This window comes from Aquarana catesbeiana, linkage group LG02 (assembly GCF_042186555.1).
Source record: "Aquarana catesbeiana isolate 2022-GZ linkage group LG02, ASM4218655v1, whole genome shotgun sequence".
In the NCBI taxonomy this organism is placed as follows: domain Eukaryota; kingdom Metazoa; phylum Chordata; class Amphibia; order Anura; family Ranidae; genus Aquarana; species Aquarana catesbeiana.
In genome coordinates this window covers 10,135,353-10,197,541 of record NC_133325.1, presented here as the reverse complement: position 1 = coordinate 10,197,541, position 62,189 = coordinate 10,135,353, and the positions used below count along the sequence as shown (strand labels likewise).

The 62,189-nt window shown below is 47.6% G+C and overlaps 1 protein-coding gene across 1 annotated transcript; it reads left to right on the top strand.

Moving 5' to 3' along the window:
- Nucleotides 1–18,885: 18,885 nt before the first annotated feature.
- On the top strand, nt 18,886–41,284 carry LOC141126617 (T-cell ecto-ADP-ribosyltransferase 1-like). The gene is made up of 5 exons (XM_073612534.1): nt 18,886–19,092; nt 32,613–32,696; nt 36,390–37,104; nt 38,490–38,531; nt 40,452–41,284. The coding sequence occupies exons 2-5, from the start codon at nt 32,634–32,636 to the stop codon at nt 40,529–40,531; spliced, it is 900 nt and encodes a 299-aa protein (XP_073468635.1). The 5' UTR covers nt 18,886–19,092; nt 32,613–32,633; the 3' UTR covers nt 40,532–41,284.
- Nucleotides 41,285–62,189: the final 20,905 nt, after the last annotated feature.

The following is a 62,189-nucleotide window of genomic DNA, read 5'->3' as shown; positions in this document are numbered from 1 at the left end:
GGGGACAGGAGTGTGTTATGTACAGAGTACAGGGGTCAGGAGTGTGTAATGTACAGAGTACAGGGGTCAGGAGTGTGTAATGTACAGAGTACAGGGGTCAGGAGTGTGTAATGTACAGAGTACAGGGGTCAGGAGTGTGTAAAGTACAGAGTACAGGGGTCAGGAGTGTGTAATGTACAGAGTACAGGGGTCAGGAGTAGGGATGAGCCGAACACCCCCCGGTTCGGTTCGCACCAGAACCCGCGAACGGACCGAAAGTTCGCACGAACGTTAGAACCCCATTGACGTCTATGGGACTCGAACGTTCGAAATCAAAAGTGCTCATTTTAAAGGCTAATTTGCATGGTATTGTCCTAAAAAGGGTTTGGGGACCCGGGTCCTACCCCAGGGGACATGTATCAATGCAAAAAAAACTTTTAAAAACGGCCGTTTTTTCGGGAGCAGTGATTTTAATGATGCTTAAAGTAAAAAAAAAAAAGTGAAATATTCCTTTAAATATCGTACCTGGGGGGTGTCTATAGTATGCCTGTAAAGTGACGCGTGTTTCCCATGTTTAGAACAGTCCCTGCACCAAATGTCATTTTTAAAGGAAAAAATCTCATTTAAAACTGCTTGCGGGTTTAATGTCATGTCGGGTCATGGCAATATGGATGAAAATCAGTGAGACAAACGGCATGGGTACCCCCCAGTCCATTACCAGTCCCTTTGGGTCTTGTATGGATATTAAGGGGAACCCCGCACCCAAATTAAAATAAGGAAAGGTGTGGGGCCACCAGGCCCTATATACTCTGAACAGCAGTATACAGGCGGTGCAAACAAGACAGGGACTGTAGGTTTGTTGTTAAGTAGAATCTGTTTGTAATTTTGAACATTTTTAACGTGTTTAGCTCCAGCCAAAAAATCTTTTCTAAGCTTTTTGGAAAACATAGGGAAGGGTTATCACCCCTGTGACATTTGTTTTGCTGTCTTTCCTCCTCTTCAGAAGATTTCACCTCACTTTTTTGTCCCAATGAAAAATGTTTTTTGAAAATTTGGGTTTTTTTGTGGAACAAGGATTGGAAAGCATCAGTGGAAAGGAGAACTTGTTTTCCCATATTAACTCTTACAGGAGAGAATTTCCCTTCCTAGGGGTAGATTTCATCTCACTTCCTGTTGTCTCCTTCCGTTTGCAAGTAGGAGTCGTTTGTAAGTTAGATGTTTGAAAGTAGGGTCCTGCCCTATATACTCAGCAGAAATTTGGGCCTTAGGTGTTGCTGTGGCCACAACACTGTAAGCCCTCACAGGGCCCTGCTGTGAAATATTAGATCAAGAATTGTAATTACATGCCCCTGTTGAACAGGAGCTGAAAAATTAGGCCTTAGGCACTGGTGCTGGTGCCACAACACTGCAACCCCTCACAGACACTCTAGTTGGAACGCAGGAACGAGCCCTGCTGCAAATTATTGCTTCAAAAATTGTAATTACACGCCCCTGTTAGACAGGGGCAGAAAAATTGGGCCTTAGGCACTGGTGCTGGTGCCACAACACTGCAACCCCTCACAGACACTCTAGTTGGAACGCAGGAACGAGCCCTGCTGCAAAGTATTGCATCAAAAATTGTAATTACACGCCCCTGTTAGACAGGGGCAGAAAAATTGGGCCTTAGGCACTGGTGCTGGTGCCACAACACTGCAACCCCTCACAGACACTCTAGTTGGAATGCAGGAACGAGCCCTGCTGCAAAGTATTACATCAAAAATTGTAATTACACGCCCCTGTTAAACAGGGGCTGAAAAATTGTGCCTTAGGCACTGGTGGTGGCGCCCAGAACCAAAAATGTTCTTACAAGCTATCAGCGTGATGATTGAGGAGGAAGAGGATAATTACTCAGGGATAGTCACTCAGCATCAGCATAGGCAGTCTTTGAAGGGATCTGAGATTTCAAAAAAAATTATTCGGTTACATCAGCATCAGGTGCTTGGTAGCTGGTGGTGATCCAAGACTCATTCATTTTTATGAAGGTCAGCCGATCGACCGAGTCGGTGGACAGACGCACCCTGTGATCGGTTACCACGCCTCCAGCAGCACTGAATGTGCGTTCCGAAAGAACGCTGGATGCAGGACAGGCCAGTAGCTCAATTGCATACTGTGCAAGCTCTGGCCAGTGATCCATCCTCAAGACCCAGTAACCCAGAGGATTTTCGGTGGGAAAGGTGTCCAAGTCTGATCTTGCCCCTAGGTATTCCTGCACCATGTAAAACAGACGCTGGCGATGGTTGCTGGAACCGATCATACCTTGGGGCTGCGGACCAAAAAATTGTCTGAACGCATCGGTCAGACGGCCACCTTCTCCACCGCTCCTTCTTTGACTGACCGAAGCCTCAGCAACACGTTGTCCAGAAACAGGAGTTTGTAACCTCCCAGTCTCTGGGAACGCGTTGCACAGACCTTTCTGCAAGGCCTCCCGAAGATGTTTCATCCTCTGCTCCCTCTGCGATGGCAAGATAAGGTCCGCAACCTTACCCTTGTAACGTGGATCAAGGAGGGTTGCCAGCCAGTATTGGTCCTTCTCCTTGATACCACGAATACGAGGATCCTTACGCAGGCTTTGCAGGATCAGGGAGGCCATGCAGCGTAGGTTTGCTGAGGCATTCGGTCCGGAGTCCTCTGGGTCACTAAGAACGACATGGTCCGCAGCCACCTCCTCCCAGCCACGTACAAGTCCATGTGTTTCTTGGGACTGATCCCTTAAAGACTGCTGCTGATGCTGAGTGCCAGGCTCCACCTCCATACTGACACAATCTTCCTCCTCCTCCTCTTCCTCCTCGTCCTCTTCCTGTGTGATCGGCGGGCACGCAGGAACACTGTCTGGATAAAGGGGGCCTTGAGAGCTAAGGAAGTCCTCCTCTTCCTGCCTCTGTTCTGCCTCAAGTGCCCTGTCCATTATTCCACGCAGCGTGTGCTCCAACAGGTGGACAAGGGGGACAGTGTCACTGATGCATGCACTGTCACTGCTCACCATCCTCGTGGCCTCCTCGAATGGTGACAGGACAGTGCATGCATCCCTGATCATGGCCCACTGGCGTGGGGAAAAAAAACCAAGCTCCCCTGACCCTGTCCTGGTGCCATAGTCGCACAGGTACTCATTGATGGCCCTCTGCTGCGTGTGCAGCCGCTGCAGCATGGCCAACGTTGAGTTCCACCTGGTGGGCATGTCACAGATTAGGCGGTTCTTGGGCAGGTTAAACTCCTTTTGGAGGTCCGTCAGCCGAGCACTGGCATTATATGACCGGCGGAAATGCACACAGACTTTCCTGGCCTGCCTCAGGACATCCTGTAAGCCCGGGTACCTGCCCAAGAACCGCTGCACCACCAAGTTAAGGACGTGAGCCAAACAGGGCACATGGGTCATTTGTCCCTGTCGGAGGGCAGAGAGGAGGTTGGTGCCATTGTCGCAAACCACCATTCCTGCCTTAAGTTGGCGTGGCGTCAACCACCTCTGAACCTGCCCCTGCAGAGCTGACAGAACCTCTGCCCCAGTGTGGCTCCTGTCCCCCAAGCACACCAGCTCAAGCACCGCATGGCATCTTTTGGCCTGCGTACTTGCGTAGCCCCTTGAACGCCTACGGAGCACCGCTGGTTCCGAGGAAGAGGCCATGGAGGAAGAAGAAGAGGAGGGGGTGGAGGAGAGAGGTGTGTCACAATCAGCATTTTGGAGGCGTGGTGGCGGAACAACCTCCAACACTACTGCACCTTGTCCTGCATCCTTCCCAGCTGCCAGCAGAGTCACCCAATGCGCCGTGAAACTTAGGTAACGTCCCTGTCCATGCCTGCTGGACCATGAGTCAGCGGTAATATGCACCTTACCGCTGACCGCCCTGTCCAGCGAGGCATGGACATTGCCTTCCACATGCCGGTAGAGAGCCGGAATCGCCTTCCGTGAGAAAAAGTGGCGTTTGGGTACCTGCCACTGAGGAACCGCACATTCCACAAACTCACGGAAGGGGGCAGAGTCTACCAACTGAAAAGGCAGCAGTTGAAGTGCTAGCAATTTTGCCAAGCTAGCATTCAACCGCTGGGCATGTGGATGGCTGGGAGCAAACTTCTTTCGGCGGTGCAGCAGCTGGGGCAGGGAAATTTGCCTGGTACAATCTGACGTCGGTGTACCAAAAGCAGATTGCCCACAAGTACTTGGCTGTGACACACCTAATTCTACACCTTCATTCCTCTCACTGCAGGTCTCAGAGAGGACTGAAGGTCTAGTGGGGTTGGAAATCTCAGCTGATGAGGAGCAAGGAGAGATCCTCTTTGTTCTTTGGTGTGGGTCTTTTAGATACGCTTGCCAACGAACTGCATGGCAGGTCAACATATGTCTGGTCAAGCATGTGGTACCCAAGCGGGAGATATTTTGGCCACGCGAGATACGCTTGAGACATATGTTGCAAATAGCAGCGGTGCGATCTGATGCACTTGTCTCAAAAAAGGCCCACACCAAAGAACTTTTTGAATAACGCGCAGAGACTGCAGCGCCCTGCACATGTGGAGCTTTGGGGTGTGATGCAGTCAATGTGCTGCCCTTAGGCTGGCCCCTGGAGGGCATCCTGCCTCGTTGGTGATGTGCTGCCGCCTCCTCCTCCTCCTCCTCCTCCTCCTCCTCCTCCTCCTCCTCCTCTCTCCTATCAGGCACCCACGTTGAGTCAGTGACCTCATCATCCCCTCCCTCCTCATCACTGGAGCAAACCTGGCAGTATGCTGCAGCAGGGGGAGCATGACTGCCAGATTGCTGTCCTTCTTGGGCACCCCCTCTGTCCGCGCTCATGTTACTGCCTTCATCGAGCTCAGTATCGTCATCAGAGCCTTCCAAACGCTGGGCATCCTCCTGGAGCATGTACCCAACACTGTGGTCAAACAGTTCGAGGGAATCCTCATGAGGACATGGTGGAGCTAGGGAAGGAGTCACTGATGACATTGAGCTGAGGGAAGAGGCCGCTGCTTTGCCAGACAAAGCACCCTGGGCATGGGTGAGAGAGGATGAGGAGGATGAGGACGGCTTGGTCATCCACTCGACCAAGTCTTCCGCATGTTGCGGCTCAACATGGCCAGCTGCCGAAAAAAAGGCCAAGCGTGTCCCATGGCCACGTGCTGATGAGGATGCACCGTCTCCACGACCAGCACTAGACACAGAGCCTGCTTGCCCTCTCTTATTGGCTTGTGACTGTCTGCCTCTCCTTCTTGGCCTTCCAGACATACTAATGGCCTGTAGCTGCACTAAGCTGGGATAGAACACCTGTAATTTTCTTCAAGTAGCTTTATATACTGTAACCAGACAAGCCTGCCTGTCAGTAGGAAGATAACAGGAACGGATCTAGCTGAACACTGTGAGCAGGACGCACTGTACTAAATGTAAATAGTCTAGCTGCCTGACCGTGGTACTAATAGGATCAAATAGAACACCTGTAATTTTCTTCAGGTAGCTTTATATACTGTAACCAGACAAGCCTGCCTGTCAGTAGGAAGATAACAGGAACGGATCTAGCTGAACACTGTGAGCAGGACGCACTGTACTAAATGTAAATAGTCTAGCTGCCTGACCGTGGTACTAATAGGATCAAATAGAACACCTGTAATTTTCTTCAGGTAGCTTTATATACTGTAACCAGACAAGCCTGCCTGTCAGTAGGAAGATAACAGGAACGGATCTAGCTGTACACTGTGAGCAGGACGCACTGTACTAAATGTAAATAGTCTAGCTGCCTGACCGTGGTACTAATAGGATCAAATAGAACACCTGTAATTTTCTTCAGGTAGCTTTATATACTGTAACCAGACAAGCCTGCCTGTCAGTAGGAAGATAACAGGAACGGATCTAGCTGAACACTGTGAGCAGGACACACTGTACTAAATGTAAATAGTCTAGCTGCCTGACCGTGGTACTAATAGGATCAAATAGAACACCTGTAATTTTCTTCAGGTAGCTTTATATACTGTAACCAGACAAGCCTGCCGGTCAGTAGGAATTTAACAGGAACGGATCTAGCTGAACACTGTGAGCAGGACGCACTGCACTAAATGTAAATAGCAGGAACGGATCTAGCTGAACACTGTGAGCAGGACGCACTGCACTAAATGTAAATAGTCTAGAAGATAACAGGAACGGATCTAGCTGAACACTGTGAGCAGGACGCACTGCATTAAATGTAAATAGTCTAGATAGAAGATAACAGGAACGGATCTAGCTAAACTGAATACAGTGTATATATATATATGCAACACCTGGGATGCATATATATACACAATACACTGTAAGTGCAGCTAACTGACTGACTGTTCTGCCTAATCTATCTAACTCAAATCAAATGACACTGTCTCTCTCTCTCTCTATCTCTCAGCACACCGGAACACACACTACACAGGGCCGCCGTGCAGGCGGCCTTATATAGTGTGGGGTGTGTACTAAATGCCCTGAGCCGTAATTGGCCAAAGCCACCCTGGCTTTGGCCAATTACAGCTCTCTCTACTGACAGCGCTGTGATTGGCCAAGCATGCGGGTCATAGTGCATGCTTGGCCAATCATCAGCCAGCAATGCACTGCGATGCCGCAGTGAATTATGGGCCGTGACGCGCCACACGAATTTAGCGCGAACGGCCCATAACGTTCGCAATTCGGCGAACGATCGAACAGCCGATGTTCGAGTCGAACATGGGTTCGACTCGAACACGAAGCTCATCCCTAGTCAGGAGTATGTAATGTACAAAGTACAGGGGTCAGGAGTGTGTAATGTACAGAGTACAGGGGTCAGGAGTGTGTAATGTACAGAGTACATGTGTCAGAAGTGTGTAATGTACAGAGTACAGGGGTCAGGAGTGTGTAATGTACAGAGTACAGGGGTCAGGAGTGTGTAATGTACAGGGGACAGGAGTGTGTAATGTACAGAGTACAGGGGTCAGGAGTGTGTAATGTACAGAGTACAGGGGTCAGGAGTATGTAATGTACGAAGTACAGGGTTCAGGAGTGTGTAATGCACAGAGTACAGGGGTCAGGGGTGTGTAATGTACAGAATACAGGGGTCAGGAGTGTGTAATGTACAGAGTACATGTGTCAGAAGTGTGTAATGTACAGAGTACAGGGGTCAGGAGTGTGTAATGTACAGAGTACAGGGGACAGGAGTGTGTAATGTACAGAGTACAGGGGTGAGGAGTGTGTAATGTACAGAGTACAGAGGTCAGGAGTGTGTAATGTACAGAGTACAGGGGTCAGGAGTGTGTAATGTACAGAGTACAGGGGTCAGGAGTGTGTAATGTACAGGGGTCAGGAGTGTGTAATGTACAGAGTACAGGGGTCAGGAGTGTGTAATGTACAGAGTACAGGGGTCAGGAGTATGTAATGTACAAAGTACAGGGGTCAGGAGTATGTAATGTACAAAGTACAGGGGTCAGGAGTGTGTAATGTACAGAGTACAGGGGACAGGAGTGTGTAATGTACAGAGTACAGGGGTCAGGAGTGTGTAATGTACAAAGTACAGGGTTCAGGAGTGTGTAATGTACAGAGTACAGGGGACAGGAGTGTGTAATGTACAGAGTACAGGGGTCAGGAGTGTGTAATGTACAGAGTACATGGGTCAGGAGTGTGTAATGTACAGAGTACAGGGGTCAGGAGTGTGTAATGTACAGAGTACAGGGGTCAGGAGTGTGTAATGTACAGAGTACAGGGGTCAGGACTGTGTAATGTACAGAGTACAGGGGTCAGGAGTGTGTAATGTACAGAGTACAGGGTCAGGAGTGTGTAATGTACAGAGTACAGGGTCAGGAGTGTGTAATGTACAGAGTACAGGGGACAGGAGTGTGTAATGTACAGAGTACAGGGGTCAGGAGTGTGTAATGTACAGAGTACAGGGGTCAGGAGTGTGTAATGTACAGAGTACAGGGGACAGGAGTGTGTAATGTAAAGAGTACAGGGGTCAGGAGTGTGTAATGTACAGAGTACAGGGGTCAGGAGTGTGTAATGTACAGAGTACAGGGGTCAGGAGTGTGTAATGTACAGAGTCCAGGGGTCAGGAGTGTGTAATGTACAGAGTACAGGGGTCAGGAGTGTGTAATGTACAATATAACAGTCCTTCCCAAACCTAATAAGGACCCAACGAATTGCTCCAGCTATATTCCAATCTCACTGCCTAATCTAGACGTAAAATTGATGTAAAAAATAATTTCTAACAGACTGAAACCCCTGCTTCACAGCCTGATAGGCCCTGAGCAGGCAGGATTCATGCCGAGCAGAGAAACAAGAGATAACGTAATTAAAGTACTCAAGTGGATACACGCTACCCGGACACAAAGTATCGAGGGCCTTCTCCTGTCAACCGATGCGGAGAAGGCCTTCGACCGAGTGGCCTGGGATTTTATGCTGGAGACATGCAGGTATATTGGCCTGGGAAACCACATGATGACATGGATTTCATCACTCTATAGAAACCCAACAGCGCAACTCAAGATCAATGGTTCTTTATCTCACACAGTGAAAATTAACAATGGAACGAGACAGGGCTGTCCCCTCTCCACCTTTTTCTTTATTCTAACACTTGAACCATTTATTAGAAGGATTGTAGCAGAAAACACAATGCAGGGATTTAAAGTAACTGGAAAGGAGTTCAAAGTAGCGGCTTATGCAGATGATCTACTGTTCCTCATAACCGACCCACACATTTCACTCCCCTCGTTAATGAAAGAATTTTGGATATGTCTCAAACTTAAAAATTAATTATTCTAAATCGAAGCAATGAATATCTCTATCCCTACAAAATCCCTAGAGACCATCAAACCCAACTGTCCCTTCAAATGGGAGAACTTAGCACTTAAATATTTGGGGATATGGTTAACCCCTGAGCTGACCCACATCTACGAACGCAACTTTTTGCCCTTTGATAAAAACAATCATCACAGATCTCCAAACACGGCATCCACGAAACTTCTCATGGTTTGGACGAGATGATCATTTTGCCAAGAGCTCTCTACCTGTTCAGGAACCTCCCAATAAAAATACCTCAGAGTTTCTTCAAAACACTACAATCAGTGCAATCAAAATTTATATGGGCCCATAAAAATACCCAGGGTCATATTCACCCTACTAACACAGGCTAAGGAAAGAGGAGGGATGGGCATACCCAACTTCAGGAATTATTATTTTGCCTCACATGTTACTAGGATTATTGATTGGCACTGCCATCATAAACTGAAAGACTGGTGTAGGGTTAGAAGATATGCTGAGTCATAACTCCATTCTGTTCTCTCCATGGATCCCCAGGACAAGCTATCTGGCAGCCACAAAATCACACCCTCTCATAGGTACCACTTTAGCAGTTTTCCATAAACTAACCAAACTACTGAATTTCTCGTCACACCTAAGCCCACTTACCCCCCTACAGAACAACCCTGACTTTATACCAGGATTGGGAAACCATGCTTTACGCCCCACTGAATCAAACAAACCTCTTCTGGCCATGCACTGCTTCCACAACCAGGGATTCAAAGATTACACTGCCATTAAGGCAGACAACCACCTACCAGACCTGCCATCATGGACATACAGTGGGGTAAAAAAGTATTTAGTCAGCCACCAATTGTACAAGTTCTCCCACTTAAAAAGATGAGAGAGGCCTGTAATTGTCACCATAGGTAGACCTCAACTATGAGAGACAAAATGTGGAAACAAATCCAAACAATCACATTGTCTGATTTTTGAAAGAATTTATTTGCAAATTATGGTGGAAAATAAGTATTTGGTGAATATGAAAAGTTCATCTCAATACTTTGTTATATCTCCTTTGTCGGCAATGACAGAGGTCAAACGTTTTCTGTAAGTCTTCACAAGGTTGTCACACACTGTTGCTGGTATGTTGGCCCATTCCTCCATGCAGATCTCCTCTAGAGCAATGATGTTTTGGGGCTCTCACTGGGCAATATGGACTTTCAACTCCCTCCAAAGGTTTTCTATGGGGTTGAGATCTGGAGACTGGCTAGGCCACTCCAGGACCTTGAAATGCTTCTTATGAAGCCACTCCTTCATTGCACGGGCGGTGTGTTTGGGATCATTGTCATGCTGAAAGACCCAGCCACGTTTCATCTTCAATGCCCTTGCTGATGGGAGGAGCTTTGCACTCAAAATCTCACGATACATGGCCCCATTCATTCTTTCATGTACACGGATCAGTCATCCTGTTCTCTTTGCAGAGAAACAGCCCCAAAGCATGATGTTGCCACCCCCATGCTTCACAGTAGGTATGGTGTTCTTTGGTTGCAACTCAGCATTCTCTCTCCTCCAAACACGACGAGTTGTGTTTCTACCAAACAGTTCTACTTTGGTTTCATCTGACCATATGACATTCTCCCAATCCTCTTCTGGATCATCCAAATGCTCTCTAGTAAACCTCAGATGGGCCCCGGACATGTACTGGCTTAAGCAGGGGGACACGTCTGGCACTGCAGGATCTGAGTCCCTGGTGGCGTAGTGTGTTACTGATGGTAGCCTTTGTTACGTTGGTCCCAGCTCTCTGCAGGTCATTCACTAGGTCCCCCGTGTGGTTCTGGGATTTTTGCGCACCGTTCTTGTGATCATTTTGCACCCACGGGGTGAGATCTTGCGTGGAGCCCCAGATTGAGGGAGATTATAAGTGGTCTTGTATGTCTTCCATTTTCTAATTATTACTCCCACAGTTGATTTCTTCACACCAAGCTGCTTGCCTGTTGCAGGTTCAGTCTTCCCAGCCTGGTGCAGGTCTACAATTTTGTTTCTGGTGTCCTTCGACAGCTCTTTGGTCTTCACCATAGTGGAGTTTGGAGTGTGAATGTTTGAGGTTGTGGACAGGTGTCTTTTATACTGATAACAAGTTCAAACAGGTGCCATTAATACAGGTAATGAGTGGAGGACAGAGGAGCCTCTTAAAGAAGAAGATACAGGTCTGTGAGAGACAGAAATCTCGCTTGTTTGTAGGTGACCAAATACTTATTTTCCACCATAATTTGCAAATAAATTCTTTAAAAAATCAGACAATGTGATTGGATTTGTTTCCACATTTTGTCTCTCATAGTTGAGGTCTACCTATGATGACAATTACAGGCCTCTCTCATCTTTATAAGTGGGAGAACTTGCACAATTGGTGGCTGACTAAATGCTTTTTTGCCCCACTCTATTTCCAATTCCGCAGCTATTTTCCTTGTCAAAAGAAGTTTATTGAGTATACAATGTTATAAAGATACATAAAGTAAGTTTACAAGGATCTATAAAGTAAGCTCATTGTTTTACAGTAGGGTTTATATAGGTAAATATCATGAAATTTCAAATATTAAACATTGGGTTCACGTAAACCTAAATTAAAGATATATATCATTTCCTTAGTTACTTTTGTAGGTATTTAAATGATTTATACCTACTATACATATTGTTTACAAGTAGAGTGTATATAGGTCAAATAAATTCTGATAACGAGCTTTAATCGTAAGGTGGAGAAAAGGAAAGAGAAAGAAGAAAAAGGGTTGAAAGGCAGAGGTATGGTCCACAAGGTTGTCCCGCTCGTCAGTTTATTATTCTTTTTAGTTCTCTTTGAAGCCTTAGAATGGGTGTCTCTGTAAGTCATTTAATTTGTTACCATGGCAACAGGACAGAGTCATTGAAGTTTGACAGGAACTGTTGTTTTATCCAAGGATGCCAAAGTTTTTCAAATTTTGGAATTTGATTTTGATCGATGGCTACCATCTTAGCATGGGACATTGTATTATTCATCCTGTGAATTGTTTCTGCTAGTACCAATGTAGGAGATTTCCATGCCTTGGCCACTGTTTGTTTTGCAGCCGTTATTAGTTGGATCATAAGTTTGAATTGAGAGAGTGTTAACCATTCCGGTTTTAGATTAAGTAAAGTTAAATATGGATCTGGTTGTATTATTTTTTTAAATATTTTAGATGCAATCACGAAGACTTCCTTCCAGAAGGTTTGAATTACTGGGCACGTCCACCATATGTGTAAATGTGTGCCTATTTCTGGGCATCCTCGAAAACAAAGAGTTGAGGTATTAGGTGAATATTTTGCCACTCTAGCGGGTACAAGGTACCAGCGAGTTAGGACTTTATAATTTGTCTCCAGTGCTAAGATGTTGGGTGAAGATGACTTAGATGTGAGCCATATATTAGACCAGTCCGTGTCTTCTAAAGTTCGTCCCAGGTCCTCCTCCCACCTCTGAATGTAAGAGGGTCTATTAAGATTTGCTACTCCATATAATTGATTATAAAGTGATGAAATTGTACCTTTAGCAAATGGATCTTTTGTACAGATTGATTCAAAAATGGATAATTGGGATAATGGTGTATCCCCCTTTAGGAATGGTGTATAGAAATTCTTGATTTGGAGATATCTAAATATCTCAGAGTTTGGTAGATCATATTTTTCTCTAAGCGATGGGAATGAAAGGAATGATTTAGATGCTATGAAGTCATTTAGTGTCTGAATGCCTGATGTTGTCCAAGCTTTAAAAGAGTTTGGGTAGATCCATGCCGGATAAAAGGCCGGATTTCTGATAAAAGAGAGGAGAGGATTGTGTGGAGATTGTAACTGATATTTGGTTTTTAGTTTATCCCAGAGAGATAAGAAGTGTTTAGTTATAGGATTATGAATTTTAAAGCGGTCTTTAGGATCAAGCCATAATAAATTTGATATTAATAGAGGGTCATTTTCTGAAGCCTCTATAAATACCCATAATGGGATTTCCTGTTTTGCATGGTATTTGGACAGACTGGCCAAATGTGCTGCTCTGTAGTAGTTAGTAAAATTAGGGTACCCCAGGCCTCCTTTATTTTTGGGAAGATGTAGTGTGTGTATAGGTATACGTGGTTTAGAAGAGCCCCATATAAATGAAGTTGCTCTTTTTTGTACTATTCTCAAAAAATAGGAAGGAATTGGAATAGGGAGGACTCTGAATAGATAAAGCAATTTGGGTAGAATAGTCATTTTGATTGCATTAATCTTCCCTATCCAGGATAAAGGAAGTTGCGACCATTGTTTTATTAGATTTGTGATCTGTCTTAATACAGGAGGATAATTGGTTGAGAATAAGTCAGAATGAGATGCTGTTAAATGAATTCCAAGATATGGGATTGATTTTTCTGCCCATGTGAATGGGAGTGCAGCCCTAGCCGGGATCAATTCCATGTTTGTGAGTGAAATATTAAGCACTAGGCATTTCTTAGGATTAATCATAAGGCCGGATAGGGCTGCAAATCCATCAAGAGCTGGTATTAAGTTAGGACCAGAGACCTGTGGTGATGATAGAAAAAGTAATATATCGTCTGCAAATATACATAATTTGTGTGTAATACCTCCTACTTCAATGCCAGTTATAGTTTGGTTTGTTCTGATGTATTGGGCCATGGGTTCGAGTATAAGGGCAAATAATAAGGGAGATAATGGGCAACCCTGTCGGGTACCTCTTTCGATATTAAAGGCTTCAGATTTGTATCCAGCATATTTTATATAGGCTTTGGGTTTATTATATAATGCTTTGATCCATGTTAAAAAGTGGGGTCCAAAACCCCTTTTTTGTAATGAATATTGCATATATTGCCAGGATACTGTGTCAAATGCCCTCTTAATATCGAGAGATAGAAAACATAAAGGGATTTTCCGTTTTTTAGCAATATGTGCCAATAACACTGCCCTGCGTATATTATCGCCTGCCTGTCTATTTGGCATGAAGCCTACTTGATCTCTATGTATTAATTTTCCTATAATGCTATTGAGGCGTTTTGCTATTATTTTTGCTAATAATTTAATATCGAGGTTTAACAGAGAGATAGGCCGATAATTCACACAGGAAGTATCATCAGAAAGGGGTTTTGGGATCATACAAACAATTGCCATTAGTGTTTCTTGCCGAAAAGAATGTCCATCTAGAAGTTTGTTAAAAGTTTCAGTGAGAATGGGAGAGAGTATTTCTGAGAATGTTTTATAGTATAAAGCCGAGTAGCCGTCTGGGCCTGGTCTTTTGTTAAGTTTTAGGTCTTTTATGGCGTTAGCAACTTCATCTATAGTTATAGGCTCATCCAAACTGCTTTTTTGATTCTGAGATAACTCAGGTAAGGTTATTTTTGAGAAGAAGGATTCAGCTTCTGTAGGATTAAATTCATTGTTTGTCTTGTATAAAGTTGCGAGATGTGAGTGAAATTTATGGACTATTTTAACTGGATTACAAGTGTAAAAATTTTTTGATAATTTCAAACGTATTGGTTTGAAAGATTTGTTAGTTGAATTTAATGCCCGAGCCAAATATGTACCTGGTTTGTTTGTATTCATGTAGAAATTGTGTTTGGAGCGTTTGAGGGATTTATCAACTGGCTCAGTGAGAAATAGATCGTATTCCAATCTAGATTTTTCCAGATGAAATTTTGTACTCTGAGATGGATTATCTTGAAATGATATGTAGGCTGCATTAAAATTGAGTTCTAGTTTTTTTGCTAGATTTTTGCGTTCCCGTTTAAATAGTGCCATTTGTCTTTGTATTGTACCACGCAAGACAGGCTTATGAGCTTCCCACAGTGTTATTGGGGAGATGTCTGTTGTATTATTAATTGATATGTATTCCTTTAAAGCTTGTTCAATGGCCATCTGATGTAGTGGGTGTTTGAGCATTATGTCCGGTAAGTACCACGTTGGGTCATGCGCTTTTGGTATGGCTGAGGCTATAGTAGTGTATACTGCATTATAGTCAGACCACGGAATCGGAATTATATCTGATGCAATAATTTCTGGTATCATTCCTATTGTTAGAAAAATATGATCTATTCTGGTGAAGGTTTGATGAGGGTGCGAGAAATAAGTGAATTTCTTTTTCATTGGGTTACTTTCTCTCCATGAATCTACCAGATTGTATTTGGAAAGAAGTTGATAAAAAGGTAATCTAGAGGTTATTTTGGATGGTGTAAAAGGTGATTTATCTAGAAATGGGAGGAGGACCTGGTTCGAATCCCCACACATTATCACTGTTCCTATTTTGTGTGTATTAATCACTTGTAATATATGTGAGAGGAATGGTGTCGGTTGTTTGTTAGGAGCGTAGTAGGAAATCACCGTGATTGCTGTATCCATTATATAACCCATGAGTATCAGGTATCTACCTTCTGGGTCTTTAATTTCTGATGATAAGGTGAATGGTGTGGATCGGTGAAATGCAATTAGAGTTCCCCTTTGCTTGGTACAGGCAGAAGCCGTGTAAATTTGTTGATAAAAAGGAGAAATATATTTTGGAGTAGAATCTTTGGTGAAGTGTGTTTCTTGGAGGCATACTATGTGAGCCTTCTTGTTATGGAAAGTACGGAAGGCTTTGGTCCTTTTTTGAGGGACATTTATTCCCTGAACATTCAGGGAAAGTATATTCAGTGGTGCCATGGCAATAGATCAAATAGTTTTGACTTACTTTTTGTTATGCAGAGCTGACTGCGCAGATCAACCTGTGTGGACTGAAGAGATGAATAGATAGAAAAGAAACCAGTGAATTCTGGAGTAAAGAGTAAACAAAAAACATATGAGATTAGATGATACATTGTATAAATTATTTTTTGCAAGTAATCACAATTTACCCGTGAAAGAGAATAAATATCTCTCTCAGGGGAATAAGTGCCTTCGTCACACTCCCACATAATATGGTTGGGAGAATGAGGAGGGCTAATGGGGGTACACGGATCTTCCGCTTACAGGAGAGAAGTGCTATGTCAAAAGACATCAAAATGATGTTTCATTAATTGGAGTGCAGAATATAGTTTTTGTTGAAATTATTTATTCCAGGGTGGTTGTATATGGTTAGTTTTGCCCTAGGCTAAATAATTCAGTTAGAAAGGTACTGTTAATAACTTTGGTATTGATGAAGATAGTTTGAATTATTTTGGGATTTTAACCCTTTTAGAGTAAACAATTACATATTTTATTCATATGTAACTGTTTAGATATGTTAACTCATAAAATTGAGGTTGTATTGCTTCAGATTAGAATAAACAAAAACATAATTCTAGGAACTAGTTAGGTAATAATATATTTGTTTTAAGAAAAGAAAGAAAAAGCTTCCATTACTTCTGGATTATTGAACATATTTGTCCTAAAAAGTAATAAATCTATTGTTATTACCTGATAATATATAACTGAACAAGAATTTCCTTATTTCACTTATATATTCTAAGGCTATATGAATCAGAAGTAATAAGAAATATAACTGGAATGTAACATGATCCCACACAGTGTGTGACTATCAGAATGCAGTTACATTCAGTTATAAATATAGGTTTTTTAAAGAGAACCATCTCTTAGTATAATAAATGAAGAGATATCAGGAATTAGGATGTCAGTCCATTGAATCTTCTTGGTCCATGGATGATGTGGCATAACGGCCTCTTTTGTGAGAATGATGATTCCCATTTTGTTCTGAAATTTTCTGGGTGCTGCCTGAAGGTGAAGATGATGCCATTCTTCTGCGTGTGGGAGAGTTGCTGCTTGTGGGTTCTGTCAGATTTAATTTTAAAAGGGTTTGTTGTAGTTCATCTGCTGATCTGCTTCTGTAAATTGTACCTTGGTAGTTAAATCTGACTGAAAAGGGGAAGCCCCATTGATACATAATGTTGTGGCGTTGCAGTTCCATTAGTTGGGGTTTCATGGATCGTCTTTTAGTAATAGTAAGTTGGGATAGGTCAGCAAAAATTTGATAATTGTGTCCTTGAAAATTGAGTTCCTTTTTTTCTCTTGCAGCAATTAGTATTTGTTCTTTCGTTCTGTAATAATGAAATGTTGTGATTATATCACGTGGGGGTCCATCTTTCTTTTTGGCTGTGAGGGCTCTGTGTACTCTGTCCAGTTCTAAACGTTCAATAGGGATATCTGGCTTTAGTTCTTGTAATAGAGCAGTAATAGTAGATTGCAGGTCTGTCACAGTTTCAGGTATTCCCCTTATGCGCAAGTTTGAACGTCTGGCTCTATTTTCGTAATCTTCGAGCTTAGTTTGAAGTATTAAATTCTCTTTTTTTAATTGTTCCAATTCTGTTATATTTTCTTGGGTTGTAATTTCAATTTCATCCATTTTTATTTCTAAGGCTGCGGTGCGGTTTCCCAGCTCTCTTATTTCTTTGGTTAGGCTGTTTGTTATTTGGTCTGAGGTTTGTTTTAAAGCCTTATGAAGCATCTTTTCAAATTGTAATAATATTACTGGGGATACTGAGGAGGCTTGTGGAGAAGTTTGTGAGAGGATTTGTTCTGTATCTGACTCAAATGGAGAGTCTTGCTGTGACATTTTCTGTCTGTGAGAGCGCCCTGATGCTGTATATTGTGAGGTGACTGGAGCTGCTTCAGCTGCAGTGAGTGCCTGTGAGCTCTTTGTGAGGCGATTTTTATTTCTGCCACGGTTTCCTCCCAGTACCATATTTCCTGCCCAAACTTTCACAGTTTGTTCCCTGGGGCAAAAAGGTTCAAATGGATACCTTTTGAGCCTGCAGGCTCCGCTTTGTCCTTCTCTTCTCTCCTCAGCGGTGTGGAGCTCTAACAATGCATGTCTGCTCCGCTAGGCTCCGCCTCCTGCCCCCCAATTCCGCAGCTATTTTAACCACACAACAAAAAAGGCAAATTTCTGCAGACCACTGACAGACTTAGAATCAATGCAGAAGAACCTATCCCTAAAGCGACATCTCTTGCCTACAGATGGATTCAAAACGGGGAGGATACAGGAGAGAGTGGATTCAGAGAGCGTTGGTCAGCAGAATCGGGTACTCCACTCACAGGTAAACAGTGGGAAAGGCCTGCATATTTGCCTATAAGTTCTCCTTGAGCACCAGAACTCAAGAAACAGCGTATAAATTGCTTACTCGATGGTATGCCACCCCAATTAAAGCTCCATACATGGTTTCCTCAACATCCGGATACTTGCTGGCGTTGTAACAAGTAGAAGGGGTCCTTGCTGCACATTTGGTGGCACTGCCCTTTATTAAAGCCTTTTTTGGTCTGAGGTCAGAGAGAAAGTATTTCAGATCACAGAGACAAAGCTAAAGCTAGATGCGGTGGGTTTGCCTCCTCCATGTCTCGGACTTCCCTATCGAAAAGTACAAACGCTCGCTTTCCAACGTTTACTGAATGCTGCCAAAGCACTAATTCCTCTTTACTGGAAGTCTACACGCATTCCAACCATCCAGGAATGTTTACGCAAAGTGTCTGAGATCTGTGAGATGGAGGAGACAATTACCCAGACGGGAGACAGCACTGAACGCTCTCATGATACGTGGCCGCCATGGTTTCTGTACAAATACTCTCAGGCGTATTTAGACCTAATAAAAGGAAACGTTAATGTCTGATACCTCTACAGGCTTGACCTCCATAAAGAAATTATACGCCTGACGACCTATAAACTTGAGATTATCCTCATTTAGAAGAATGCTATGATAAGATCTTTCATGAAAGATCCCAAATAAAACCAGTGATGTATTGGATGAACAACACTATTGAACTACTATCCTCTTTCTAATCTTTGCTCTTTCAGAACTAACTCTATCCCCCTTTTTTTTTTTTTTTTGAGACAATCTCTAGAACAAGAAATGTTTTTTAGTTTCTATTTTTTGGTTTCTGAAACGATAGAAGTCTACATCTGTTAATATGTAAATGATCTGAGAAAGAACATGCATGGCGCCGTCTTACCGTAACAGAATATTACCTTGTTTATTCACAAGTGCTCTTAAATACTTGGTATTTGTATGTGCTTTAAATGGAGCTACGACTCCATATCTGTTCCTTTTTTACTTCAATAAACTTGATATTTAAAAAAAAAAAGAAGTGTGCATTTAGCACAAAAAACAGGAATCACTCAGTTCCCTTCTAAGCCAACATCACAGGACTCCACCAGTGATTTCTGCTGACTTAGCTTTGTTACTGGAGACAACACAAGTATCTTGGGACCTAAAGAGACCAGATCCTCACCCAGAGACGTGACTCACTTCCCTTTTCAACCACATAACACATAATACAAGAAGGATTGTCTCTGTACTGTGATCGGGAGGATCGTGTTGTTGGTATTGGTCTGCGCTGAGACTCAACAGGATACCTGTGGTGTAAGTACTACTCTGAGATAGACTCATAGTCTAAATGAGAAGTTTATTCACAGTTCTTCTTTCCCCTTTTCTACTTAATCTACTTTCTACTTAGGATGAGCGAGATGGGGGTACTATTACTTTTGCCTTTCCCACCTCGGCCACTCCATTCTATATTTGTTCTATTAACATTTACTTTAGTTGTTGCTTGGTATTTATTTTCGGTTAAAAGTTAAATATCAATCTGTCTCATGGCAGAGAAGATCATTAGGCACTGTTAATAGGCTAAGTTGGGCCAAGGTCTGACTTTTCCACGTTTTTGATAGTTTCTTGTGATCGCCATTTGGATAGCGGTGGCTGTTTTTGTAGCCGCGAGTCTCCCCCGTTCCCCGCAAAGTGTGGAGGGAGGAGGATTGAGATCCACTAAGAACTGACTCCTCTGGACGGTTGAACTATTTAGGTGGGCCGTAAAGCCTCCCTCTCCTCTCTTACCCCTATCTATACCCTACACTCTCATTTCTCCGTCTGAACCCTTCACCTGTCCTGGTGACTGAAGGGACAAAACCAATATAAGTGTAGAGTTCTAACTGGTACCTTTTTTTTAGCTGTGGTTATAGGTAAAATCTACCATCTCTCTCCGCTAGACGTGTGCAATTCGCTTCGTTCCAAATTCATTTTTTAATGAATTTTGACAAATCCGTTAATTCGGAAATATCCAAAATAACAAAAACTCGTTTAACGAATTTTTCAGAGTATTCGTAAATTCGGATATTTGAAACTTTGTAAATTCCTACATTCGTACATTCGTAAATTTGTACATTCGTAAACGCATACATTTGTAAATTCGTACATTTATAGATTTGTACATTTGTAAATTCGTAAATGCGTGCATTCATACCTTCGTAAATTCATACATTCGTAAATGGGTACATTTGTACATTAGTGAATTTGTAAATTAGTGGATTCGGAAATCTGAAATAATAATTAACTTATAATAACTTAACTATTACTAACTATTAAATTATAGGTATTGTAATTTCCTTTCAAATTTGGCTGTTAGTGAACGTAACAAATACAAATGTATCCGAAGTTACGAATTATCCGAAATAACGAATGCCGCATCCAAACGAATGGAACGTAATGAAATAATAATAATAAATAACAATAATAATAATAAAAACTTTTTATTATTATTTATTAATAATTTGTTCCGTTCCATTGGTTTAGATGCGGCATTCGTTTTTTCGGATAATTCGTAACTTCGGATAAATTCGTAATCGTTACATTCACTAACAGCCAAATTTGAAAGGAAATTACAATACCTATAATTTAATAGTTAGTTTCTATTTCAGATTTTCGAATTTTTGGGTTTTTGGATTTTCAAATTTCAAATTTACAAATTTTCTAATTTACAAATGTAGGAATTTACGAATGTACAAATGTGCGAATGTGTAAACGTACGGATTTACGAATGTGCGAACGTACGAATGTACGAATTTACGAATGTAGGAATTTAAAAATGTGCGAATGTACGGATTTACGAATGTGCGAACGTACGAATGTACGAATTTACGAATTTACAAATGTAGGAATTTACAAATGTGCGAATGTACGGATTTACGAATGTGCGAACGTACGAATGTACGAATTTACGAATTTACAAATGTAGGAATTTACAAATGTGCGAATGTACGGATTTACGAATGTGCGAACATACGAATGTACGAATTTACGAATGTACGAATGTAGGAATTTACAAATGTGCCAATGTACGGATTTACGAATGTACGAATGTAGGAATTTACAAATGTGCCAATGTACGGATTTACGAATGTGCGAACGTACGAATGTATGAATTTACGAATGCATGAACGTAGGAATGTACGAATTTACGAATGTGCGAACGTACGAATGTAGGAATTTACAAATGTGCAAATGTACGGATTTACGAATGTGCGAACGTACGAATGTATGAATTTACGAATGCATGAACGTAGGAATGTACGAATTTACGAATGTGCGAACGTACGAATGTAGGAATTTACAAATGTGCAAATGTACGGATTTACGAATGTGCGAACGTATGAATGTAGGAATTTACGAATGTAGGATTTTACGAATGTGCGAATGTACGAATTTACAAATGTACGAATTTACGAATGTGCGAACGTACGAATGTATGAATTTACGAATGTGCAAACGTACGAATTTATGAATGTACGAATGTGCGAATGTACGAATTTACGAATGTGCGAACGTACGAATTTATGAATGTACGAATGTGCGAATGTATGAATTTACAAATGTACGAATTTACGAATGTGCGAACGTACGAATTTATGAATGTACGAATTTACGAATGTGCGAACGTACGAATGTATGAATTTACGAATGCATGAACGTAGGAATGTACGAATTTACGAATGTGCAAACGTACGAATGTATGAATTTACGAATGTAGAAATTTACAAATTTACGAATTGCGATCATAACAAATGACCCGAAAAACGAAAAAAAAAAAATAAACGAATGAAACGAAAACGAACACATTTTTTTGGCAGTGCACATGCCTACTCTCCGTACCTGAACAATGGACTTATTCCGCATGGGGCCGAGTTCCCACAATGGTGTCTCACAATGTCAAGGGCCTGAATATACCGGAGAAACGTTCTACCCTCTTGAGGGAACTGAAAAAAGGTAAGCCCCAGATTGTATTTTTACAGGAGACCCATTTCAAGACAAACCATATCCCCAGGTTCACCGACTCCTACTTCACAGGGGCGCCTCACGCTACTAACAACACTTCCAAGTCATAAGGGGTATCCATTCTGCTGAGTAGGGAGGCCTCATTTGAGATATCTGACAAGTTGGTCGACCCAGGGGGGGAGATACATTTTCATTAAAGGGACCTGCTCTGGAGTTCCTACAGCTAATGTATATTTCCCTAATACTTCCCACCTATCCTTTTGCTGGAAGTTGGTGAAGGAACTGGAAGGCTTCAGCTCAGGTCGCCTAATCCTGGGAGGGGATTTTAATGTCCCTCTCGACCCGCTAATGGACACCTCGTCAGGGAAAACTTTCATTACCTTTAAAATTCTAAAAAGAATCAAAGCCCTTCTCCATTCACTAGAACTAGTGGACACATGGCGTTTCTTACACCCAGAGGACAAAGACTTCTCTTTCTACTCGATCTCTCATGATTGTCACTCCAGGATCAACTATCTTTTTATTTCACAAAGGGATTTACATACAGTTATAGAGGCCAACGTTGGGATACAGACAATCTCAGACCACTCACCAGTTTCCGTTTTTAGCAGACACATCCACTAAATCAGCAACGTGGAGACTAAATTCCTCTCTTGTAACAGACCCAATTTTACTACCAAAATTGAACACGGCTCTAAACGATTTCTTTAAACACAACGTGACACCAGGTATGGACAAATTGACAGTGTGGGAAGCCCACAAGTGCTCCATAAGGAGGGGACCTGATCAGAATGGGTGCTCAAAGAAAGAGAGATCGAGAAAGGGAAATCCTACAGCTATCGCAAAAATTTCGCCTCCTAGAAACACTACACAAGCAGTCTTTGACGGCCCACTCAGCGACCACGCTCCTCCAGACTAGAAAGACTCTCAAACAGCTTCTAGAATCCAAAACTAAACGACTCCTTTTTTTTTCTGAAAAGGGTCTATTATGAACAAGGTGACAAACCCGGCCGCTTGCTTGCCAGGGCTTTGAAAGATCCCACTGCCAAACACAATATCACAGGCATTCAGAGCAAGGGAGGGACTATTGATAGAACTGCTGACCAAATAGCTCAACACTTTCAAGAGTTCTATACAAATCTCTATAATCTCTCAACCCAACACAGATAACCTGACCTTCACGGAGATAGGCTTCAGGTGATACAGGAGTTCCTGAAGGACTTTGGTCTCCCCTCGCTCAAAGTAGAGGACGCCATAACACTTGACAGTCCCATAGACTTGTCAGAATTCAGACTTGCTATCAAAGACCTAAAAACAGGCAAAAGTCCGGGTCCAGACGGGTTCACAGCCATATACTATAAGACGTTTGTTGACACACAAGCCACACACCTCCAAGACGCACTGAACTCCCTAGCAAAGACAAGAACAGCCCCCCTGATTGCTTATCAGCGTACATTACTGTATTACCCAAGCCAGATAAAGACCCACTACACCTTACCAGCTATAGGCCTATCTCGCTACTGAATTCAGATGTTAAGATAATGGCGAAAATCATTTCCACCAGACTGAAACCTCTATTACATGACTTGATAGGATCAGACCAGGCAGGTTTTATGCCCGGAAGAGAGGATAGGGATAATGTCACTAAAGCCCTAAACCTGATCTACGCTGCCCATGAGCGAAAGATCGAGGGTCTTCTCCTGTCAACTGACGCGGAGAAGACCTTCGACCGAATAGCCTGGGACTATATGTTTGAAGCCTGCAGACACATAGGCTTGGGACCAGGCATGTTGGCCTGGATATCCTCCCTCTACCAAAACCCATCGGCCAGACTCAAAATAAACGGCTCCTTGTCTAACAAAGTAAACATAAACAATGGTACAAGACAGGGGTGTCCACTATCTCCCTTGTTATTTATCATATGGCTAGAACCATTTGTCAGACAAATACTTGCCAACAATGCCATACGGGGGTTTAAGGTCGCGCGGAAGGAATTCAAAGTAGCCGCCTATGCTGACGACCTCCTAGTCTTCTTGACTGATCCGCACATATCCACCCCCTCCCTCTTGAAAGAGTTCGCAATCTATGGTTAGATTTTAAATTACTGGAAGTCAGAGGCGATAAATATCTCGCTTCCAGAATCTAAATTAAAGACAGTTAAAGACAACAGCCCCTTCAAGTGGGAATCGCAAGCTATTAAATACCTAGGAGTGTGGTTGACGCCCAAATTAGCTTTCATTTTCTCCCACAACTTTCTCCCCCTTCTCAAAACCATTGAGAGGGACCTACAAAACAGGCATACTAGGCTCTTCTCTTGGTTTGGCAGGGCGGCCATCTGCAAAATAACCAAAAAGTCCTATACTTACTACGCACATTACCTATCAAAATTCCCCAAAGATTTTTCAGGGCTCTCCAGGCCCTTATATGGGCCCACAAACCACCACGTATCAAATTCTCCCTCCTAATGAGATCCAAAGCACTGGGTGGGATGGGGATTCCCGATTTCAAAACCTATTATCACGCCACACACATAGCCAGAATTTTAGATTGGCACTGCCACACTTGGCTTGAAGGATTGGGTTTCTTTGGAAAATGACTCAAGCCCGATTCCCTTGCATCTCTCCCCCTGGATACCGAAACTTAAATATCCCTCAAAACTGAGAGCCCACCCCCTAATAGGGACCACACTGGGAATCTTCCATCTTCTAACCAAACAACCCAACTTTTCTTCCCCTCTAAGTCCCCTTACTTCACTACAAAACAATCCGGATTTACCACCTGGGTTGGGGAATCACCTTCTGCGACCCTCTGACAAAAATCTCCCACTCTTATCATCACATTGCTTCAACAACAAGATAATAAAAGACCTGACCGATCTTAGGGCTGACAATAATATACCTACTTTACCCCTGTGGACATATTTCCAGGTCCGCAGTCATGTCAACAACGTTACTCGTAAGAGACACTTCACCAGAGATCTTACTGAGATGGAGTTGGTGTGCCTAAAAGGGGAACAGGTTTTAAAAACGACCTCAACTGCTTATGAGTGGTTGCAGAATTTGAAAGACTCGGCAGTCGACAAGTTCAGAGAGAGAGATGGTCAGACAGCTTGGACATGATAATCACAGATGCACAATGGGAAGGAGCTTGTATCCTGGCTAGGGATGAGCTTCGAGTTCGAGTCGAACCCATGTTCGTCTCGAACATCGCACGTTCGACCGTTCGTTGAATTGCGAACGTTATGGGCCATTCGCGCCAAATTAGAGTGGCGCTTCACGGCCCATAATTCACTGCGGCATTGCAGTGCATTGCTGGCTGATGATTGGCCAAGTATGCACTATGACCCGCATGCTTGGCCAATCACAGCGCCGTCTGTACAGAGAGCCGTAATTGGCCAAAGCCAGGGTGGCTTTGGCCAATTATGGCTCAGGGGGTTTAGTACACGCCCCACACTATATAAGGCCGCCTGCGTGGCACCCTGTGTAGTGTGTTGCGGCGGTGGAGAGATAGACAGCGAGAGAGAGAGAGAGAGACAGTGTCGTTTGATTTAAGTTAGAGTAGGCAGGCGAGTCAGTCAGCTGCACTTACAGTGTATTGTGTATATATATATATGCATCCCAGGTGTTTTTATATATATATATATATATATATATATATATATATATATATATATATATATACACACTGTATTCAGTTTAGCTAGATCCATTCCTGTTATCTTCCTACTGACAGGCAGGCAGGTGTTTTTACAGTATTTACAGCTACCCGAAGAAAATTGGTGGTGTTCTTCTGATCCGATTAATACCACAGTCAGGCAGCTGCAGTATTTACAGTTAGTGTACTGCGTCCTCTGCACAGTGTGCACCTAAAGCTACCTGAAGACAATTGCTGGTGTTCTCATACTAATAATACTACAGGCAGGCAGTTGATTCTGCTAGCTGCAGTATCAGTATATATATATATACATCCCAGCTTAGTGCAGCTACATCTCACTGCAGGCCATTAGTATGTCTGGAAGGCCAACAAGGAGAGGCAGACAGTCACAAGCCAATAAAAGAGGGCAAGCGCGCTCTGTGTCTAGAGGCAACAGTGCTGGTTGTGGAGACGGTGCATCCTCATCAGCACGTGGCCCTGGGACACGCTTGTCCTTTTTTTCGGCAGCTGGCCGTGTTGAGCCGCAACATGCAGAAGACTTGGTCGAGTGGATGACCAAGCCATCCTTATCCTCCTCATCCTCTCTCACCCATGCCCAGGGTACTTTGTCTGGCAAAGCAGCGGCCTCTTCCCTTGGCTCAATGTCATCAGTCTCTCCTTCCCTAGCCCCACCATGTCCTCCTGAAGAGTCCCTCGAACTGTTTGACCACAGTGTTGGGTACATGCTCCAGGAGGATGCCCAGCGTTTGGAAGGCTCTGATGATGGTACTCAGCTAGAGGAAGGCAGTAATGTGAGCACAGACAGAGGGGGTGCCCAAGAAGGACAGCAATCTGGCAGTCATGTTCCCCCTGCTGCAGCATACTGCCAAGTTTGCTCCAGTGATTTGGAGGGAGGGGATGATGAGGTCACTGACTCCACGTGGGTGCCTGATAGGAGAGAGGAGGAGGAGGCACATCTCCAACAAGGCAGGATGCCCTCCAGGGGCCAGCTTAAGGGCAGCACACCGACTGCATCACACCACAGAGCTCCGCATGTGCCGGGCGCTGCAGTCTCTGCGCGTTATTCCAAAAGTTCTTTGGTGTGGGCCTTTTTTGAGACGAGTGCATCAGATCGCACCGCTGCTATTTGCAACATATGTCTCAAGCGTATCTCGCATGGCCAAAACATCACCCGCTTGGGCACCACATGCTTGACCAGACATATGTCGATCTGCCATGCAGTTCGTTGGCAAGCATACCTAAAAGACCCACACCAAAGAACAAAGCGGACTTCTCCTTGCTCCTCATCAGATGGGATCTCCAACCCCACTATACCTTCAGTCCTCTCAGTCCTGCACTGAGAGGAATGAAGGTGTAGAATTAGGTGTGTCACAGCCAAGTACTTGCGGGCAATCTGCTATTGGTACACCGACGTCAGATTGTACCAGGAAAATTTCCCTGCCCCAGCTGCTGCACCGCCGAAAGAAGTTTGCTCCCAGCCATCCACATGCCCAGCGGTTGAATGCTAGCTTGGCTAAATTGCTAGCACTTCAACTGCTGCCTTTTCAGTTGGTAGACTCTGCCCCCTTCCGTGAGTTTGTGGAATGTGCGGTTCCCCAGTGGCAGGTACCCAAACGCCACTTTTTCTCACGGAAGGCGATTCCGGCTCTCTACTGGCATGTGGAAGGCAATGTCTTGGCCACGGTGCATATTACCACTGACTCATGGTCCAGCAGGCATGGACAGGGACGTTACCTATCTTTCACCGCCCATTGGATGACTCTTCTGGCAGCTGGGAAGGATGCAGGACAAGGTGCAGTAGTGTTGGAGGTTGTTCCTCCACAACGCCTCCAAAATTCTACTAGTGGTGATTCTGCCACACCTCTCTCCTCCACCCCCTCCTCCTCTTCTTCTTTCTCCATGGCCTCTTCCTGTGCTGATTTGTCCTCGAAACCAGCGGTGCTCCGTAGGCGTTCAAGGGGCTATGCAAGCATGCAGGCAAAAAGATGCCATGCGGTGCTTGAGCTGGTGTGCTTGGGGGACAGGAGCCACACTGGGGCAGAGATTCTGTCAGCACTGCAGGGGCAGGTTCAGAGGTGGTTGACGCCACGCCAGCTTAAGGCAGGTATGGTGGGTTGCGACAATGGCACCAACCTCCTCTCCACCCTCCGACAGGGAGAACTGACCCATGTGCCCTGTTTGGCTCACGTCCTTAACTTGGTGGTGCAGCGGTTCTTGGGCTGGTATCCGGACTTACAGGATGTCCTGAGGCAGGCCAGGAAAGTCTGAGTGCATTTCCGCTGGTCATATAATGCCAGTGCTCGGCTGGCAGACCTCCAAAAGGAGTTTAACCTGCCCAAGAACCGCCTACTCTGTGACATGCCCACCAGGTGGAACTCAACGTTGGCCATGCTGCAGCGGCTGCACATGCAGCAGAGGGCCACCAATGGGTACCTATGCGACTATGGCACCAGAGCAGGGTCAGGGGAACTTGTTTTTTTTTCCCCACGCCAGTGGTCTATGATCAGGGATGCATGCACTGTCCTGTCACCATTTGAGGAGGCCACGAGGATGGTGAGCAGTGACAGTGCATGCATCAGTGACACTGTCCCTCTTGTCCACCTGTTGGAGCACACGCTGAGTGGAATAAAGGACAGGGCACTTGAGGCAGAACAGAGGGAGGAAGTGGAGGACTTCCTTACCTTTCAAGGGCCCCTTTATCCAGACAGTGTTCCTGCGTGCCCGCCGATCACACCGGAAGAGGACGAGGAGGAGGAGGATTGTGTCAGCATGGAGGTGGAGCCTGGCACTCAGCATCAGCAGCAGTCTTCAAAGGATCATTTACAGTCCGAAGAAACACATGGACTTGTACATGGCTGGGAGGAGGTGGCTGCGGATCATGTCGTCCTTAGTGACTCAGAGGACTCTGGACCGAATGCCTCAGCAAGCCTACGCTGCATGGCCTCCCTGATCCTGCAAAGCCTGTGGAAGAATCCTCATATTCGTGGTATCAAGGGGAGGGATGATTACTGGCTGGCAAACCTCCTTGATCCACGTTACAAGGGTAAGGTTGCAGACCTTATCTTGCCATCGCAGAGGGAGCAGAGGATGAAACATCTTCGGGAGGCCTTGCAAAAAGGTCTGTGCAACACGTTCCCAGAGACTGGGAGGTTACAAACTCCTGTTTCTGGACAACGTCTTGCTGAGGCTTCGGTCAGTCAAAGAAGGAGCGGTGGAGAAGGTGGCTGTCTGACCGATGAGTTCAGACAATTTTTTAGTCCGCAGCCCCAAGGTATGATCCATTTCAGGAACCATTGCCAGCATCTGATTAACATGGTACAGGAATACCTAGGGGCAAGATCTGACTTGGACACCTTTCCCACCAAAAATCCTCTGGGTTACTGGGTCTTGAGGATGGATCACTGGCCAGAGCTTGCACAGTATGCAATTGAGCTACTGGCCTGTCCTGCATCCAGCGTTCTTTCGGAACGCACATTCAGTGCTGCTGGAGGCTTTGTAACCGATCACAGGGTGCGCCTGTCCACCGAATCGATCAGCTGACCTTCATAAAAATTAACCAGTCTTGGATCACCAGCTACCAAGCACCTGATGCTGATGTAACCGAATATTTTTTTTTTAATGTGAGATCCCTTCAAGACTGCCTATGCTGATGCTGAGTGACTATCCTGTTATGCTGAGTGACTATCCTCTTCCTCCTCAATGATCATGCTGATAGCTTGTAAGAACATTTTTGGTTCTGGGCGCTGCCACCAGTGCCTAAGGCACAATTTTTCTGTCCCTGTTCAACAGGGGCATGTAATTACAATTCTGATCTAATATTTCACAGCCGGGCCCTGTGAGGGCTTACAGTGTTGTGGCCACAACAACACCTAAGGCCCAAATTTCTGCAGAGTATATAGGGCAGGCTCCTACTTTCAAACATCCAACTTACAAACGACTCCTACTTGCAAACGGAAGGAGACAACAGGAAGTGAGATGAAATCTACCCCTAGGAAGGGAAATTCTCTCCTGTAAGAGTTAATATGGGAAAAACTTTTCTCCTTTCCACTGATGCTTTATCACCAATCCTTGTTTCACTAAAAACCCCAAATTTTCTAAAAACATTTGTCATTGGGACAAAAAGTGAGGTGAAATCTTCTGAAGAGGAGCACAGACAGCAGAACAAATGTCACAGGGGTGATAACCCTTCCCTATGTTTTCCAAAAAGCTTCAAATAGATTTTTTGGCTGGAGCTAAACATGTTAAAAATGTACCCATTCAAAATGACAAACAGATTCTACTTAACAACAAACCTACAGTCCCTGTCTTGTTTGCATCGCCTGTATACTGCTGTTCAGAGTATGTAGGGCCTGGGGGACCCACGCCTTTCCTTTTTTTAATTTAGGTGCGGGATTCCCCTTAATATCCATACAAGACCCAAAGGGCCTGGTAATGGACTGGGGGGTACCCATGCCGTTTGTCTCACTGATTTTCATCCATATTGCCAGGACCTGACATCACATTAAAGCCGCAAGCAGTTTTAAATGACTTTTTTTCCTTTAAAAATGACATTTGGTGCAGGGACTGTTCTAAGCACGGGAAACACGCGCCACTTTACAGGCATACTATAGACACCCCTCAGGTACGATATTTAAAGGAATATTTCACTTTTATTGTTTGACTTTAAGCATCATTAAAATCACTGCTCCCGAAAAAACGGCCTTTTTTAAAACTTTTTCTTGCATTGATACATGTCCCCTGGGGCAGGACCCGGGTCCCCAAACACTTTTTTTAGGACAATACCATGCAAATTAGCCTTTAAAATGAGCACTTTTGATTTTGAACGTTCGAGTCCCATAGACTTTAATGGGGTTCTAAAGTTCGCGCAAACTTTCGGTCCGTTCGCAGGTTCTGGTGCAAACCGAACCGGGGAGTGTTCAGCTCATCCCTACTTCCCAGTAGCAGATTAAGATCCAGGGGGAGAAGGGAGAGGAGGTGTTCGTCCTCCCTTCCCAACAGTTGGCCAGGGTGGAGGAAGCGATCTTTCCTCCCCAGCAAAGATCTATGCACCTGGGAGACAGTACCAGAGACTTGTCATCCCAGCAGCCAGATGAGAGTAAGGGAGATGGAGCAGCCGGCTCCCCTTCCCAGCAGCAGACGGCACCCCAGAATGATGCCACCAACCCAGCACCAGTAACCTCTTCTTCGTTCTACGGACAGGAGATGGTGAATCTCTATCTCCAGACACAAGTTATAGAGATTGGGGATTTGATAGACTGTTCTGCTGAGGAAGAACAACCTGGTGAGCCTCCAGCAGAAGAGCTGATATCAGGGCCAAACTTCACTGAGCTCTGCCCAGCACCAAGAGTAGTATCTGTGGAGTTACAAGAGACTCCTCCAGCTGAAGTGCTGGCCACCGGACAGAGGGTCCAAGTCCTCTGCCCTCCACCCGTGGCAGTTCCAGGGGCCCATGGTGAGAAGGTGATGGTCACTCCCCAACAGTTAGCCGGAGTGGATGATGTGGGGTCCTCAGCTGAAGTGTTAACAGGGCAGAATGCTACTGGCCTTTACACACAACTGCAGCTTGAGCTGATATCGGTGAATAGCACTGCAGTCTCCACTCACAGCAACCCAGCAGAAGGGCTGGCAACAGGGCAGAATGCTGCTGGCCTCTTCCCTCAGATAACAGAGGAGGAAGTTCCTGTGGTAGTGGATGGGACTTCAGTCTCCACTAACACAACCCCAAAAATTGGTGCGGCACTGGGACAGGAGGATGTCAGCCACTGGGTGATTTTCACCTAACAAAAGTGGATGGGACTTCAGTCTTCACTTGTATACCCCAGGGATGGTGGGCAGTCAGCCCAGATCCCCAACAGCATGATGGAGTGATCCCAGTCCCCCTGTCTTCTCTCCAGCGGCTGACAGGACTCCAGGGAGAAGGGCCAGTCCATGTTCTCTGAAAGAGGCAGAGGTTGGCTGGGTGAGTAATGCTTTGTTTGGGACAATTTATTTGGGGTACTGTGTGGATACCGGCATTGGGGGACTGGAACTACTGACTAACTTTGGATTCATCCTGTCTGGGGTCTCCTCCTGTTTTAGTCTCCTGCCGAAAGGGGAGATGTGTGATAGGAGTTACTTTGGGTGGGGGGGTTTGTGGAACTCAGCTTACCTTGGAGAGCTCTGGAGACTCTGTGCCCAGCTCCCCCGACCCCTCTTATGTGTAAATCACCCTGCGTCTATTAGCGGCGCAGGGTGACCGAGAACCCCACTATGATCTGTGCTTGTCTGACTCGCTGTACAGCCACACTGGAATGTTGTATATATGTACATATTGTGTGTTGTCTCATACTGTTGGACTCTTTGCTGGGATCGTTTGGGGGTGTGGTTGTATTCCATTATTTTACTGTGTCTGTCTGCCTCAGAAGAAAGGTATATTATGGGATGTGTATCTCTGTGGGGGGGGGGGGGATTCCTCCAACAGCTCCCCCTGCTGATAAGACTATTTACTAATGAGAAGTTTGAATAAATATTGGACAGTTTATCCCGCCCTGAATCCAAGGGTGGGGTGGGGGTGGGGGGGGGGGGGGTGTCTCGGAGTTGCATATCTGTTGTAACATGTGCTTGAATAAATGGAGTTTGCTGTTTTTCACCCTAAACTGTGTTACGACTAGTGAGTGGATGGGCTAAAGGGTCTTGGATAGTACTGGTTCTGGACAAAGCAAGCATTGATGGCGGACATGGTCCTGTTGAGGACAAAGGTTCGTCACACTGCACATGGCCAATTATCAGCAGTTCTTCATTAGGGTTGGGTGAATGTCACAAGCATTGAATTCTGCCCATATTTTGCTTATGTTGATTTCCTATGATTGTCAACTCCATCTAGTGGTCATAATATACATATTTTCCTGAAATATCTCAATCTGGCAAATACTACATTATGGCCATTAGATGGAGTTTATGATCATAGGAAATCAACATTAACAAAATATGTTCAGAATTCGAGGGGGCTGGGTGAACGCTTGTGACATTCATCCAGCAAAAAATTTTATACCCAGACCCCTAATGAAGGACCATTGATGATTGGCTATGTGCAGTAATCAGAATGTTCCTCTGTCAATGTTTGCTGCAAATTGGAGGAACAAAGAAACACATTCCACCATCAACAGCCCTAAAATGACCACTTCATGTGTTTCTCCTGATAGATCATCATTGCACCAACCAGGATGAGTCATCTCGGGAGAATTATAACCATCTTCTGCCTGTTCATCCTGAAGGTGAAGGCGGAGGTATGTATTATGGGATGTCTGGGCAATTTCTTTTTCTCACCTTCTTAAAGGGATTGTGCTCTCTGAGTCTCTCAAATCTTTCAGACTTGGCATAGCACTGGTATGGTCGTTACACCACCCCCAGATCTCAAATCAACCCCTAACCCCAAACCTTTGTCTAATCCTTTTAAATCCTATTCTAAACCCTAAATATCAGTGCAAACTGTTATCTATTGTTCATAACATTAGCCCTACATAACCTCCAAAACCTGACCCTCAAGGTAACCTCAACCTTTACTCCACAATTTAACTGGAATCCCAGAAAATAAACCCAACATCTAATATTTCATCTTCTCAATCCTAATCTTTATTTTTTAAATACCTAAATCTAACTCTACACATCCCTTAACCTGAACATACAATCTAACAAGACCAAACCCAACCCAAAACCAACCAAACCAAACCCAACCCAAACCAAAACCAACAAACACAACCCAACTCAACCAAAAACCAACAAACCCAACCCAACACAGACAAACCAAACCCAACCAAACCCAAAACCAACAAACCCAACCCAGACCAAAACCATCCAAACCAAACCCAACCCAACCCAAAACCAAAAAACCCAACCTAACCCAAAACCGACAAACCAAACCCAAAACCGACAAACAAAACTCAGCCCAAAGCCATACAAACCAAACCCAACCCAACCCAACCCAAAGCCAACCAAACCAAACCCAACCCAAAACCAACCAAACCCAACCCAAACCAAAACCAACAAACACAACCCAACTCAACCAAAAACCGACAAACCCAACCCAACACAGACAAACCAAACCCAACCAAACCCAAAACCAAACCATACCCAACCCAACCCAAAACCGAAAAACCCAACCTAACCCAAAACCGACAAACCCAACACCGACAAACCAAACCCAAAACCAACAAACAAAACTCAGCCCAAAGATATACAAACCAAACCCAACCCAAAGCCAACCAACCCAAACCCAACCCAAAATCAATCAAACCCAACCCAAAACTGACAAACCCAACCCACCCCAACCCAAAACCGACAAACAAAACGCAACACAATTCAAAACTGACAAACCCAACCGAAAACCAACCAAACTGAACCCAAAACCGACCAAACCAAACCCAAGTTACTCTAATGCCGCATACACACAGTCAGACTTTTTGGCTACAAAAGTCCGACAGCCTGTCTGACAGACTTTCGACGGACTTTTGGTGGACTTTTGGCGGACTTGCGGCAGACTATCTAATGAACGGACTTGCCTACATACGATCACACAAAAGTCCGACGGATTCGTACGTGATGACGTACACCGGACTAAAATAAGGAAGTTGATAGCAGTAGCCAATAGCTGCCCTAGCGTGGGTTTTTGTCCGTCGGACTAGCATACAGACGAGCGGATTTCTGGGTCCGGCGGAGTTACAACGTAAAGATTTGAAGCATGTTCCAAATCTAAAGTCCGTCAGATTTGCGGCTGGAAAAGTCCGCTGAAAGTCCGAGGAAGCCCACACACGATCGGATTGTCAGCCGTATTTTGTCCGTCGGCGCCCGTCGGACTTTTGTAGACGAAAAGTCCGACCGCGTGTACGCGGCATAACACGAAATCTGGTAAATGCCTGAAATAAATAAAATAAGGAAGCCAACACCCTCTGCTGATGGATAAGCTTTTGAAAGTTTATTTAGAAGAGAAGAGTTACAAAGTGAAAGTACAGAGAGTTACAAAGTAGTAAAGAATAACACAAAGAGAGATAAGCATAACCTTAGCGGTCTGACATAGTTGATTGTCAAAAACCATCTTTACAGAAGCACAAGCTTTTTAGCACAGTTGCCACATAAGATCGCCCTGAAGCATGAACCCATTAAGAATCTGCATAAACCGAATAACAAGAAACATTAATTTCTGTTATCTTGGAACACCTCATCATCAGCAACCGCTCTAGAATGTTAGGCGACTCTGCCCCTCCACAGACTGCACAGGACCTTCCATGGTCATTGTAACATCACATTCCAAGGCCTACTATCTTCTTGGAAAGCAAAAGACATTCTAGCAAGTGGATGTCTTATTATATAAACTATCATGAGCACCTAATATTGTCATGTATCCATCAGTAATGTATAAAATAATCATGTTTAACTCCTAACTCAAAAAAGTTAAAGTAACCTCTAATCCTATACCTCAGTGGTTCCCAACTTCAGCTCCAAACACCCAGGCCATGTTTTCAGGAGTTCCTCCAACTTTTACAGGTGCTTTAAATCAATGCCATCGGCTTGGTATTTATGAGAGGTATTTTATCTAAGGGGATATTCCCAAAACACGGATTATTAGGTGTACATGAAGACTGAGGTTGGGAACCACTGCTACACCCAATCCTATCCCCTATGTGGTATTGGGGAGTTTATACTCATGTGGTAGGTGCTGTTTTATTGGGTTGCGCCAGTCCAAACTGTATTCTAGGGTGTGGCAGCACTTATTAAATAAAATGGAAAGTTCACATAGACATCAGTTGCCCACATAGGGGTTCTTCCACATCAATGTAAACATACGGAGCCACCTGGCTCCCTTGTTGGCAGCATGGCTGCTATTCTTACCAGGCCCTCTGACTGTATACCCCCATAGGAGCCCACTTGACTCCTGGAATGAGACCTCCTTTCTCCTGGCTGTTGGCTGGGGCACTTCTGTCCCCTCGGTGAGACCTCCTGTCTCCTGGCTAGGGCATCTTTGACCCCTGGGGGAAACCTGTCTCTGAGCTGCTTGCTGGGGCACCTCTGACCCATGGGTGAGACCTCCTGTCTCCTGCTGGGGCACTTCTGACCCCTGGGTGAGACCTCTTGTCTCCTGGCTAGGGCATTTCTGACCGCTTGGTGAAAACTCCTGACTGCTAGTTGGGTCACTTCTGACCACTGGGTGAGACCTCCTGTCTCTTGAATCCTGGCTGGGGCATCTCTGACCCCTGGGTGAGACCTCCTGGCTTGTGGCTCCTGACTGGGGAACCTCTGACCCCTGGGTTGGACCTCCTGTCTCTTGGCTCCTGGCTGGGGCACCTCTGACCCTTGGGTGAGACCTTCTGCCTCCTAAACTGGGAGCGGTCTAGAAACTGGGAGACCTAAGCTATCCTCAAACCTGAGTGTATAATGACCCTGCACACCTGTGTACTCAGACAGGTAAAATCCAGACTCAGGATTGAAGGTTCCGATCCAGAACTACAGAATGCAGAGAAAACCAAAAACACAGCTTTCTCCGCTCAGAAACTATAGTCCGGTACCTCACATTAGTTCTCAATGTGAATGCTGCCTCAGATTCTCCTCCATTGTCACAGTGACAACGTCTCGCTCTGTCACACCTGTCAAACATTACTTTATAGCTAGCCCTACATAGGCCCTAGGCTCCAACCTGCAACCCAACACAAGCATAGCCAATGTTACTCACCATAACCACCTATACCTCATAACACAAACCCAAATACCAAACCCTAACATACTCTAAAACATAAACCTAACTAAAACCCCCAACCTAAGCCTAACCCTTCATTCCTATTAACCTAAACTCTAAATTTTAACCTGAACCCTTCACCTACTCTGTAAAGCTTAACCCCTAGCCATAACCATTGAAAAGAGACAATGCTGCATTTGTTGGAGGACTCAGAGAGATATAATTGCTAAAATGCTTTTTTGCTCATCAAAAGGAAGAAGTCCTTGAAGAGTTAGGCCTTGCAGAAAAAGCTTTCGATGACCAATACTTGGGCTGCCGCCAAGCCATGGAGGACCAGATTAAAACACAAGGCATTTTCAAGGCTGAAATGTCCGCCAACAAGTATTTCCAGAGAGCCTGGAATGAAGCGGAGAGGATATGGGATCAGAAAATTAAGGATGCGGATGACCTTCATCTCCCTGAAGGTTTCATTGACCTCCATGCAGTTGCTATAGTGGCCTACACGGGTTTTATCCGAATAAGGTTTAACGAGGCGGTGAAGTCCGCGGGGAAATCGTACAGAGCTTATATGGATGATTTCCACTTTAAATTCCTGCACTATTATCTGACGGTGGCTCTGCAGCTCTTATACAAAGACTGCGAGGGGGAACATCATATTACGTATCAAGGCTACGAAGACCTTCTGTACTGGTTGCCCAGTGGAACCACCAGGGTCAAGTTTGGTCACTTTCTCCATACGTCTTCCAGTCAGTCTGAAGCCTTCCAGGCGGGGAACACCTCGTTCTTTACTGTGCTGGGCTGCTCTGGGGTCCCCGTAGACAGGTTCTCAGAGTATCCGCATGAAGAGCAGGTGGTGTTCCCGGGTTATGAAGTTTTTACCGTCATCCAAACTCCAGGAGAACTTAATGAGTTCTTTCTGAACAGCACACGAAGGTGGTGCAGTAACTTCAACTGTGCACTTATTCAAGGTAGGTATCTGTGCCTCCACCACATACAACCCCAAATCTAGTAGTATGCTCATATTGTACCCAAGACAATTAGGAACATTTGGAGTTCAAGATTTCTAGAACTAGGGTCCACTCCTGGTCCACCCCTTTTATTCATTGGTTTGCAGTTCTTTTACGATCATTGAGGCTCAGCATGAGGGCGTTACCTTGGGTGGTCTGCATGCAAATACAACCTAGAAATGCCCAGCAAGGATTGGCTGTCCTTTGCCAGCATGATGTAGAGAAAAGAGAGCTCCAAACTTTCTAAACAGAGGCCAGTTCACTGTCCTTAAGACTTTAGGGGGGCTGGACTGTAGCTAGTGGGAGTAGAAAATGTCCTGGCATAAGTGGGAGCAAACAATGCCCCATCATTAATGTCATTGGGAGGAATTGTGCCCCATTGTTGGTGTCAGTGGTAAGTATAGTGCCCATCATTGGTATCAGTGGGATGAATAGTGCCCCATTATTGGTGTTAGTGGGAGGAATAGTGCCCCATCATTGGTGTCATTGGAAATAATTGTGCCCCATTGTTGGAGTCAGTAGAAGAAATAGTATGCTAAAGGCCAAATACACAAAAAAGCAAATGGCTGCATCCAGCCCCCAGGTTGTATTTGGAGACCATCTTTGTACTTAGCACAGGGATGGTGGGAACCCCTCATAATGGGCACAGCGGGTGTACAGACCCGGGAACTCAGCACAGGGATGGTGAGAACCCCTCATAATGGGCACAGCAGGTGTACAGACCCGGGAACTCAGCACAGGGATGGTGAGAACCCCTCATAATGGGCACAGCGGGTGTACAGACCCGGGAACTCAGCACAGGGATGGTGGGAACCCCTCATAATGGGCACAGCGGGTGTACAGACCCGGGAACTCAGCACAGGGATGGTGAGAACCCCTCATAATGGGCACAGCGGGTGTACAGACCCGGGAACTCAGCACAGGGATGGTGAGAACCCCTCATAATGGGCACAGCGGGTGTACAGACCCGGGAACTCAGCACAGGGATGGTGGGAACCCCTCATAATGGGCACAGCGGGTGTACAGACCCGGGAACTCAGCACAGGGATGGTGGGAGCCCCTCATAATGGGCACAGCGGGTGTACAGACCCGGGAACTCAGCACAGGGATGGTGGGAACCCCTCATAATGGGCACAGCGGGTGTACAGACCCGGGAACTCAGCACAGGGATGGTGGGAACCCCTCATAATGGGCACAGCGGGTGTACAGACTCGGGAACTCAGCACAGGGATGGTGGGAACCCCTCATAATGGGCATAGACCAAGGAACTCAGCACCATCAGAGTACACTTCAGCAATTGAACAAACCAATTTTAAATATTTTCATTTCTATTTGTTAAACACTAGGTGAGAGCTCCAAAATTTCAGTGGATGATTGTATCAACTCAGGTAAGTGTTCTTTTATCCTTTTAGTATGGTGGTTTAACAAGCACCAAGTTTTTGGTGCAGGTTTATTTTTTTTATTGGAGTTGAGTTGTGTTTTTGGAATAGTGTTGGGATTAGGTTGGGTTAAGGTTCAAATTAGGTTGAGGTTTATGATTAGTGTCAAGGTTAGGTTGGTTTTGAGGTATGGGATAGGTTTAGTTAAAGTTGGGATTAGGACTAACTGAGAACCTCAACCTAACCCAGAACAACAACCTCACCATTGAACCCAACATATAACTTCAACTTTGCCCCTAAATCTAATTTGGGACCTCAACCTCAAACTAAACCTAACCCAGAACCTCAACTTTACCCTTAAACCTAACCCAGAACCTCAACCTTACCCCTAAACCTAACATTAACCTTTCCCAAACCTAACCTAGACAATCAACTTAACTCCTAAACCTAACGCAGAAATTCAGCTTTACCCCTTAACCTAACTGAGAACCTCAACCTCACCTAGTACATCACTCTCACCCCCCTAAACCTAACCTAGAACTTCATCTTTACCCCTAAATGTATTCCGGAACCTCAACCTTATTCTAAACCTAACCCAGAACCTCAACCCTATGCCTAAACCTAACCCAGAACCTCAATCTTGCCCCCAAACCTAGCCTATGACCTCAACTATACCCCCTAAACCTCACCAAGAACCTCAACTATACCCTAATCCTAACCTAAAACCTCAACCTTACCTCTAAATCTGAAGCAGAACCTCACGTTTATCCTTAAACCTATAACCTGAAACCTATCCTTAAACCTAAACTTTTCCCCTAAATCTACTCCAGAACCTCACCCCTAAACTTAACCCAGAACATCAACTTTACCCTTAAACCTAACCCGGAACCTCGGCCTTTCCCTTAAACATAACTCATAACATCAACCTTACCCCTAAACCTAGCCAAGAATTTAACTTTACCCCAAATGTTAACATAACCTCAACTTTACCTCTAAACCTAACCTATAACTTGAAACCTTACCCCCAAACCCAACCTAGAAATTCAACGTTACCCTTAAACCTAAAATAGAACCTCAAACTTACCCCTAAATCTTAACCAGAACCTCAACTTTACCTCTAAACCTACCCTATGACCTGAAACCCTACCCCCAAACCTAACCTAGAACCCCAATGTTACCTCTAAATCTACACCAGAACCTCAACCTAACCCTGAGGTGACCCTGGAAATTCTCCATTGTGTAGAACATGCCAACCCAATATCCGGATCCCCCGTGATCACACCGCCATCATACTACTGGATGATAACTATACAATGTATAAGTAGACTTCACAGTTCCAGCATCTTCAATCCACTTCCGTAAAGTAGAACCAAAGCCTAAACTTTTTTTTTTCTTTTCATTTTGGATGGAGTAATGGAGGGTTATACACCCTGTCAGGTGTCCCCACTGGGGAGATTTCCCTTCACTTCCTGTTCCATATTCCCTTCACTTCCTGTCAGGTTTCATTGTTGCCATCTGTGTCCCCATTGGGGACATTTGCCTTCACTTCCTTTTCCACAACTACAACAGGAAGTAAGAGGAAATCCTTCCAAGGTGAGTGTCAACAATAATAGTGTGCCCATTGGAAGATTTCCCCTCTATTCCTGCTTTGGGGACAACCCAAAATGTGGGATTTTCTTTCACTCGTTGATGTTGGTGGTCACCAGGATATATAGAGAGGGTGAATCTCCCTAACGGGGACGCAGACAGCAATAAAAGACCCAACGGGGGGTCTAACCTCTCTCCCCTCCATCTGAAAGAATAATCTACTTTCTCAGGTCCCCCATAGTTTGTACCCGATTCTGGTGACACCGTCCCAGCTGTGACAATGCCATGTCTGAGACTCTCCAGAGATTCAGCTCTGAAGGATCGTGCGTTTTATTCCTGCAGGTCCCCCGGGGCCCGGGTTCCGCTCCGCCGCCGCCGGCCTCGCCTCACTGATTGCAGCTGTTGTCACTTTCCTCTTCTGATAACTTCCTCTACCGAAGCATCGAAAATGGTTGTGACCAAGAAGACCTGAAAGAGCAGCCTCACCACATGAAGACGTACCCAAGACCTTCGTAGATGAATGTTCACCAATCCCTGTGCCGGGGACACCAACCTTTCCCTGAACCTTCTATGACTATGTTGTAGGATGAATGTGATTGAAGTGCTCGAGGGGGCCCCTGGTTCAAGGGGGCGGAGTTCTGCTTCATAGGGGGCGGGGTTACTAAAGGCAAACAGACCGTGAACTCTGCCGGCTTCCCAATAAACGCAAAACGTGTTTTATTCTGTTCTATTCTATTCCTTTATTTTATATTCTATTTTGTTTTATTCTGTTCTATTCTATTGTATTATTTTATTTTCCATTCTTTAAAATTCATTTAGTTTTATTCTATTCTATTCCTTCTTTTCTATTCATTTTTTTTCTATTCTATTCCTTTATCTTCTATTATATTTTTTTCTATTGTATACATCTAGCCTATTCTATTCATTTTATATTCTATTCTTTACTTTTCTATAATTTTTTTCCATTCTATAGTATTTCATTCTATTATTTTCTATTCCTTTATTTTTTATTCTATTCGGTTTTATTCTATTATTTTTTTTTCTGTTATTTTCCATTCTATTTTACTCTATTGCTTCATTTTATATTATCTTTTATTCTGTTGTATTTTATGAAATGACACTTAAATGTTATATGCAGAATTGACTTACAAAAATAAATATTAACAAAAACGTTACCAGTGCTCATCAGAGCAGCCTCACCTGTGCCCTTCAATGCAGCCTCACCTGTGCCCTTCAATGCAGCCTCACCTGTGCCCTTCAATGCAGCCTCACCTGTGCCCATCAATGCAGCCTCACCTGTGCCCATCAATGCAGCCTCACCTGTGCCCAACAGTGCAGCCTCACCTGTGCCCATCATTGCAGCCTCACCTGTGCCCCTCAGTGCAGCCTCACCTGTGCCCCTCAGTGCAGTCTCACCTGTGCCCATCAGTGCAGCCTCACCTGTGCCCAACAATGCAGCCTCACCTGTGCCCATCAGTGCAGCCTCACCTGTGCCCAACAGTGCAGCCTCACCTGTGCCCATCAGTGCAGCCTCACCAGTGCCCATCAATGAAGCCTCACCTGTGCCCTTCAATGCAGCCTCACCTGTGCACTTCAATGCAGCCTCACATGTGCCCATCAGTGCAGCCTCACCTGTGCCCATCATTGCAGCCTCACCTGTGCCCCTCAGTGCAGCCTCACCTGTGCCCCTCAGTGCAGCCTCACCTGTGCCCATCAGTGCAGCCTCACCTGTGCCCAACAATGCAGCCTCACCTGTGCCCATCAGTGCAGCCTCACCTGTGTCCATCAGTGCAGCCTCACCTGTGCCCATCAGTGCAGCCTCACCTGTGTCCATCAGTGCAGCCTCACCTGTGCCCATCAGTGCAGCCTCATCTGTGTCCATCAATGCAGCCTCACCTGTGTCCATCAGTGCAGCCTCACCTGTGCCCATCAGTGCAGCCTCACCTGTGTCCATCAGTGCAGCCTCACCGCTCATCAGTGCAGCCTCACCTGTGTCCATCAATGCAGCCTCACCTGTGCCCATCAATGCAGCCTCACCTGTGCCCATCAATGCAGCCTCACCTGTGCCCATCAATGCAGCCTCACCTGTGCACATCAATGCAGCCTCACTTGTGCCCATCAATGTAGCCTCACATGTGCCTATCACTGCAGCCTCACCTGTGCCCATCAGTGCAGCCTCACATGTGCCCATCAGTGCAGCCTCACCTGTGCCCATCAGTGCAGCCTCACCTGTGCCCATCAGTGCAGCCTCACCTGTGCCCATCAGTGCAGCCTCACCTGTGTCAATCAGTGCAGCCTCACCTGTGCCCAACAATGCAGCCTCACCTGTGCCCATCAGTGCAGCCTCACCTGTGCCCCTCAGTGCAGCCTCACCTGTGCCCAACAATGCAGCCTCACCTGTGTCCATCAGTGCAGCCTCACCGCTCATCAGTGCAGCCTCACCTGTGCCCATTAGTGCAGCCTCACCTGTGCCCCTCAGTGCAGCCTCACCTGTGCCCATCAGTGCAGCCTCACCTGTGCCCAACAATGCAGCCTCACCTGTGCCCATCAGTGCAGCCTCACCTGTGACCATCAGTGCTGCCTCACCTGTACCCAACAATGCAGCCTCACCTGTGCCCATCAGTGCAGCCTCACCTGTGCCCAACAATGCAACCTCACATGTGTCCATCAGTGCAGCCTCACCTGTGCCCCTCAGTGCAGCCTCACCTGTGCCCTTCAGTGCAGTCTTACATGTGCCCCTCAGTGCAGCCTTACCTGTGCCCCTCAGTGCAGCCTCATCTGTGCCCATCAATGCAGCCTTACCTGTGTCCATCAGTGCAGCCTCACCTGTGCCCATCAGTGCAGCCTCACCTGTGCCCATCAGTGCAGCCTCACCTGTGCCCATCAGTGCAGCCTCACCTGTGCCCATCAGTGCAGCCTCACCTGTGCCCATCAATGCAGCCTCACCTGAGCCCTTCAATGCAGCCCCACCTGTGCACATCAATGCAGCCTCACTTGTGCCCATCAATGTAGCCTCACATGTGCCTATCACTGCAGCCTCACCTGTGCCCATCAGTGCAGCCTCACCTGTGCCCATCAGTGCAGCCTCACCTGTGCCCCTCAGTGCAGCCTCACCTGTGCCAATCAGTGCAGCCCCACCTGTGCCCAACAATGCAGCCTCACCTGTGCCCATCAGTGCAGCCTCACCTGTGTCCATCAGTGCAGCCTCACCGCTCATCAGTGCTGCCTCACCTGTGCCCATCAGTGCAGCCTCACCTGTGCCCCTCAGTGCAGCCTCACCTGTGCCCGTCAGTGCAGCCTCACCTGTGCCCAACAATGCAGCCTCACCTGTGCCCATCAGTGCAGCCTCACCTGTGCCCAACAATGCAGCCTCACCTGTGCCCATCAGTGCAGCCTCACCTGTGCCCCTCAGTGCATCCTCACCCGTGACCATCAGTGCTGCCTCACCTGTACCCAACAATGCAGCCTCACCTGTGCCCATCAGTGCAGCCTCACCTGTGCCCAACAATGCAACCTCACATGTGTCCATCAGTGCAGCCTCACCTGTGCCCCTCAGTGCAGCCTCACCTGTGCCCATCAATGCAGCCTAACCTGTGCCCATTAGTGCAGCCTCACCTGTGTCCATCAGTACAGCCTCACCGCTCATCAGTGCAGCCTCACCTGTGTCCATCAATGCAGCCTCACCTGTGCCCATCAATGCAGCCTCACCTGTGCCCTTCAATGTAGCCTCACCTGTGCACATCAGTGCAGCCTCACTTGTGCCCATCAGTGCAGCCTCACCTGTGCACATCAATGCAGCCTCACTTGTGCCCATCAGTGCAGCCTCACCTGTGCCCATCAGTGCAGCCTCACCTGTGCCTATCAGTGCAGCCTCACCTGTGCCCATCAGTGCAGCCTCACCTGTGTCCATCAGTGCAGCCTCACCGCTCATCAGTGCAGCCTCACCTGTGTCCATCAGTGCAGCCTCACCTGTGCCCATCAATGCAGCCTCACCTGTGCCCTTCAATGCAGCCTCACCTGTGCACATTAATGCAGCCTCACTTGTGCCCATCAGTGCAGCCTCACATGTGCCCATCAGTGCAGCCTCACCTGTGCCAATCAGTGCAGCCTCACCTGTGCCCCTCAGTGCAGCCTCACCTGTGCCCCTCAGTGCAGCCTCACCTGTGCCCATCAGTGTAGCCTCACCTGTACCCAACAATGCAGCCTCACCTGTGCCCATCAGTGCAGCCTCACCTGTGCCCATCAGTGCAGCCTCACCTGTGCCCATCAGTGCAGCCTCATCTGTGTCCATCAATGCAGCCTCACCTGTGTCCATCAGTGCAGCCTCACCTGTGCCCATCAGTGCAGCCTCACCTGTGTCCATCAGTGCAGCCTCACCGCTCATCAGTGCAGCCTCACCTGTGTCCATCAATGCAGCCTCACCTGTGCCCATCAATGCAGCCTCACCTGTGCACATCAATGCAGCCTCACTTGTGCCCATCAATGTAGCCTCACATGTGCCTATCACTGCAGCCTCACCTGTGCCCATCAGTGCAGCCTCACATGTGCCCATCAGTGCAGCCTCACCTGTGCCAATCAGTGCAGCCTCACCTGTGCCCAACCATGCAGCCTCACCTGTGCCCATCAGTGCAGCCTCACCTGTGCCCCTCAGTGCAGCCTCACCTGTGCCAATCAGTGCAGCCCCACCTGTGCCCAACAATGCAGCCTCACCTGTGCCCATCAGTGCAGCCTCACCTGTGTCCATCAGTGCAGCCTCACCGCTCATCAGTGCAGCCTCACCTGTGCCCAACAATGCAGCCTCACCTGTGCCCATCAGTGCAGCCTCACCTGTGTCCATCAATGCAGCCTCACCTGTGTCCATCAGTGCAGCCTCACCTGTGCCCATCAGTGCAGCCTCACCTGTGCCCATCAGTGCAGCCTCACCTGTGCCTATCAGTGCAGCCTCACCTGTGCCCATTAGTGCAGCCTAACCTGTGTCCATAAGTGCAGCCTCACCGCTCATCAGTGCAGCCTCACCTGTTTCCATCAGTGCAGCCTCACCTGTGCCCATCAATGCAGCCTCACCTGTGCCTATCAGTGCAGCCTCACCTGTGCCCATCAGTGCAGCCTCACCTGTGTCCATCAGTGCAGCCTCACCTGTGTCCATCAATGCAGCCTCACCAGTGCCCATCAGTGCAGCCTCACCTGTGCCCATCAGTGCAGCCTCACCTGTGTCCATCAATGCAGCCTCACCTGTGCCCATCAGTGCAGCCTCACCTGTGCCTATCAGTGCAGCCTCACCTGTGCCCATCAGTGCAGCCTCACCTGTGTCCATCAGTGCAGCCTCACCGCTCATCAGTGCAGCCTCACCTGTTTCCATCAGTGCAGCCTCACCTGTGCCCATCAATGCAGCCTCACCTGTGCCCTTCAATGCAGCCTCACCTGTGCCCTTCAATGCAGCCACACCTGTGCACATCAATGCAGCCTCACTTGTGCCCATCAGTGCAGCCTCACCTGTGCCCATCAGTGCAGCCTCACCTGTGCCCATCAGTGCAGCCTCACCTGTGTCCATCAGTGCAGCCTCATCTGTGTCCATCAATGGAGCCTCACCTGTGCACATCAATGCAGCCTCACTTGTGCCCATCAGTGCAGCCTCACCTGTGCCCATCAGTGCAGCCTCATCTGTGTCCATCAATGCAGCCTCACCTGTGTCCATCAGTGCAGCCTCACCTGTGCCCATCAGTGCAGCCTCACCTGTGCCTATCAGTGCAGCCTCACCTGTGCCCATCAGTGCAGCCTCACCTGTGTCCATCAGTGCAGCCTCACCTGTGCCCATCAGTGCAGCCTCACCTGTGCCCATCAGTGCAGCCTCACCTGTGTCCATCAGTGCAGCCTCACCGCTCATCAGTGCAGCCTCACCTGTTTCCATCAGTGCAGCCTCACCTGTGCCCATCAGTGCAGCCTCACCTGTGCCCCTCAGTGCAGCCTCACCTGTGCCAATCAGTGCAGCCCCACCTGTGCCCAACAATGGAGCCTCACCTGTGCCCATCAGTGCAGCCTCACCTGTGTCCATCAGTGCAGCCTCACCGCTCATCAGTGCAGCCTCACCTGTGCCCATCAGTGCAGCCTCACCTGTGCCCCTCAGTGCAGCCTCACCTGTGCCCATCAGTGCAGCCTCACCTGTGCCCAACAATGCAGCCTCACCTGTGCCCATCAGTGCAGCCTCACCTGTGCCCAACAATGGAGCCTCACCTGTGCCCATCAGTGCAGCCTCACCTGTGCCCCTCAGTGCATCCTCACCTGTGACCATCAGTGCTGCCTCACCTGTACCCAACAATGCAGCCTCACCTGTGCCCATCAGTGCAGCCTCACCTGTGCCCAACAATGCAACCTCACATGTGTCCATCAGTGCAGCCTCACCTGTGCCCCTCAGTGCAGTCTTACATGTGCCCCTCAGTGCAGCCTTACCTGTGCCCCTCAGCGCAGCCTCACCTGTGCCCATCAATGCAGCCTCACATGTGACCATCAATGCAACCTCACCTGTGCCCTTCAGTGCAGTCTTACATGTGCCCCTCAGTGCAGCCTCACCTGTGCCCATCAGTGCAGCTTCACCTGTGCCCATCAGTGCAGCCTCACCTGTGTCCATCAGTGCAGCCTCACCTGTGCCCATCAGTGCAGCCTCACCTGTGCCCATCAGTGCAGCCTCACCTGTGTCCATCAGTGCAGCCTCACGCTCATCAGTGCAGCCTCACCTGTTTCCATCAGTGCAGCCTCACCTGTGCCCATCAATGCAGCCTCACCTGTGCCCTTCAATGCAGCCTCACCTGTGCACATCAATGCAGCCTCACCTGTGCACATCAATGCAGCCTCACTTGTGCCCATCAGTGCAGCCTCACCTGTGCCCATCAGTGCAGCCTCACCTGTGCCCATCAGTGCAGCCTCACCTGTGCCTATCAGTGCAGCCTCACCTGTGCCCATCAGTGCAGCCTCACCTGTGTCCATCAGTGCAGCCTCACCTGTGTCCATCAATGCAGCCTCACCTGTGCACATTAATGCAGCCTCACTTGTGCCCATCAGTGCAGCCTCACATGTGCCCATCAGTGCAGCCTCACCTGTGCCAATCAGTGCAGCCTCACCTGTGCCCCTCAGTGCAGCCTCACCTGTGCCCCTCAGTACAGCCTCACCTGTGCCCATCAGTGTAGCCTCACCTGTACCCAACAATGCAGCCTCACCTGTGCCCATCAGTGCAGCCTCACCTGTGTCCATCAGTGTAGCATCATCTGTGCCCATCAGTGCAGCCTCACCTGTGTCCATCAATGCAGCCTCACCTGTGTCCATCAGTGCAGCCTCACCTGTGCCCATCAGTGCAGCCTCACCTGTGTCCATCAGTGCAGCCTCACCGCTCATCAGTGCAGCCTCACCTGTGTCCATCAATGCAGCCTCACCGCTCATCAGTGCAGCCTCACCTGTGCCCATTAGTGCAGCCTCACCTGTGCCCCTCAGTGCAGCCTCACCTGTGCCCAACAATGCAGCCTCACCTGTGCCCATCAGTGCAGCCTCACCTGTGCCCCTCAGTGCAGCCTCACCTGTGCCCAACAATGCAGCCTCACCTGTGTCCATCAGTGCAGCCTCACCGCTCATCAGTGCAGCCTCACCTGTGCCCATTAGTGCAGGCTCACCTGTGCCCCTCAGTGCAGCCTCACCTGTGCCCATCAGTGCAGCCTCACCTGTGCCCAACAATGCAGCCTCACCTGTGCCCATCAGTGCAGCCTCACCTGTGACCATCAGTGCTGCCTCACCTGTACCCAACAATGCAGCCTCACCTGTGCCCATCAGTGCAGCCTCACCTGTGCCCAACAATGCAACCTCACATGTGTCCATCAGTGCAGCCTCACCTGTGCCCATCAGTGCAGCCTCACCTGTGCCCTTCAGTGCAGTCTTACATGTGCCCCTCAGTGCAGCCTTACCTGTGCCCCTCAGTGCAGCCTCATCTGTGCCCATCAATGCAGCCTCACCTGTGTCCATCAGTGCAGCCTCACCTGTGCCTATCACTGCAGCCTCACCTGTGCCCATCAGTGCAGCCTCACCTGTGCCCATCAGTGCAGCCTCACCTGTGCCCCTCAGTGCAGCCTCACCTGTGCCAATCAGTGCAGCCCCACCTGTGCCCAACAATGCAGCCTCACCTGTGCCCATCAGTGCAGCCTCACCTGTGTCCATCAGTGCAGCCTCACCGCTCATCAGTGCTGCCTCACCTGTGCCCATCAGTGCAACCTCACCTGTGCCCCTCAGTGCAGCCTCACCTGTGCCCATCAGTGCAGCCTCACCTGTGCCTAACAATGCAGCCTCACCTGTGCCCATCAGTGCAGCCTCACCTGTGCCCAACAATGCAGCCTCACCTGTGCCCATCAGTGCAGCCTCACCTGTGCCCCTCAGTGCATCCTCACCCGTGACCATCAGTGCTGCCTCACCTGTACCCAACAATGCAGCCTCACCTGTGCCCATCAGTGCAGCCTCACCTGTGCCCAACAATGCAACCTCACATGTGTCCATCAGTGCAGCCTCACCTGTGCCCCTCAGTGCAGCCTCACCTGTGCCCATCAATGCAGCCTCACATGTGCCCATCAGTGCAGCCTAACCTGTGCCCATTAGTGCAGCCTCACCTGTGTCCATCAGTGCAGCCTCACCGCTCATCAGTGCTGCCTCACCTGTGCCCATCAGTGCAGCCTCACCTGTGCCCCTCAGTGCAGCCTCACCTGTGCCCGTCAGTGCAGCCTCACCTGTGCCTAACAATGCAGCCTCACCTGTGCCCATCAGTGCAGCCTCACCTGTGCCCAACAATGCAGCCTCACCTGTGCCCATCAGTGCAGCCTCACCTGTGCCCCTCAGTGCATCCTCACCCGTGACCATCAGTGCTGCCTCACCTGTACCCAACAATGCAGCCTCACCTGTGCCCATCAGTGCAGCCTCACCTGTGCCCAACAATGCAACCTCACATGTGTCCATCAGTGCAGCCTCACCTGTGCCCCTCAGTGCAGCCTCACCTGTGCCCATCAATGCAGCCTCACATGTGCCCATCAGTGCAGCCTAACCTGTGCCCATTAGTGCAGCCTCATCTGTGTCCATCAGTGCAGCCTCACCGCTCATCAGTGCAGCCTCACCTGTGTCCATCAATGCAGCCTCACCTGTGTCCATCAATGCAGCCTCACCTGTGCACATCAATGCAGCCTCACTTGTGCCCATCAGTGCAGCCTCACCTGTGCACATCAATGCAGCCTCACTTGTGCCCATCAGTGCAGCCTCACATGTGCCCATCAGTGCAGCCTCACCTGTGCCCATCAGTGCAGCCTCACCTGTGCCTATCAGTGCAGCCTCACCTGTGCCCATCAGTGCAGCCTCACCTGTGTCCATCAGTGCAGCCTCACCGCTCATCAGTGCAGCCTCACCTGTGTCCATCAATGGCACAGGTGAGGCTGCATTGAAGGGCACAGGTGAGGCTGCATTGATGGGCACAGGTGAGGCTGCATTGATGGACACAGGTGATGGGCACAGGTGAGGCTGCACTGATGGACACAGGTGAGGCTGCATTGATGGACACAGATGAGGCTGCACTGATGGGCACAGGTGAGGCTGCATCAGTGCAGCCTCACCTGTGCCCATCAGTGCAGCCTCACATGTGCCCATCAGTGCAGCCTCACCACTCATCAGTGCAGCCTCACCTGTGCCAATCAGTGCAGCCTCACCTGTGCCCCTCAGTGCAGCCTCACCTGTGCCCCTCAGTGCAGCCTCACCTGTGCCCATCAGTGTAGCCTCACCTGTACCCAACAATGCAGCCTCACCTGTGCCCATCAGTGCAGCCTCACCTGTGCCCATCAGTGCAGCCTCATCTGTGTCCATCAATGCAGCCTCACCTGTGTCCATCAGTGCAGCCTCACCTGTGCCCATCAGTGCAGCCTCACCTGTGTCCATCAGTGCAGCCTCACCTGTGCCCATCAGTGCAGCCTCACCTGTGCCCATCAGTGCAGCCTCACCTGTGCCCATCAGTGCAGCCTCACCTGTGCCCATCACCTGTGTTCATCAATGCAGCCTCACCTGTGCCCATCAATGCAGCCTCACCTGTGCCCTTCAATGCAGCCTCACCTGTGCACATCAATGCAGCCTCACTTGTGCCCATCAGTGCAGCCTCACATGTGCCCATCAGTGCAGCCTCACCTGTGTCCATCAGTGCAGCCTCACCGCTCATCAGTGCAGCCTCACCTGTGCCCTTCAATGCAGCCTCACCTGTGCACATTAATGCAGCCTCACTTGTGCCCATCAGTGCAGCCTCACATGTGCCCATCAGTGCAGCCTCACCTGTGCCAATCAGTGCAGCCTCACCTGTGCCCCTCAGTGCAGCCTCACCTGTGCCCCTCAGTGCAGCCTCACCTGTGCCCATCAGTGTAGCCTCACCTGTACCCAACAATGCAGCCTCACCTGTGCCCATCAGTGCAGCCTCACCTGTGCCCATCAGTGCAGCCTCATCTGTGTCCATCAATGCAGCCTCACCTGTGTCCATCAGTGCAGCCTCACCTGTGCCCATCAGTGCAGCCTCACCTGTGTCCATCAGTGCAGCCTCACCGCTCATCAGTGCAGCCTCACCTGTGTCCATCAATGCAGCCTCACCTGTGCCCATCAATGCAGCCTCACCTGTGCACATCAATGCAGCCTCACTTGTGCCCATCAATGTAGCCTCACATGTGCCTATCACTGCAGCCTCACCTGTGCCCATCAGTGCAGCCTCACATGTGCCCATCAGTGCAGCCTCACCTGTGCCCATCAGTGCAGCCTCACCTGTGCCCATCAGTGCAGCCTCACCTGTGCCCATCAGTAAAGCCTCTCCTGTGCCAATCAGTGCAGCCTCACCTGTGCCCAACCATGCAGCCTCACCTGTGCCCATCAGTGCAGCCTCACCTGTGCCCATCAGTGCAGCCTCACCTGTGCCAATCAGTGCAGCCCCACCTGTGCCCAACAATGCAGCCTCACCTGTGCCCATCAGTGCAGCCTCACCTGTGTCCATCAGTGCAGCCTCACCGCTCATCAGTGCAGCCTCACCTGTGCCCATCAGTGCAGCCTCACCTGTGCCCCTCAGTGCATCCTCACCTGTGACCATCAGTGCTGCCTCACCTGTACCCAACAATGCAGCCTCACCTATGCCCAACAATGCAACCTCACATGTGTCCATCAGTGCAGCCTCACCTGTGCCCCTCAGTGCAGTCTTACATGTGCCCCTCAGTGCAGCCTTACCTGTGCCCCTCAGTGCAGCCTCACCTGTGCCCATCAATGCAGCCTCACATGTGACCATCAATGCAACCTCACCTGTGCCCTTCAGTGCAGTCTTACATGTGCCCCTCAGTGCAGCCTCACCTGTGTCCATCAATGCAGCCTCACCTGTGCCAGGGAAGAGAGAGGAGAAGAAGAGGTTTGCCAGCCGGATCATCAGAGAGCGGGGAACATTGCTGTAACAGCTTTCATCTGCACAGTGTTCCCCGAGCTCGCCATCACACACAGCCCCGCCTCCTGGTCCGGGGACCAGCCTCACCTGTGCCCATCAGTGCAGCCTCACCTGTGCCCAACAATGCAACCTCACATGTGTCCATCAGTGCAGCCTCACCTGTGCCCCTCAGTGCAGCCTCACCTGTGCCCATCAATGCAGCCTCACATGTGCCCATCAGTGCAGCCTAACCTGTGCCCATTAGTGCAGCCTAACCTGTGTCCATAAGTGCAGCCTCACCGCTCATCAGTGCAGCCTCACCTGTGTCCATCAATGCAGCCTCACCTGTGCCCTTCAATGTAGCCTCACCTGTGCACATCAATGCAGCCTCACTTGTGCCCATCAGTGCAGCCTCACCTGTGCACATCAATGCAGCCTCACTTGTGCCCATCAGTGCAGCCTCACATGTGCCCATCAGTGCAGCCTCACCTGTGCCCATCAGTGCAGCCTCACCTGTGCCTATCAGTGCAGCCTCACCTGTGCCCATCAGTGCAGCCTCAACTGTGTCCATCAGTGCAGCCTCACCGCTCATCAGTGCAGCCTCACCTGTGTCCATCAATGCAGCCTCACCTGTGCCCATCAATGCAGCCTCACCTGTGCCCTTCAATGCAGCCTCACCTGTGCACATCAATGCAGCCTCACTTGTGCCCATCAGTGCAGCCTCACATGTGCCCATCAGTGCAGCCTCACCTGTGCCCATCAGTGCAGCCTCACCGCTCATCAGTGCAGCCTCACCTGTGTCCATCAGTGCAGCCTCACCTGTGCCCATCAATGCAGCCTCACCTGTGCCCTTCAATGCAGCCTCACCTGTGCACATTAATGCAGCCTCACTTGTGCCCATCAGTGCAGCCTCACATGTGCCCATCAGTGCAGCCTCACCTGTGCCAATCAGTGCAGCCTCACCTGTGCCCCTCAGTGCAGCCTCACCTGTGCCCCTCAGTGCAGCCTCACCTGTGTCCATCAGTGTAGCCTCACCTGTACCCAACAATGCAGCCTCACCTGTGCCCATCAGTGCAGCCTCACCTGTGCCCATCAGTGCAGCCTCATCTGTGTCCATCAATGCAGCCTCACCTGTGTCCATCAGTGCAGCCTCACCTGTGCCCATCAGTGCAGCCTCACCTGTGTCCATCAGTGCAGCCTCACCGCTCAACAGTGCAGCCTCACCTGTGTCCATCAATGCAGCCTCACCTGTGCCCATCAATGCAGCCTCACCTGTGCACATCAATGCAGCCTCACTTGTGCCCATCAATGTAGCCTCACATGTGCCTATCAGTGCAGCCTCACCTGTGCCCATCAGTGCAGCCTCACATGTGCCCATCAGTGCAGCCTCACCTGTGCCCATCAGTACAGCCTCACCTGTGCCAATCAGTGCAGCCTCACCTGTGCCCAACCATGCAGCCTCACCTGTGCCCATCAGTGCAGCCTCACCTGTGCCCCTGAGTGCAGCCTCACCTGTGCCAATCAGTGCAGCCCCACCTGTGCCCAACAATGCAGCCTCACCTGTGCCCATCAGTGCAGCCTCACCTGTGTCCATCAGTGCAGCCTCACCGCTCATCAGTGCAGCCTCACCTGTGCCCATCAGTGCAGCCTCACCTGTGCCCAACAATGCAACCTCACATGTGTCCATCAGTGCAGCCTCACCTGTGCCCCTCAGTGCAGTCTTACATGTGCCCCTCAGTGCAGCCTTACCTGTGCCCATCAATGCAGCCTCACCTGTGCCCATCAGTGCAGCCTCACCTGTGCCCATCAATGCAGCCTCACTTGTGCCCATCAATGCAACCTCACCTGTGCCCTTCAGTGCAGTCTTACATGTGCCCCTCAGTGCAGCCTCACCTGTGCCCATCAATGCAGCCTCACCTGTGCCCATCAATGCAGCCTTACCTGTGTCCAACAATGCAGCCTCACCTGTGCCCATCAATGCAGCCTCACCTGTGCCCCTCAATGCAGCCTCACCTGTGCCCATCAATGCAGCCTCACCTGTGCCCATCAATGCAGCCTCACCTGTGTCCAACAATGCAGCCTCACCTGTGCCCATCAATGCAGCCTCACCTGTGCCCCTCAATGCAGCCTCATCTGTGCCAGGGAAGAGAGAGGAGAAGAAGAGGTTTGCCAGCCGGATCATCAGAGAGCGGGGAACATTGCTGTAACAGCTTTCATCTGCACAGTGTTCCCCGAGCTCGCCATCACACACAGCCCCGCCTCCTGGTCCGGGGACTTTGATACACGTCACACGGCCCGGCATTGGATGGGTGTTCTGTCTATCAAAGTCCCCGGAGGGGAACACTGTGCAATTCAGATGAAAGCTGTTACAGCCGTGTTCCCCGCTCTCTGATGATCCGCTCGGCTCTCTCTTCCCCGGGGCGATCGCTGGGAGAAGAGATCCTATTCAGCCCCGCCTACCGGAAGTGTTCTCCCCTCCCCCCTTTCCGAGGCAGCCCCACGCTTGCCAGCAATCGTTTTTCACTCGCAAAATCTGAGCAGGCGAGTGGAAATTTTAAGGGCTGTTCTATTGTATCCTTTTATTTTATTTTTATTTTATTTATGTAGTTGTATTCTGTTCTTTCTATTCTATTATGTTCTATTCTATCATTTTTTCCTATTCTATTCTATACCTTTATCTTCTATTTAATTCTATTCCTTTATTTTCCATTCTATACTATTATATTCTATTATTTTCTACTCTGTTTTATTCTATTATATTCTTTTCTGTCATTTTCTATTCTATTTTAGTCTATTGCTTTATTTTATATTCTAATTTATTCTATTCTGTACTGTTCTATTCTGTTCTAATCTAGTCTTTTTTTTCTATTCTATCCCTTTATGTTCTAATCAGTTCTGAGAAGTTTTTGTGTTTGAGGCTAGTGGACTTTAAAGGTACTGTAACAATTAGATTACACAAAAGTATAAAATACGTTTTTATTCAATTAACATCGACATATTAAAACATACATATTTCAAATATATATCTCTATTTATTCCTGGGGGGGAGGGGGGGGTACAACTAACAAAATGGCAGCACCAGTTCACCCTCTATGAAGAAAATTGGCATGCTCAATTTAAAATTTCTAATCAATTCTATTTTTTTATCTTCTATTCTTTTATTTTTCATTCTATTTTATTCTATTTCTTTATTTTCTACTTTCTGTTATTTTCCATTCTGTTTTCCTCTATTGCTTTATATTATATTTTATTCAATTTTGTTCTGTACTGTTCTATTCTGTTCTATTCCGGGGTCACACAAACACGCGGAATTTGTCACCTGAGTTTGGGGTACCACTAACAATACATTGGCGCCCCCATACAGATCGCAGCATTGACCTTCCACCTCTGCGTTCCGGTGAGAACCGACCCGAAATCTTTTGTAAATAAAGTTGCGATGATTTGTAGATCAATCTTCATTTTTGGGTCATTTTTAATCAGGAATAAAGATGGAAATAACAATGTGAATGTTTTACCTGCAGGAAGAATATTATGTTATAAAGGAATGCGGATCGATGGAGATAAACGTTTGTTTTGTTACATTTTTATGAATTCCATAAAAAATAAAATGGATTTATAAACGATCTCATCCTTCTTTATCCTAAATACTCGTCTCTGTGAGACTTTGTTATGTGATGTCATTGGAGAGATGTAGAAGAATGAAGAGCTCCAGAGCAGGAAATGATTGGCTGTATAGGGGGAGTACAGGGAGGGGGATAACAGGAGTGTGTAATGTACAGAGTACAGGGGTCAGGAGTGTGTAATGTACAGAGTACAGGGGTCAGGAGTGTGTAATGTACAGAGTACAGGGGTCAGGAGTGTGTAATGTACAGAGTACAGGGGTCAGGAGTGTGTAATGTAAAGAGTACAGGGGTCAGGAGTGTGTAATGTACAGAGTACAGGGGTCAGGAGTGTGTAATGTACAGAGTACAGGGGTCAGGAGTGTGTAATGTACAGAGTACAGGGGTCAGGAGTGTGTAATGTACAAAGTACAGGGGTCAGGAGTATGTAATGTACAGAGTACAGGGGTCAGGAGTGTGTAATGTACAGAGTACAGGGGTCAGGAGTGTGTAATGTACAGAGTACAGGGGACAGGAGTGTGTAATGTACAGAGTACAGGGGTCGGGAGTGTGTAATGTACAGAGTACAGGGGTCAGGAGTGTGTAATGTACAGAGTACAGGGGACAGGAGTGTGTAATGTACAGAGTACAGGGGTCAGGAGTGTGTAATGTACAGAGTACAGGGGTCAAGAGTGTGTAATGTACAAAGTACAGGGGACAGGAGTGTGTAATGTACAGAGTACAGGGGTCAGGAGTGTGTAATATACAGAGTACAGGGGTCAGGAGTGTGTAATGTACAGAGTACAGGGGTCAGGAGTATGTAATGTACAGAGTACAGGGGTCAAGAGTGTGTAATGTACAGAGTACAGGGGTCAGGAGTATGTAATATACAGAGTACAGGGGTCAGGAGTGTGTAATATACAGAGTACAGGGGTCAGGAGTGTGTAATGTACAGAGTACAGGGGTCAGGAGTATGTAATGTACAGAGTACAGGGGTCAAGAGTGTGTAATGTACAAAGTACAGGGGACAGGAGTGTGTAATGTACAGAGTACAGGGGTCGGGAGTGTGTAATGTACAGAGTACAGGGGTCAGGAGTGTGTAATGTACAGAGTACAGGGGTCAGGAGTGTGTAATGTACAGAGTACAGGGGTCATGAGTGTGTAATGTACAGAGTACAGGGGTCAGGAGTGTGTAATGTACAGAGTACAGGGGTCAGGAGTGTGTAATTTACAGAGTACAGGGGTGAGGAGTGTGTAATGTACAGAGTACAGGGGTCAGGAGTGTGTAATGTACAGAGTACAGGGGTCAGGAGTGTGTTATGTACAGAGTATAGGGGTCAGGAGTGTGTAATGTACAAAGTACAGGGGTCAGGAGTGTGTAATGTACAGAGTACAGGGGTCAGGAGTATGTAATGTACAGAGTACAGGGGTCAGGAGTGTGTAATGTACAGAGTACAGGGGACAGGAGTGTGTAATGTACAGAGTACAGGGGTCAGGAGTGTGTAATGTACAGAGTACAGGGGTCAGGAGTGTGTAATGTACAGAGTACAGGGGTCAGGAGTGTGTAATGTACAAAGTACAGGGGTCAGGAGTGTGTAATGTACAGAGTACAGGGATCAGGAGTGTGTAATGTACAGAGTACAGGGGTCAGGAGTGTGTAATGTACAGAGTACAGGGATCAGGGGTGTGTAATGTACAGAGTACATGTGTCGGAAGTGTGTAATGTACAGAGTACAGGGGACAGGAGTGTGTTATGTACAGAGTACAGGGGTCAGGAGTGTGTAATGTACAGAGTACAGGGGTCATGAGTGTGTAATGTACAGAGTACAGGGGTCAGGAGTGTGTAATGTACAGAGTACAGGGGTCAGGAGTGTGTAATTTACAGAGTACAGGGGTGAGGAGTGTGTAATGTACAGAGTACAGGGGTCAGGAGTGTGTAATGTACAGAGTACAGGGGTCAGGAGTGTGTAATGTACAGAGTACAGGGGTCAGGAGTGTGTAATGTACAAAGTACAGGGGTCAGGAGTGTGTAATGTACAGAGTACAGGGGTCAGGAGTGTGTAATGTACAGAGTACAGGGGTCAAGAGTGTGTAATGTACAAAGTACAGGGGACAGGAGTGTGTAATGTACAGAGTACAGGGGTCAGGAGTGTGTAATGTAAAGAGTACAGGGGTCAGGAGTGTGTAATGTACAGAGTACAGGGGTCAGGAGTGTGTAATGTACAGAGTACAGGGGTCAGGAGTGTGTAATGTACAGAGTACAGGGGTCAGGAGTGTGTAATGTACAGAGTAAAGGGGTCATGAGTGTGTAATGTACAGAGTACAGGGGTTAGGAGTGTGTAATGTACAGAGTACAGGGGTCAGGAGTGTGTAATGTACAGAGTACAGGGGTCAGGAGTGTGTAATGTACAGAGTACAGGGGTCAGGAGTGTGTAATGTACAGAGTACAGGGGACAGGAGTGTGTAATGTACAGAGTACAGGGGTCAGGAGTGTGTAATGTACAGAGTACGGGGGTCAGGAGTGTGTAATGTACAGAGTACAGGGGTCAGGAGTGTGTAATGTACAGAGTACAGGGGTCAGGAGTGTGTAATGTACAGAGTACAGGGGTCAGGAGTGTGTAATGTACAGAGTACAGGGGTCAGGAGTGTGTAATGTACAGAGTGCAGGGATCAGGAGTGTGTAATGTACAGAGTGCAGGGGTCAGGACCGTGTAATGTACAGAGTACAGGGGTCAGGAGTGTGTAATGTACAGAGTACAGGGGTCAGGAGTGTGTAATGTACAGAGTACAGGGGTCAGGAGTGTGTAATGTACAGAGTACAGGGGTCAGGAGTGTGTAATGTACAGGGTACAGGGATCAGAAGTGTGTAATGTACAGAGTACAGGGGACAGGAATGTGTAATGTACAGAGTACAGGGATCAGAAGTGTGTAATGTACAGAGTACAGGGGTCAGGAATGTGTAATGTACAGAGTACAGGGGTCAGGAGTGTGTAATGTACAGAGTACAGGGGTCAGGAGTGTGTAATGTACGGAGTACAGGGGTCAGGAGTGTGTAATGTACAGAGTACAGGGGACAGGAGTGTGTAATGTACAGAGTACAGGGGTCAGGAGTATGTAATGTACAGAGTACAGGGATCAGGAGTGTGTAATGTACAGAGTACAGGGGTCAGGAGTGTGTAATGTATAGAGTACAGGGGTGAGGAGTGTGTAATGTACAGAGTACAGGGGTCAGGGGTGTGTAATATACAGAGTACAGGGATCAGGAGTGTGTAATGTACAGAATACAGGGGTCGGGACTGTGTAATGTACAGAGTACAGGGGTGAGGAGTGTGTAATGTACAGAGTACAGGGATCAGGAGTGTGTAATGTACAGAGTACAGGGGTCAGGAGTGTGTAATGTATAGAGTACAGGGGTCAGGAGTATGTAATGTACAGAATACAAGGGTCAGGACTGTGTAATGTACAGAATACAGGGGTCAGGAATATATAATGTACATAATCAGAGCTCAGGAGTAAGTAATACACAAAGTGCAGGGGTCAGAAGTAAGTATTGCACAGAATCAAGATTTAGGAGTAAGTAATGCACAGAATCAAGGGTTAGGGGTGTAACACACATAGGGTAGGGGTTGGGGTGTTTAAATTGCAGAGTGCAGGGGTCAATAGTATGTAATACAAAGAAAAAAAAACAACTGCTGCTCTTATTAATTATAAAGTGTTGGTTGGGGTGTGGCTTGGCGCGCAGTGGAGATGGCAGCGTAACCGAGGAGCTCCGTCAGACCCGTGGCTCTAATTAGTTTCTCTGCTGAACGGAAATCGATGATGAGCCAGCAGAACCGCTACTCACAACACACCCAACCCCGCCGCTCCACAGCTGCATCAGCAGGAAGGAATATCTCGGAGACATTCAAGAATTGAGCAGCAATTCCGAGAGTCACTGCAGGAGGAAAGATGGCGCCGGTGGAGGAGCTCAGCGAAGATTCCCAATCTTCTACAGAGGATAACGGTAGGAGAGGTCCAAGACCCCACCACCCCTTCACCTATGCAGACATGTCAGGCTTTGCTGCGGACATCAAAGCCTCGTTTTCTGCGGCCATCACAGACTTTACGACTAATCTGCTGGTTCTCACTGAGAAGCGGAAGCAGCAGGAAAGAATAGAGGTAAGGCCGTACACAGGCTGGATAGAGTCACCTCCTCCCCCGCACTCCATTTTATCGAGATGAAGAGGCACCTGGAAGACCTCGATAATAGGGGGAGAAGGAATAATATTGGAGTCCGAGGCATACAGGAGTCAGTTAATGCAGACTTAATAACTCCTGTCCTCCAGAGGGTTCCTCCCAGAGAGACCAGAGGACTCAGACATTGAATTTGTCAGGGCACATAGAGCCATCAGTGCCAGGGCCCCCGAAACATTATCCTCCCCCCCCGTGACATCATTTGTTGCCTGCAAAACTTTTCTCTCAAGGAGGAGATCTCGTACAAAGCACGCAGAAACCAGCAGATAGTGTTTAACGGTGAAAACATAAAACTTTTTCAAGACCTTTCCCAAATCACGCTAAAAAAAATCACAGGGCCCCGCGACCTTTACTAGATGTGCTGCGGGAAAAGGATCTTCGCTACACGTGGCGCTTCCCCTTTGCCCTCTTAAGTGTCGCATAATGGCAAACAACACACACTCCGTACACCAAGTCATCTCCCAGAATTCTGCATCGCCCTGCAATTAGGTCCTCCCGGAGTGGTACCAGGAGTTCACACTACCCTCCCAGGGATAGAAGCCCACCACATTCCCCTTTGGCAACTCCGGAGAAACACCATTCCAAGAAACAGAGGCAGAGTTAGCAGGAGGGACAAAAGGCTGGCTCCCCACATAGCAAGGCTCATTCCTCCAGGATCTCATTGGATGCTTGATTACCACGGCCTTGACCTTGTTCAGTTTATCATTACATTCTGAATAAACTGCCACCATAGTTCTCCCACTGGATGGGCAGGGATCCTGTCCCTCACTTCACACTGTCTCTCCTTAGAGGCTTCTTACCCCGGAATACCCACCACTTGGACTAAACCCATCTATGCAATTATCTTCACTGCCTGCTATTCAGCAAAGGGTTAGAAGTGTGCATTTAGGGGCATCTAACACAGTAGATGGTCGCCTAACACAGGAGCTTCTCCGGTAAAGCAGCCTTAGCCCATCTCTCTCTGCACCCGATCCGCTCTATGATGAGCAGGAGGAATACAGGAACACCTCGCACGAGATCCCGCCGCTTGTCGGCAGCTTACCAGGGGAGAAACCTCACAGATCTCTTCAGAAATCCACTGGCTCCACGGGGCAGCACGTCAGGAAGCAAGATGGCGACGCCGCACGTGGAGGAAGATTACAATGAAGATTCTCAGTCCACAATGGAGGACAACAGTAGAGAAACCCTGGACCTTCCCCTCACATATGCAGGGATGTCCGGCTTCGCAGCAGATATTAAGGTTGCTTTTTCCAGCAGCAATAACGGACTTAAAATCTAGCATACATGCTTGCAGAAAAGATGTCCACCGCAGAAGCGGCTGGGAGACACAGAGACGAAGCCATACACAGACTGGAAAGGGTCACCTCCTCACAGCCCCAACATCTCATCAACATTAACGAACACCTGGAGGACCTAGACAATAGAGGAAGGAGGAACAACATTAGGGTCAGGGGGATCCCAGAGTCGGTGGAAGCTGAACAAATAACCCCCGACCTTACAAAGGGTTTTCAACAGCCTTCTAGAACGGGCCTGAGGACACAGCCATAGAATTTGTAAGGGCGCACAGAGCTCTCAGAGCCAGGGGACCAGACAACATGCCTCCGCGTGACATTATCTGTTGCCTACAAAACTTTTAAAGGAAGACATTATGTGTAAAGCGCGCAGAAATGATCAGATCATCTTTAACGGTGAAACTATTATGCTTTTTTACAATCTCTCACAGATTACGCTAAAGAACCACAGAGCCCTGCGGCCTTTGTTAGAGAAGCTGAGAGAAAAGGACCTACACTACAGCATGGCTCTTTCCATTTTCGCTCTTGGTAAACTACAATGGGAAACAGCACATACTTCGCTCACCTGAAGGATCTTCCTGACTTCTGTCAAGGGCTTCAATAGATCTAGTGGAGTTGCCGGAATGGTACCAGGAATTTATTCTGCCTCCTTTGGACAAACCGCAGCTCGGGTCGCCATTCGCCACTCCCCAGACAAGCACCACCCTAAAAAGATGAAACCATCTTGCCTTGGAGGCGCCCCAAGCTGGAACACTAAGCAACAGATCTCATTCCTCTGGAGGGTCTGAGGATATCTGAAAACAGTCCTTGCAATTACAACACACTCTTCAAGAATGTAAGTACTCTCCACACGTTCCGCTATTGTGATCTTAAGACCAGACCAGATTAAGCTATATTGTGGTGTGGTCAGACTTATCAAACCTTGAAACCTACTGCACATGGAAGGGCAGATTCATATATGTGCAATCTGGACTGTTAAACCCCCACAGGGATTTGTGTTCTTCTGAGCCCATTTTCCTAGGGACTAACAGCGAGATTTTTTCAGAAATTAACCATCTTTATTCTAAACTGATTCTCCCTTCAACACGGGATTGAAAGAAAATACACGAGAGACTGCACCAAGAGTGACTTCCCATAGCAGGATTGAACTATTTGCATCGGGACAGTCTCCGTTCTTACTCTCACAAGCTATCGTTGGCTGACTGGCTGCAGACTATAACCTTAGCAGGTTTTGCTGGTTATGAAATGTTAGCAAAATGCTTGGATATCGATTGTGACAGAGGCTTTTGCAGAGGACTGAATGCTAGCCTCTTGTCTACCGATTTTGGGCCCTGGCATTTGGGGGAACGGTGCTTTTTGTGAGCTGTATGCCTGGGGACCCTTGAGGTGGCGTTACTTTAGATTCAGGTCCATGTCCCCCAAGACACACAGACTCTGGGGACCCTGGATATGCCATATTACAAATAGTGACTGATTCATACTGTTGGGACACATACTGTTAGATGCTAAT

Excerpts from the sequence above, each read along its gene's own strand:
- LOC141126617 (XM_073612534.1), top strand. The coding sequence starts at position 32,634 with ATGAGTCATCTCGGGAGAATTATAACCATCTTCTGCCTGTTCATCCTG. Across the intron at positions 37,105-38,489 it reads CAACTGTGCACTTATTCAAG|GTGAGAGCTCCAAAATTTCA; the intron begins GTAGGTATCTGT and ends GTTAAACACTAG. Across the intron at positions 38,532-40,451 it reads GGATGATTGTATCAACTCAG|GTCCCCCGGGGCCCGGGTTC; the intron begins GTAAGTGTTCTT and ends TTATTCCTGCAG.